Below are 72089 nucleotides of genomic sequence, written 5' to 3'. Positions count from 1 at the left end.
AGAGTTCCAAATGTGTGTGGGTAGAATACATATCCCACGGGGATAAAATTGAAAAAAGTTGAAGAAAATTTTTTTGGGGACTTAGTCATTTTTCCGGCATTTGTCAGACTTTCAGAGATGGGAAAATGTCAATGAGCGTTCCGATTTCAGTTCCAGAGCGATTCGCTCAATAAGTCCTTGATATTTAGTCGTTTTCAGCCAATTTTCTGGATTTTTGAAAATTTCACTTTTTTGTGAAAATATCCACTAAATGAGGGAATAATATGTGTGAGGGTACCCCATTAGAGTTCCACATGTGTGTGGGTAGAATATATATCCTACTGGGATAAAATTGAAAAAAGTTGAAAAAATTTTTTTGGGGGACTTAGTCAGTTTTCAGGCGTTTATCAGACTTTCAGATAGAGGAAATGTCAGTGAGCGTTCCGATTTCAGTTCCAGAGCGATTCGCCCAATGGGTCCTTGTTGATTAGTCTTTTTCAGCTAATTTTCTGGATTTTTGAAAATTTCACTTTTTTGTGAAAATATCTACTAAATGAGGGAATAATATGTGTGAGGGTAAACCAGGAGAGTTCCACATGTGAGTGGGTAGAATATATATCCAGCGGGGGTAAAATTCAAAAAAGTTGAAAATTTTTTTTTTTTGGACTTAGTCATTTTTCCGGCGTTTATCAGACTTTCAGATAGGGGAAATGTCAGTGAGCATTCCGATTTCAGTTCCAGAGCGATTCGCCCAATGAGTCCTTGATATTTAGTCGTTTTCAGCCAATTTTCTGGATTTTTGAAAATTTCACTTTTTTGTGAAAATATCCACTAAATGAGGGAATAATATGTGTGAGGGTACCCCAGGAGAGTTCCAAATGTGTGTGGGTAGAATTTATATCCTATTGGGGTAAAATTGAAAAAAGTTGAAAAAATTTTTTTTTGGGACTTAGTCATTTTTCTGGCGTTTATCAGACTTTCAGATAGGGGAAATGTCAGTGACCGTTCCGATTTCAGTTCCAGAGCGATTTGCCCAATGAGTCCTTGTTATTTAGTCGTTTTCAGTCAACTTTCTGGATTTTTGAAAATTTCACTTTTTTGTGAAAATATCCACTAAATGAGGGAATAATATGTGTGAGGGTACCCCAGGAGATTTCAAATGTGTGTGGGTAGAATATATATCCCACGGGGGTAAAATTGAAAAAAGTTGAAAACATTTTTTTTTTGGACATAGTCATTTTGCTGGCGTTTATCAGACTTTCAGATAGGGGAAATGTCAGTGAGCGTTCCGATTTCAGTTCCAGAGCGATTCGCTCAATAAGTCCTTGATATTTAGTCGTTTTCAGCCAATTTTCTGGATTTTTGAAAATTTCACTTTTTTGTGAAAATATCCACTAAATGAGGGAATAATATGTGTGAGGGTACCCCAGGAGAGTTCCACATGTGTTTGGGTAAAATATATATCCAGCGGGGGTAAAATTCAAAAAATTTGAAAACAATTTTTTTTTGGACTTAGTCATTTTTCCGGCTTTTATCAGACTTTCAGATAGGGGAAATGTCAGTGAGCGTTCCGATTTCAGTTCCAGAGCGATTCGCCTTATGAGTCCTTGTTATTTAGTCTTTTTCAGCTAATTTTCTGGATTTTTGAAAATTTCACTTTTTTGTGAAAATATCCACTAAATGAGGGAATAATATGTGTGAGGGTACCCCAGGAGAGTTCCAAATGTGTGTGGGTAGAATATATATCCTACGGTGGTAAAATTGAAAAAAGTTTAAAAAATTTTTTTTGGGGACTTAGTCATTTTTCTGGCGTTTATCAGACTTTCAGATAGGGGAAATGTCAGTGACCGTTCCAATTTCAGTTCCAGAGCGATTTGCCCAATGAGTCCTTGTTATTTAGTCGTTTTCAGTCAACTTTCTGGATGTTTGAAAATGTCACTTTTTTGTGAAAATATCCACTAAATGAGGGAATAATATGTGTGAGGGTACCCCAGGAGAGTTCCAAATGTGTGCGGGTATAATATATATCCCACAGGGGTAAAATTGAAAAAAGTTGAAAAAAATTTTTTTTTGGACTTAGTCATTTTTCTGGCATTTATCAGACTTTCAGATAGGGGAAATGTCAGTGAGCGTTCCGATTTCAGTTCCAGAGCGATTCGCCCAATGAGTCCTTGTTAATTAGTCTGTTTCAGCTAATTTTCTGGATTTTTGAAAATTTCACTTTTTTGTGAAAATATCCACTAAATGAGGGAATAATATGTGTGAGGGTACCCCAGGAGAGTTCCAAATGTGTGTGGGTAGAATATGTATCCCACGGGGGTAAAATTGAAAAAAGTTGAGAAAAAATTTTTTTTGGACTTAGTCATTTTTCTGGCATTTATCAGACTTTCAGATAGGGGAAATGTCAGTGAGCATTCCGATTTCAGTTCCAGAGCGATTCGCCCAATGAGTCCTTGTTATTTAGTCTTTTTCAGCTAATTTTCTGGATTTTTGAAAATTTCACTTTTTTGTGAAAATATCCACTAAATGAGGGAATAATATGTGTGAGGGTACCCCAGGAGAGTTACAAATGTGTGTGTGTATAATATATATCCCACGGGGGTAAAATTGAAAGAAGTTGAAAAAAAATTTTTTTGGACTTAGTCATTTTTCAGGCGTTTATCAGACTTTCAGATAGGTGAAATGTCAGTGAGCGTTCCGTTTTCAGTTCCAGAGCGATTCGCTCAATGAGTCCTTTAATATTCAGTCGTTTTCGGTCAACTTTCTGGATTTTTGAAAATTTCACTTTTTTGTGAAAATATCCACTAAATGAGGGAATAATATGTGTGAGAGTACCCCAGGAGAGTTCCAAATGTGTGTGGGTAGAATATATATCCTACTGGGGTAAAATTGAAAAAAATTGAAAAAAATTTTTTTTGGGACTTAGTCATTTTTCTGGCGTTTATCAGACTTTCAGATATGGGAAATGTCAGTGAGCCTTCCGATTTCAGTTCCAGAGCGATTCGCCCAATGAGTCCTTGCTATTTAGTCTTTTTCAGCTAATTTTCTGGATTTTTGAAAATTTCACTTTTTTGTGAAAATATCCACTAAATGAGGGAATAATATGTGTGAGGGTACCCCAGGAGAGTTCCAAATGTGTGTGGGTAGAATATATATCCAGCGGGGGTAAAATTCAAAAAAGTTGAAAAAAAATTTTTTTTGGACTTAGTAATTTTTCCGACGTTTATCAGACTTTCAGGTAGTGGAAATGTCAGTGAGCATTCCGATTTTAGTTCCAGAGCGATTCGCCCAATGAGTACTTGATATTAAGTCGTTTTCAGCCAATTTTCTAGATTTTTGAAAATTTCACTTTTTTGTGAAAATATCCACTAAATGAGGGAATAATATGTGTGAGGGTACCCCAGGAGAGTTCCAAATGTGTGTGGGTAGAATATATATCCCACGGGGGTAAAATTGAAAAAAGTTGAAAACATTTTTTTTTGGACTTAGTCATTTTTCCGGCGTTTATCAGACTTTCAGATAGGGCAAATGTCAGTGAGCATTCCGATTTCAGTTTCAGAGCGATTCGCCCAATGAGTCCTTGTTATTTTGTCGTTTTCAGACAATTTTCTGAATTTTTGAAAATTTCACTTTTTTGTGAAAATATCCACTAAATGAGGGAATAAGATGTGTGAGGGTACCCAAGGAGAGTTCCACATGTGTGTGGGTAGAATATATATCCAGCGGGGTTAAAATTCAAAAAAGTTGAAAATTTGTTTTTTTTGGACTTAGTAATTTTTCCGAAGTTTATCAGACTTTCAGATAGGGGAAATGTCAGTGAGCGTTCCGATTTCAGTTCCAGAGCGATTCGCTCAATAAGTCCTTGATATTTAGTCATTTTCAGCCAATTTTCTGGATTTTTGAAAATTTCACTTTTTTGTGAAAATATCCACTAAATGAGGGAATAATATGTGTGAGGGTACCCCAGGAGAGTTCCAAATGTGTGTGGGTATAATATATATCCCACGGGGGTAAAATTCAAAAAATTTGAAAACATTTTTTTTTTGGACTTAGTCATTTTTCCGGCGTTTATCAGACTTTCAGATAGGGGAAATGTCAGTGAGCGTTCCGATTTCAGTTCCAGAGCGATTCGCCCAGTGAGTCCTTGATATTTAGTCATTTTCAGCCAATTTTCTGGATTTTTGAAACTTTCACTTTTTTGTGCAAATATCCACTAAATGAGGGAATAATATGTGTGAGGGTACCCCAGGAGAGTTCCAAATGTGTGTGGGTAGAATATATATCCAGCGGGGGTAAAATTCAAAAAAGTTTAAAAAAAATTTTTTTTGGACTTAGTCATTTTTCTGCCATTTATCAGACTTTCAGATAGGGGAAATGTCAGTGAGCCTTCCGATTTCAGTTCCAGAGCGATTCGCCCAATGATTCCTTGTTATTTAGTCTTTTTCAGCTATTTTTCTGGATTTTTGAAAATTTCACTTTTTTGTGAAAATATCCACTAAATGAGGGAATAATATGTGTGAGGGTACCCCAGGAGAGTTCCAAATGTGTGTGGGTAGAATATATATCCCACGGGGGTAAAATTGAAAAAAGTTGAAACAAATTTTTTTTTGGACTTAGTCATTTTTCCGATGTTTATCAGACTTTCAGATAGGGGAAATGTCAGTGAGCATTCCGATTTCAGTTCCAGAGCGATTCGCCCAATGAGTCCTTGTTATTTAGTCGTTTTCAGACAATTTTCTGGATTTTTGAAAATTTCACTTTTTTGTGAAAATATCCACTAAATGAGGGAATAATATGTGTGAGGGTACCCCAGGAGAGTTCCAAATGTGTGTGAGTTTCATATATATCCCACGGGGGTAAAATTCCAAAAAGTTTAAAAAATTTTTTTTTTGGACTTAGTCATTTTTCTGCCATTTATCAGACTTTCAGATAGGGGAAATGTCAGTGAGCCTTCCGATTTCAGTTCCAGAGCGATTCGCCCAATGATTCCTTGTTATTTAGTCTTTTTCAGCTATTTTTCTGGATTTTTGAAAATTTCACTTTTTTGTGAAAATATCCACTAAATGAGGGAATAATATGTGTGAGGGTACCCCAGGAGAGTTCCAAATGTGTGTGGGTAGAATATATATCCCACGGGGGTAAAATTGAAAAAAGTTGAAACAAATTTTTTTTTGGACTTAGTCATTTTTCCGATGTTTATCAGACTTTCAGATAGGGGAAATGTCAGTGAGCGTTCCGATTTCAGTTCCAGAGTGATTCGCCCAATAAGTCCTTGATATTTAGTTGTTTTCAGCCAATTTTCTGGATTTTTGAAAATTTCACTTTTTTGTGAAAATATCCACTAAATGAGGGAATAATATGTGTGAGGGTACCCCAGGAGAGTTCCAAATGTGTGTGGGTAGAATATATATCCAGCGGGGGTAAAATTGAAAGAAGTTAAAAAAATTTTTTTTTTGGACTTAGTCATTTTTCTGCCATTTATCAGACTTTCAGATAGGGGAAATGTCAGTGAGCGTTCCGATTTCAGTTCCAGAGTGATTCGCCCAATAAGTCCTTGATATTTAGTTGTTTTCAGCCAATTTTCTGGATTTTTGAAAATTTTACTTTTTTGTGAAAATATCCACTAAATGAGGGAATAATATGTGTGAGGGTACCCCAGGAGAGTGACAAATGTGTGTGGGTAGAATATATATCCAGCTGGGGTAAAATTCAAAAAAGTTGAAAAAATTTTTTTGGGGGACTTAGTCATTTTTCCGGCGTTTATCAGACTTTCAGATAGGGGAAATGTCAGTGAGCGTTCCGATTTCAGTTCCAGAGCAATTCGCCCAGTGAGTTCTTGATATTTAGTAATTTTCAGCCAATTTTCTAGTTTTTGAAAATTTCACTTTTTTGTGAAAATATCCACTAAATGAGGGAATAATATGTGTGAGGGTACCCCAGGAGAGTTACAAATGTGTGTGGGTAGAATATATATCCAGCGGGGGTAAAATTCAAAAAAGTTGAAAAAAATTTTTTTTTGGACTTAGTCATTTTTGTGCCGTTTATCAGACTTTCAGATAGGGGAAATGTCAGTGAGCGTTCCGATTTCAGTTCCAGAGCGATTCGCTCAATAAGTCCTTGATATTTAGTCGTTTTCAGCCAATTTTCTGGATTTTTGAAAATTTCACTTTTTTGTGAAAATATCCACTAAATGAGGGAATAATATGTGTGAGGGTACCCCAGGAGAGTTCCAAATGTGTGTGGGTAGAATATATATCCAGCAGGGGTAAAATTCAAAAAAGTTGAAAAAAATTTTTTTTTGGACTTAGTCATTTTTCCGGCGTTTATCAGACTTTCAGATAGGGGAAGTGTCAGTGAGCGTTCCGATTTCAGTTCCAGAGCGATTCGCTGAATAATTCCTTGATATTTAGTCGTTTTCAGACAATTTTCTGGATTTTTGAAAATTTCACTTTTTTGTGAAAATATCCACTAAATGAGGGAATAATATGTGTGAGGGTACCCCAGGAGAGTTCCACATGTGTGTGGTTAGAATATATATCTAGCGGGGGTAAAATTCAAAAAATTTGAAAACATTTTTTTTTGGGACTTAGTCATTTTTGCGACGTTTATCAGACTTTCAGATAGGGGAAATGTGAGTGAGCATTCCGATTTCAGTTCCAGAGCGATTCGCCCAATGAGTCCTTGTTATTTAGTCATTTTCAGACAATTTTCTGGATTTTTGAAAATTTCACTTTTTTGTGAAAATATCCACTAAATGAGGGAATAATATGTGTGAGGGTACCCCAGGAGAGTGACAAATGTGTGTGGGTATAATATATATCCCACGGGGGTAAAATTGAAAGAAGTTGAAAAAAAATTTTTTTTGGACTTAGTCATTTTTCTGGCATTTATCAGACTTTCAGATAGGGGAAATGTCAGTGAGCGTTCCGATTTCAGTTCCAGAGCGAGTCGCTCAATAAGTACTTGATATTTAGTCGTTTTCAGCCAATTTTCTGGATTTTTGAAAATTTCACTTTTTTGTGAAAATATCCACTAAATGAGGGAATAATATGTGTGAGGGTACCCCAGGAGAGTTCCAAATGTGTGTGGGTAGAATATATATCCAGCGGGGGTAAAATTCAAAAAAGTTGAAAAAAATTTTTTTTTGGACTTAGTCATTTTTGTGCCGTTTATCAGACTTTCAGATAGGGGAAATGTCAGTGAGCGTTCCGATTTCAGTTCCAGAGCGATTCTCCTTATGAGTCCTTGTTATTTAGTCTTTTTCAGCTAATTTTCTGGATTTTTGAAAATTTCACTTTTTTGTGAAAATATCCACTAAATGAGGGAATAATATGTGTGAGGGTACCCCAGGAGAGTTCCACATGTGTGTGGGTAGAATATATATCCAGCGGGGGTAAAATTCAAAAAAGTTGAAAAAAAAATTATTTTGGACTTAGTCATTTTTCTGGCATTTATCAGACTTTCAGATAGGGGAAATGTCAGTGAGCGTTCCGATTTCAGTTCCATAGCGATTCGCTCAATAAGTCCTTGATATTTAGTCGTTTTCAGCCAATTTTCTGGATTTTTGAAAATTTCACCTTTTTGTGAAAATATCCACTAAATGAGGGAATAATATGTGTGAGGCTACCCCAGGAGAGTTCCAAATGTGTGTGGGTAGAATATATATCCAGCGGGGGTAAAATTCAAAAAAGTTGAAAAAAAAATTATTTTGGACTTAGTCATTTTTCTGGCATTTATCAGACTTTCAGATAGGGGAAATGTCAGTGAGCATTCCGATTTCAGTTCCAGAGCGATTCGCCCAATGAGTCCTTGTTATTTAGTCATTTTCAGACAATTTTCTGGATTTTTGAAAATTTCACTTTTTTGTGAAAATATCCACTAAATGAGGGAATAATATGTGTGAGGGTACCCCAGGAGAGTTCCAAATGTGTGTGGGAAGAATATATATCCCACGGGGGTAAAATTGAAAAAAGTTGAAAAAATTTTTTTTGGGACTTAGTCATTTTTCCGGCGTTTATCAGACTTTCAGATAGGGGAAATGTCAGTGAGTGTTCCGATTTCAGTTCCAGAGCGATTCGCCTTATGAGTCCTTGTTATTTAGTCTTTTTCAGCTAATTTTCTGTATTTTTGAAAGTTTCACTTTTTTGTGAAAATATCCACTAAATGAGGGAATAATATGTGTGAGGGTACCCCAGGAGAGTTCCACATGTGTGTGGGTAGAATATATATCCAGCGGGGGTAAAATTCAAAAAATTTGAAAACATTTTTTTTTTGGACTTAGTCATTTTTCCGGCGTTTATCAGACTTACAGATAGGGGAAATGTCAGTGAGCGTTCCGATTTCAGTTCCAGAGCGATTCACCTTATGAGTCCTTGTTATTTAGTCTTTTTCAGCAAATTTTCTGGATTTTTGAAAATTTCACTTTTTTGTGAAAATATCCACTAAATGAGGGAATAATATGTGTGAGGGTACCCCAGGAGAGTTCCAAATGTGTGTGGGTAGAATATATATCCCACTGGGGTAAAATTGAAAAAAGTTGAAAACATTTTTTTTTTGGACTTAGTCATTTTTCTGGCGTTTATCAGACTTTCAGATAGGGGAAATGTAGGTGAAGATTCCGATTTCAGTTCCAAAGCGATTCGCCCAATGAGTCCTTGATATTAAGTCGTTTTCAGCCAATTTTCTGGATTTTTTGAAAATTTCACTTTTTTGTGAAAATATCCACTAAATGATGGAATAATATGTGTGAGGATACCCCAGGAGAGTTCCAAATGTGTGTGGGTAGAATATATATCCCACGGGGGTAAAATTGAAAAAAGTTGAAAACATTTTTTTTTTGGAATTAGTCATTTTTCCGGCGTTTATCAGACTTTCAGAGAGGGCAAATGTCAGTGAACGTTCCGATTTCAGTTCCAGAGCGATTCGCCCAATGAGTCCTTGATATCTAGTACTTTTCAGCCAATATTTTGGATTTTTGAAAATTTCACTTTTTTGTGAAAATATCCACTAAATGAGGGATTAATATGTGTGAGGGTACCCCAGGAGAGTTCCAAATGTGTGTGGGTAGAATATATATCCCACGGGGGTAAAATTGAAAAAAGTTTAAAGACATTTTTTTTGGACATAGTCATTTTTCTGGCGTTTATCAGACTTTCAGATAGGGGAAATGTCAGTGAATGTTCCGATTTCAGTTCCAGAGCGATTCGCCCAATGAGTCCTTTAATATTTAGTCGTTTTCAGTCAACTTTCTGTATTTTTGAAGATTTCACTTTTTTGTGAAAATATCCACTAAATTAGGGAATAATATGTGTGAGGATACCCCAGGAGAGTTCCAAATGTGTGTGGGTAGAATATATATCCCACGGGGGTAAAATTGAATAAAGTTGAAAACATTTTTTTTTTGGACTTAGTCATTTTTCCGGCGTTTATCAGACTTTCAGATAGGGCAAATGTCAGTGAGCGTTCCGATTTCAGTTCCACAGCGATTCGCCCAATGAGTCCTTGTTATTTAGTCGTTTTCAGCCAATTTTCTGGATTTTTGAAAATTTCACTTTTTTGTGAAAATATCCACTAAATGAGGGAATAATATGTATGAGGGTACCCCAGGAGAGTTCCAAATGTGTGTGGGTAGAATAAATATCCTACGGGGGTAAAATTGAAAAAAGTTGAAAACATTTTTTTTGGGACATAGTCATTTTTCCGGCGTTTATCAGACTTTCAGATAGGAGAAATGTCACTCAGCGTTCCGATTTCAGTGCCAGAGCGAGTCGCCCAATGAGTCCTTAATATTTAGTCGTTCTCAGCCAATATTTTGGATTTTTGAAAATTTCACTTTTTTGTGAAAATATCCACTAAATGAGGGAATAATATGTGTGAGGGTACCCCAGGAGAGTTCCAAATGTGTGTGGGTCGAATATATATCCCATGGGGGTAAAATTGAAAAAAGTTGAAAAAAATTTTTTTTGGACATAGTCATTTTTCTGGCGTTTATCAGACTTTCAGATAGGGGAAATGTCAGTCAGCATTCCGATTTCAGTGCCAGAGCGAGTCGCCCAATGAGTCCTTGATATTTAGTAGTTTTCAGCCAATATTTTGGATTTTTGAAAATTTCACTTTTTTGTGAAAATATACACTAAATGATGGAATAATATGTGTGAGGGTACCCCAGGAGAGTGACAAATGTGTGTGGGTATAATATATATCCCACGGGGGTAAAATTGAAAAAAGTTGAAAACATTTTTTTTTTGGGCTTAGTCATTTTTCCAGCGTTTATCAGACTTTCAGATAGGGCAAATGTCAGTGAGCGTTCCGATTTCAGTTCCAGAGCGATTCGCTCAATGAGTCCTTTAATATTTAGTCGTTTTCAGTCAACTTTCTGGATTTCTGAAAATTTCACTTTTTTGTGAAAATATCCACTAAATGAGGGAATAATATGTTTGAGGATACCCCAGGAGAGTTCCAAATGTGTGTGGGTAGAATATATATCCAGCGGGGGTAAAATTCAAAAAAGTTGAAAAAAATTTTTTTTTGGACTTAGTCATTTTTCCGGCGTTTATCGGACTTTCAGATAGGGGAAATGTCAGTGAGCATTACGATTTCAGTTCCAGAGTGATTCGCCTTTTGAGTCCTTATTATTTAGTCTTTTTCAGCTAATTTTCTGGATTTTTGAAAATTTCACTTTTTTGTGAAAATATCCACTAAATGAGGGAATAATATGTGTGAGGGTACCCCAGGAGAGTTCCAAATGTGTGTGGGTAGAATATATATCCCACTGGGGTAAAATTGAAAAAAGTTGAAAACATTTCTTTTTTGGACTTAGTCATTTTTCCGGCGTTTATCAGACTTTCAGATAGGGGAAATGTAGGTGAACATTCCGATTTCAGTTCCAAAGCGATTCGCCCAATGAGTCCATGATATTAAGTCGTTTTCAGCCTATTTTGTTGATTTTTGAAAATTTCACTTTTTTGTGAAAATATCCACTAAATTAGGGAATAATATGTGTGAGGATACCCCAGGAGAGTTCCAAATGTGTGTGGGTAGAATATATATCCCACGGGGGTAAAATTGAAAAAAGTTGAAAACATTTTTTTTTTGGACTTAGTCATTTTTCCGGCGTTTATCAGACTTTCAGATAGGGCAAATGTCAGTGAGCGTTCCGATTTCAGTTCCAGAGCGATTCGCCCAATGAGTCCTTGATATTTAGTAGTTTTCAGCCAATATTTTGGATTTTTGAAAATTTCACTTTTTTGTGAAAATATACACTAAATGATGGAATAATATGTGTGAGGTTACCTCAGGAGAGTTCCAAATGTGTGTGGGTAGAATATATATCCCACGGGGGTAAAAGCGAAAAAAGTTGAAAAATTTTTTTTTTTGGACTTAGTCATTTTTCCGGCGTTTATCAGACTTTCAGAGAGGGCAAATGTCAGTGAACGTTCCGATTTCAGTTCCAGAGCGATTCGCCCAATGAGTCCTTGATATCTAGTACTTTTCAGACAATATTTTGGATTTTTGAAAATTTCACTTTTTTGTGAAAATATCCACTAAATGAGGGATTAATATGTGTGAGGGTACCCCAGGAGAGTTCCAAATGTGTGTGGGTAGAATATATATCCCACGGGGGTAAAATTGAAAAAAGTTTAAAGAAATTTTTTTTGGACATAGTCATTTTTCTGGCGTTTATCAGACTTTCAGATAGGGGAAATGTCAGTGAATGTTCCGATTTCAGTTCCAGAGCGATTCGCCCAATGAGTCCTTTAATATTTAGTCGTTTTCAGTCAACTTTCTGTATTTTTGAAAATTTCACTTTTTTGTGAAAATATCCACTAAATTAGGGAATAATATGTGTGAGGATACCCCAGGAGAGTTCCAAATGTGTGTGGGTAGAATATATATCCCACGGGGGTAAAATTGAATAAAGTTGAAAACATTTTTTTTTTGGACTTAGTCATTTTTCCGGCGTTTATCAGACTTTCAGATAGGGCAAATGTCAGTGAGCGTTCCGATTTCAGTTCCACAGCGATTCGCCCAATGAGTCCTTGTTATTTAGTCGTTTTCAGCCAATTTTCTGGATTTTTGAAAATTTCACTTTTTTGTGAAAATATCCACTAAATGAGGGAATAATATGTATGAGGGTACCCCAGGAGAGTTCCAAATGTGTGTGGGTAGAATAAATATCCTACGGGGGTAAAATTGAAAAAAGTAAAAACAATTATTTTTTTGGACCTAGTCATTTTTCCGGCGTTTATCAGACTTTCAGATAGGGCAAATGTCAGTGAACGTTCCGATTTCAGTTCCAGAGCGTTTCGCCCAATGAGTCCTTGTTATTTAGTCGTTTTCAGTCAACTTTCTGGATTTTTGAAAATTTCACTTTTTTGTGAAAATATCCACTAAATGAGGGATTAATATGTGTGAGGGTACCCCAGGAGAGTTCCATATGTGTGTGGGTAGAATATACATCCCACGGGGGTAAAAGTGAAAAAAGTTGAAAAAATTTTTTTTTTGGACTTAGTCATTTTTCTGGCGTTTATCAGACTTTCAGAAAGGGGAAATGTTAGTGAGCGTTCCGTTTTCAGTTCCAGAGCGATTCGCCCAATGAGTCCTTGTTATTTAGTCGTTTTCAGCCAATTTTCTGGATTTTTGAAAATTTCACTTTTTTGTGAAATTATCCACTAAATGAGGGAATAATATGTGTGAGGGTACCCCAGGAGAGTTCCAAATGTGTGTGGGTAGAATATATATCCAGCTGGGGTAGAATTCAAAAAAGTTTAAAAAAATTTTTTTTTGGACTTAGTCATTTTTCCGGCGTTTATCGGACTTTCAGATAGGGGAAATGTCAGTGAGCATTCCGATTTCAGTTCCAGAGTGATTCGCCTTTTGAGTCCTTATTATTTAGTCTTTTTCAGCTAATTTTCTGGATTTTTGAAAATTTCACTTTTTTGTGAAAATATCCACTAAATGAGGGAATAATATGTGTGAGGGTACCCCAGGAGAGTTCCAAATGTGTGTGGGTAGAATATATATCCCACTGGGGTAAAATTGAAAAAAGTTGAAAACATTTTTTTTTTGGACTTAGTCATTTTTCCGGCGTTTATCAGACTTTCAGATAGGGGAAATGTAGGTGAACATTCCGATTTCAGTTCCAAAGCGATTCGCCCAATGAGTCCATGATATTAAGTCGTTTTCAGTCAATTTTCTGGATTTTTTGAAAATTTCACTTTTTTGTGAAAATATCCACTAAATGAGGGAATAATATGTGTGAGGGTACCCCAGGAGAGTTCCAAATGTGTGTGGGTAGAATATATATCCCACGGGGGTAAAATTGAAAAAAGTTGAAAAAAATGTTTTTTGGACATAGTCATTTTTCTGGCGTTTATCAGACTTTCAGATAGGGGAAATGTCAGTGAACGTTCCGATTTCAGTTCCAGAGCGATTCGCCCAATGAGTCCATGATATCTAGTACACTTCAGCCAATATTTTGGATTTTTGAAAATTTCACTGTTTTGTAAAAATATACACTAAATGATGGAATAATATGTGTGAGGGTACCGCAGGAGAGTTCCAAATGTGTGTGGGTAGAATATATATCCCACGGGGGTAAAATTGAAAAAAGTTGAAAACATTTTTTTTTGGGACATAGTCATTTTTCTGGCGTTTATCAGACTTTCAGAAAGGGGAAATGTCAGTCAGCGTTTCGATTTCAGTGCCAGAGCGAGTCGCCCAATGAGTCCTTGATATTTAGTCGTTCTCAGCCAATATTTTGGATTTTTGAAAATTTTACTTTTTTTGTGAAAATATTCACTAAATGAGGGAATAATATGTGTGAGGGTACCCCAGGAGAGTTCCAAATGTGTGTGGGTAGAATATATATCCCACGGGGGTAAAATTGAAAAAAGTTTAAAAAAATTTTTTTTGGACATAGTCATTTTTCTGGCGTTTATCAGACTTTCAGATAGGGGAAATGTCAGTGAATGTTCCGATTTCAGTTCCAGAGCGATTCGCCCAATGAGTCCTTTAATATTTAGTCGTTTTCAGTCAACTTTCTGTATTTTTGAAAATTTCACTTTTTGTGAAAATATCCACTAAATTAGGGAATAATATGTGTGAGGATACCCCAGGAGAGTTCCAAATGTGTGTGGGTAGAATATATATCCCACGGGGGTAAAATTGAAAAAAGTTGAAAACATTTTTTTTTTGGACTTAGTCATTTTTCCGGCGTTTATCAGACTTTCAGATAGGGCAAATGTCAGTGAGCGTTCCGATTTCAGTTCCAGAGCGATTCGCCCAATGAGTCCTTGATATTTAGTAGTTTTCAGCCAATATTTTGGATTTTTGAAAATTTCACTTTTTTGTGAAAATATACACTAAATGATGGAATAATATGTGTGAGGTTACCCCAGGAGAGTTCCAAATGTGTGTGGGTAGAATATATATCCCACGGGGGTAAAAGCGAAAAAAGTTGAAAAAATTTTTTTTTTGGACTTAGTCATTTTTCCGGAGTTTATCAGACTTTCAGAGAGGGCAAATGTCAGTGAACGTTCCGATTTCAGTTCCAGAGCGATTCGCCCAATGAGTCCTTGATATCTAGTACTTTTCAGCCAATATTTTGGATTTTTGAAAATTTCACTTTTTTGTGAAAATATCCACTAAATGAGGGATTAACATGTGTGAGGGTACCCCAGGAGATTTCCAAATGTGTGTGGGTAGAATATATATCCCACGGGGGTAAAATTGAAAAAAGTTTAAAGACATTTTTTTTGGACATAGTCATTTTTCTGGCGTTTATCAGACTTTCAGATAGGGGAAATGTCAGTGAATGTTCCGATTTCAGTTCCAGAGCGATTCGACCAATGAGTCCTTTAATATTTAGTCGTTTTCAGTCAACTTTCTGTATTTTTGAAAATTTCACTTTTTTGTGAAAATATCCACTAAATTAGGGAATAATATGTGTGAGGATACCCCAGGAGAGTTCCAAATGTGTGTGGGTAGAATATATATCCCACGGGGGTAAAATTGAATAAAGTTGAAAACATTTTTTTTTTGGACTTAGTCATTTTTCCGGCGTTTATCACACTTTCAGATAGGGCAAATGTCAGTGAGCGTTCCGATTTCAGTTCCACAGCGATTCGCCCAACGAGTCCTTGTTATTTAGTCGTTTTCAGCCAATTTTCTGGATTTTTGAAAATTTCACTTTTTAGTGAAAATATCCACTAAATGAGGGAATAATATGTATGAGGGTACCCCAGGAGAGTTCCAAATGTGTGTGGGTAGAATAAATATCCTACGGGGGTAAAATTGAAAAAAGTAAAAAAAATTTTTTTTTTGGACTTAGTCATTTTTCCGGCGTTTATCAGACTTTCAGATAGGGCAAGTGTCAGTGAACGTTCCGATTTCAGTTCCAGAGCGTTTTGCCCAATGAGTCCTTGTTATTTAGTCGTTTTCAGTCAACTTTCTGGATTTTTGAAAATTTCACTTTTTTGTGAAAATATCCACTAAATGAGGGATTAATATGTGTGAGGGTACCCCAGGAGAGTTCCAAATGTGTGTGGGTAGAATATATATCCCACGGGGGTAAAAGTGAAAAAAGTTGAAAAAATTTTTTTTTTGGACTTAGTCTTTTTTCTGGCGTTTATCAGACTTTCAGAAAGGGGAAATGTTAGTGAGCGTTCCGTTTTCAGTTCCAGAGCGATTCGCCCAATGAGTCCTTGTTATTTAGTCGTTTTCAGCCAATTTTCTGGATTTTTGAAAATTTCACTTTTTTGTGAAAATATCCACTAAATGAGGGAATAATATGTGTGAGGGTACCCCAGGAGAGTTCCAAATGTGTGTGGGTAGCATATATATCCAGCTGGGGTAGAATTCAAAAAAGTTTAAAAAAATTTTTTTTTGGACTTAGTCATTTTTCCGGCGTTTATCAGACTTTCAGATAGCGGAAATGTAGGTGAACATTCCGATTTCAGTTCCAAAGCGATTCGCCCAATGAGTCCATGATATTAAGTCGTTTTCAGCCAATTTTCTGGATTTTTTGAAAATTTCACTTTTTTGTGAAAATATCCACTAAATGAGGGAATAATATGTGTGAGGGTACCCCAGGAGAGTTCCAAATGTGTGTGGGTAGAATATATATCCCACGGGGGTAAAATTGAAAAAAGTTGAAAAAAATTTTTTTTGGACATAGTCATTTTTCTGGCGTTTATCAGACTTTCAGATAGGGGAAATGTCAGTGAACGTTCCGATTTCAGTTCCAGAGCGATTCGCCCAATGAGTCCATGATATCTAGTACACTTCAGCCAATATTTTGGATTTTTGAAAATTTCACTTTTTTGTAAAAATATACACTAAATGATGGAATAATATGTGTGAGGGTACCCCAGGAGAGTTCCAAATGTGTGTGGGTAGAATATATATCCCACGGGGGTAAAATTGAAAAAAGTTGAAAACATTTTTTTTTGGGACATAGTCATTTTTCTGGCGTTTATCAGACTTTCAGATAGGGGAAATGTCAGTCAGCGTTTCGATTTCAGTGCCAGAGCGAGTCGCCCAATGAGTCCTTGATATTTAGTCGTTCTCAGCCAATATTTTGGATTTTTGAAAATTTTACTTTTTTGTGAAAATATTCACTAAATGAGGGAATAATATGTGTGAGGGTACCCCAGGAGAGTTCCAAATGTGTGTGGGTAGAATATATATCCCACGGGGGTAAAATTGAAAAAAGTTTAAAAAATTTTTTTTGGACATAGTCATTTTTCTGGCGTTTATCAGACTTTCAGATAGGGGAAATGTCAGTGAATGTTCCGATTTCAGTTCCAGAGCGATTCGCCCAATGAGTCCTTTAATATTTAGTCGTTTTCAGTCAACTTTCTGTATTTTTGAAAATTTCACTTTTTTGTGAAAATATCCACTAAATTAGGGAATAATATGTGTGAGGATACCCCAGGAGAGTTCCAAATGTGTGTGGGTAGAATATATATCCCACGGGGGTAAAATTGAAAAAAGTTGAAAACATTTTTTTTTTGGACTTAGTCATTTTTCCGGCGTTTATCAGACTTTCAGATAGGGCAAATGTCAGTGAGCGTTCCGATTTCAGTTCCAGAGCGATTCGCCCAATGAGTCCTTGATATTTAGTAGTTTTCAGCCAATATTTTGGATTTTTGAAAATTTCACTTTTTTGTGAAAATATACACTAAATGATGGAATAATATGTGTGAGGTTACCCCAGGAGAGTTCCAAATGTGTGTGGGTAGAATATATATCCCACGGGGGTAAAAGCGAAAAAAGTTGAAAAAATTTTTTTTTTGGACTTAGTCATTTTTCCGGCGTTTATCAGACTTTCAGAGAGGGCAAATGTCAGTGAACGTTCCGATTTCAGTTCCAGAGCGATTCGCCCAATGAGTCCTTGATATCTAGTACTTTTCAGCCAATATTTTGGATTTTTGAAAATTTCACTTTTTTGTGAAAATATCCACTAAATGAGGGATTAATATGTGTGAGGGTACCCCAGGAGAGTTCCAAATGTGTGTGGGTAGAATATATATCCCACGGGGGTAAAATTGAAAAAAGTTTAAAGAAATTTTTTTTGGACATAGTCATTTTTCTGGCGTTTATCAGACTTTCAGATAGGGGAAATGTCAGTGAATGTTCCGATTTCAGTTCCAGAGCGATTCGCCCAATGAGTCCTTTAATATTTAGTCGTTTTCAGTCAACTTTCTGTATTTTTGAAAATTTCACTTTTTTGTGAAAATATCCACTAAATTAGGGAATAATATGTGTGAGGATACCCCAGGAGAGTTCCAAATGTGTGTGGGTAGAATATATATCCCACGGGGGTAAAATTGAATAAAGTTGAAAACATTTTTTTTTTGGACTTAGTCATTTTTCCGGCGTTTATCAGACTTTCAGATAGGGCAAATGTCAGTGAGCGTTCCGATTTCAGTTCCACAGCGATTCGCCCAATGAGTCCTTGTTATTTAGTCGTTTTCAGCCAATTTTCTGGATTTTTGAAAATTTCACTTTTTTGTGAAAATATCCACTAAATGAGGGAATAATATGTATGAGGGTACCCCAGGAGAGTTCCAAATGTGTGTGGGTAGAATAAATATCCTACGGGGGTAAAATTGAAAAAAGTAAAAAAAATTTTTTTTTTGGACTTAGTCATTTTTCCGGCGTTTATCAGACTTTCAGATAGGGCAAATGTCAGTGAGCGTTCCGATTTCAGTTCCAGAGCGTTTCGCCCAAATGAGTCCTTGTTATTTAGTCGTTTTCAGTCAACTTTCTGGATTTTTGAAAATTTCACTTTTTTGTGAAAATATCCACTAAATGAGGTAATAATATGTGTGAGGGTACCCCAGGAGAGTTCCAAATGTGTGTGGGGAGAATATATATCCCACGGGGGTAAAATTGAAAAAAGTTTAAAAAAAATTTTTTTGGACATATTCATTTCTCTGGCGTTTATCAGACTTTCAGATAGGGGAAATGTCAGGGAACGTTCCGATTTCAGTTCTAGAGCGATTCACCCAGTGAATCCTTGATATTTAGTCGTTTTCAGCCAATTTTCTAGATTTTTGAAAATTTCACTTTTTTGTGAAAATATACACTAAATGAGGGATTAATATGTTTGAGGGTACCCCAGGAGAGTTCCAAATGTGTGTGGGTAGAATATATATCCCACGGGGGTAAAATTGAAAAAAGTTGAAAAAATTTTTTTGGGGACATAGTTATTTTTCTGGCGTTTATCAGACTTTCAGATAGGGGAAATGTCAGTCAGCATTCCGATTTCAGTGCCAGAGCGAGTCGCCCAATGAGTACTTGATATTTAGTAGTTTTCAGCCAATATTTTGGATTTTTGAAAATTTCACTTTTTTGTGAAAATATACACTAAATGATGGAATAATATGTGTGAGGGTACCCCAGGAGAGTTTCAAATGTGTGTGGGTAGAATATATATCCCACGGGGGTAAAATTGAAAAAAGTTGAAAAAAATTTTTTTTGGACATATTCATTTTTCTGGCGTTTATCAGACTTTCAGATAGGGGAAATGTCAGTGAATGTTCCGATTTCAGTTCCAGAGCGATTCGCCCAATGAGTCCTTTAATATTTAGTCGTTTTCAGTCAACTTTCTGTATTTTTGAAAATTTCACTTTTTTGTGAAAATATCCACTAAATGAGGGAATAATATGTTTGAGGGTACCCCAGGAGTGTTCCAAATGTGTGTGGGTAGAAAATATATCCCACGGGGGTAAAATTGAAAAAAGTTGAAAAATTTTTTTTTGGGACATAGTCATTTTTCCGGCGTTTATCAGACTTTCAGATAGGGGAAATGTCAGTCAGCATTCCGATTTCAGTGCCAGAGCGAGTCGCCCAATGAGTCCTTGATATTTAGTAGTTTTCAGCCAATATTTTGGATTTTTGAAAATTTCACTTTTTTGTGAAAATATACACTAAATGATGGAATAATATGTGTGAGGGAACCCCAGGAGAGTGACAAATGTGTGTGGGTATAATATATATCCCACGGGGGTAAAATTGAAAAAAGTTGAAAACATTTTTTTTTTGGGCTTAGTCATTTTTCCAGCGTTTATCAGACTTTCAGATAGGGCAAATGTCAGTGAGCGTTCCGATTTCAGTTCCAGAGCGATTCGTTCAATGAGTCCTTTAATATTTAGTCGTTTTCAGTCAACTTTCTGGATTTCTGAAAATTTCACTTTTTTGTGAAAATATCCACTAAATGAGGGAATAATATGTTTGAGGATAACCCAGGAGAGTTCCAAATGTGTGTGGGTAGAATATATATCCCACGGGGGTAAAATTGAAAAAAGTTGAAAAATTTTTTTTTGGGACATAGTCATTTCTCTGGCGTTTATCAGACTTTCAGATAGGGGAAATGTCAGTCAGCGTTCCGATTTCAGTGCCAGAGTGAGTCGCCCAATGAGTCCTTGATAATAAGTCGTTCTCAGCCAATATTTTGGATTTTTGAAAATTTCACTTTTTTGTGAAAATATTCACTAAATGAGGTAATAATATGTGTGAGGGTACCCCAGGAGAGTTCCAAATGTGTGTGGGTAGAATATATATCCCACGGGGGTAAAATTGAAAAAAGTTTAAAAAAAATTTTTTTGGACATATTCATTTCTCTGGCGTTTATCAGACTTTCAGATAGGGGAAATGTCAGGGAACGTTCCGATTTCAGTTCCAGAGGGATTCATCCAATGAGTCCTTGTTATTTAGTCGTTTTCAGCCAATTTTCTGGATTTTTGAAAATTTCACTTTTTTGTGAAAATATCCACTAAATGAGGGAATAATATGTGTGAGGGTACCCCAGGAGAGTTCCAAATGTGTGTGGGAAGAATATATATCCCACAGGGGGAAAATTGAAAAAAGTTGTAAAAAATTTTTTTTTGGACTTAGTCATTTTTCCGGCGTTTATCAGACTTTCAGATAGGGGAAATGTCAGTGAGCGTTCCGATTTCAGTTCCAGAGCGATTCACCCAGTGAATCCTTGATATTTAGTCGTTTTCAGCCAATTTTCTAGATTTTTGAAAATTTCACTTTTTTGTGAAAATATACACTAAATGAGGGATTAATATGTTTGAGGGTACCCCAGGAGAGTTCCAAATGTGTGTGGGTAGAATATATATCCCACGGGGGTAAAATTGAAAAAAGTTGAAAAAATTTTTTTGGGGACATAGTTATTTTTCTGGCGTTTATCAGACTTTCAGATAGGGGAAATGTCAGTCAGCATTCCGATTTCAGTGCCAGAGCGAGTCGCCCAATGAGTACTTGATATTTAGTAGTTTTCAGCCAATATTTTGGATTTTTGAAAATTTCACTTTTTTGTGAAAATATCCACTAAATGAGGGAATAATATGTGTGAGGATACCCCAGGAGAGTTCCAAATGTGTGTGGGTAGAATATATATCCCACGGGGGTAAAATTGAAAAAAGTTGAAAACATTTTTTTTTTGGACTTAGTCATTTTTCCGGCGTTTATCAGGCTTTCAGATAGGGGAAATGTCAGTGAACGTTCCGATTTCAGTTCCAGAGCGATTCGCCCAATGAGTCCTTGATATTTAGTAGTTTTCAGCCAATATTTTGGATTTTTGAAAATTTCACTTTTTTGTGAAAATATCCACTAAATGAGGGAATAATATGTGTGAGGATACCCCAGGAGAGTTCCAAATGTGTGTGGGTAGAATATATATCCCACGGGGGTAAAATTGAAAAAAGTTGAAAACATTTTTTTTTTGGACTTAGTCATTTTTCCGGCGTTTATCAGACTTTCAGATAGGGCAAATGTCAGTGAGCGTTCCGATTTCAGTTCCAGAGCGTTTCGCCCAATGAGTCCATGTTATTTAGTCGTTTTCAGTCAACTTTCTGGATTTTTGAAAATTTCACTTTTTTTGTGAAAATATCCACTAAATGAGGGATTAATATGTGTGAGGGTACCCCAGGAGAGTTCCAAATGTGTGTGGGTAGAATATATATCCCACGGGGGTAAAAGTGAAAAAAGTTGAAAAAATTTTTTTTTTTGGACTTAGTCATTTTTCTGCCGTTTATCAGACTTTCAGAAAGGGGAAATGTTAGTGAGCGTTCCGTTTTCAGTTCCAGAGCGATTCGCCCAATGAGTCCTTGTTATTTAGTCGTTTTCAGCCAATTTTCTGGATTTTTGAAAATTTCACTTTTTTGGGAAAATATCCACTAAATGAGGGAATAATATGTGTGAGGGTACCCCAGGAGAGTTCCAAATGTGTTTGGGAAGAATATATATCCCACGGGGGTAAAATTGAAAGAAGTTGAAAAAAAATTTTTTGTGGACTTAGTCATTTTTCTGGCATTTATCAGACTTTCAGATAGGGGAAATGTCAGTGAGCGTTCCGATTTCAGTTCCAGAGCGATTCACCCATTGAGTCCTTGATATTTAGTCGTTTTCAGCCACATTTCTGGATTTTTGAAAATTTCACTTATTTGTGAAAATATCCACTAAATGAGGGATTAATATGTGTGAGGGTACCCCAGGAGAGTTCCAAATGTGTGTGGGTAGAATATATATCCCACGGGGGTAAAATTGAAAAAAGTTGAAAATATTTTTTTCTTGGACTTAGTCATTTTTCCGGCGTTTATCAGACTTCCAGATAGGGCAAATGTCAGTGAGCGTTCCAATTTCAGTTCCAGAGCGATTCGCTCAATGAGTCCTTTAATATTTATTCGTTTTCAGTCAACTTTCTGGATTTTTGAAAATTTCACTTTTTTGTGAAAATATCCACTAAATGAGGGATTAATATGTGTGAGGGTACCCCAGGAGAGTTCCAAATGAGTGTGGGTAGAATATATATCCCACGGGGGTAAAATTGAAAATAGTTGAAATCATTTTTTTTTTGGACTTGGTCATTTTTCCGGCGTTTATCAGACTTTCAGATAGGGGAAATGTCAGTCAGCGTTCCGATTTCAGTGCCAGAGCGAGTTGCCCAATGAGTCCTTGATATTTAGTCGTTTTCAGCCAATTTTCTGGATTTTTGAAAATTTCACTTTTTTGTGAAAATATCCACTAAATGAGGGAATAATATGTATGAGGGTACCCCAGGAGAGTTCCAAATGTGTGTGGGTAGAATATATATCCTACGGGGGTAAAATTGAAAAAAGTTGTAAAAAAATTTTTTTTGGATTTAGTCATTTTTCCGGCGTTTGTCAGACTTTCAGATAGGGGAAATGTCAGTGAGCGTTCCGATTTCAGTTCCAGAGCAATTCACCCAGTGAGTCCTTGATATTTAGTCGTTTTCAGCCAATTTTCTGGATTTTTGAAAATTTCACTTTTTTGTGAAAATATCCACTAAATGAGGGAATAATATGTATGAGGGTACCCCAGGAGAGTTCCAAATGTGTGTGGGTAGAATAAATATCCTACGGGGATAAAATTGAAAAAAGTTGTAAAAAAATTTTTGGGGGACTTAGTCATTTTTCCAGCGTTTATCAGACTTTCAGATAGGGGAAATGTCAGTGAGCGTTCCGCTTTCAGTTCCAGAGCCATTCACCCAGTGAGTCCTTGATATTTAGTCGTTTTCAGCCAATTTTCTGGATTTTTGAAAATTTCACTTTTTTGTGAAAATATCCACTAAATGAGGGAATAATATGTGTGAGGGTACCCCAGGAGAGTTCTAAATGTGTGTGGGAAGAATATATATCCCACGGGGGTAAAATTGAAAAAAGTTTAAAAAATTTTTTTTTGGACTTAGTCATTTTTCCGGCGTTTATCAGACTTTCAGATAGGGGAAATGTCAGTGAGCGTTCCGATTTCAGTTCCATTGCAATTCACTCATTGAGTCCTTGTTATTTAGCCTTTTTCAGCTAATTTTCTGGATTCTTGAAAATTTCACTTTTTTGTGAAAATATCCACTAAATGAGGGAATGATATGTGTGAGGGTACCCCAGGAGAGTTCCAAATATGTGTGGGTATAATATATACCCCACGGGGGTAAAATTGAAAGAAGTTGAAAAAAATTTTTTTTTGGACTGTCATTTTTCTGGCATTTATCAGACTTTCAGATAGGGGAAATGTCAGTGAGCGTTCCGATTTCAGTTCCAAAGCAATTCGCCCAATGAGTCCTTGTTATTTATTCTTTTTCAGCTAATTTTCTGGATTTTTGAAAATTTCACTTTTTTTGTGAAAATATCCACTAAATGAGGGAATAATATGTGTGAGGGTACCCCAGGAGAGTTCCAAATGTGTGTGGGTAGAATATATATCCAGTGGGGGTAAAATTGAAAAAAGTTGTAAAAAATTTTTTTGGGGACTTAGTAATTTTTCTGCCGTTTATCAGACTTTCAGATAGGGGAAATGTCAGTGAGCGTTCCGATTTCAGTTCCAGAGCGATTCGTCCAATGAGTCCTAATTATTTAGTCGTTTTCAGCTAATTTTCTGGATTTTTGAAAATTTCACTTTTTTGGGAAAATATCCACTAAATGAGGGAATAATATGTGTGAGGGTACCCCAGGAGAGTTCCAAATGTGTGTGGGTAGAATATATATCCCACGGGGGTAAAATTGAAAAAAGTTGTAAAAATTTTTTTTTTTGGACTTAGTCATTTTTCCGGCGTTTATCAGACTTTCAGATAGGGGAAATGTCAGTGAGCGTTCCGATTTCAGTTCCAGAGCCATTCAACCAGTGAGTCCTTGATATTTAGTCGTTTTCAGCCAATTTTCTGGATTTTTGAAAATTTCACTTTTTTGGGAAAATATCCACTAAATGAGGGAATAAAATGTGTGAGGGTACCCCAGGAGAGTTCCAAATGTGTGTGGGAAGATATATATCCAACGGGGGTAAAAGTGAAAAAAGTTGTAAAAAATTTTTTTTTGGACTCAGTCATTTTTCCGGCGTTTATCAGACTTTCAGATAGGGGAAATGTCAGTGAGCGTTCCGATTTCAGTTCCAGAGCGATTCAACCAGTGAGTCCTTGATATTTAGTCGTTTTCAGCCAATTTTCTGGATTTTTGAAAATTTCACTTTTTTGGGAAAATATCCACTAAATGAGGGAATAATATGTGTGAGGGTACCCCAGGAGAGTTCCAAATGTGTGTGGGTAGAATATATATCCAGTGGGGGTAAAATTGAAAAAAGTTCCAAAAAATTTTTTTTTGGACTTAGTCATTTTTCCGGCGTTTATCAGACTTTCAGATAGGGGAAATGTCTGTGAGCGTTCCGATTTCAGTTCCAGAGCGATTCGCCCAATGAGTCCTTGATATTTAGACGTTTTAAGCCAATTTTCTGGATTTTTCAAAATTTCACTTTTTTGTGAAAATATCCACTAAATGTGGGAATAATATGTGTGAGGGTACCCCAGGAGAGTTTTAAATGTGTGTGGGAAGAATATATATCCCACGGGGGTAAAATTGAAAAAAGTTATAAAAAATTTTTTTTTGGACTTAGTCATTTTTCCGGCGTTTATCAGACTTTTAGATAGGGGAAATGTCAGTGAGCGTTCCGATTTCAGTTCCAGAGCGATTCATCCAGTGAGTCCTTGATATTTAGTCGTTTTCAGCCAATTTTCTGGATTTTTGAAAATTTCACTTTTTTGTGAAAATATCCACTAAATGTGGGAATAATATGTGTGAGGGTACCCCAGGAGAGTTCCAAATGTGTGTGGGAAGAATATATATCCCACGGGGGTAAAATTGAAAAAAGCTGAAAAAATTTTTTTTGGACTTAGTCATTTTTCTGGCGTTTATCAGACTTTCAGATAGGGGAAATATCAGTGAGCGTTCCGATTTCTGTTCCAGAGCGATTCGCCCAATGAGTCCTTGATATTTAGTCGTTTTCAGCTAATTTCCTGGATTTTTGAAAATTTCACTTTTTTGTGAAAATATCCACTAAATGAGGGAATAATATGTGTGAGGGTACCCCAGGAGAGTTCCAAATGTGTGTGGGTAGAATATATATCCAGTGGGGGTAAAATTCAAAAAAGATGAAAAAATTTTTATTTTGGACTTAGTCATTTTCCTGGCGATTATCAGACTTTCAGATAGGGGAAATGTCAGTGAGCGTTCCGATTTCAGTTCCAGAGCGATTCGCCCAATTAGTCCTTGTTATTTAGTCTTTTTCAGCTAATTTTCTGAATTTTTGAAAATTTCACTTTTTTGTGAAAATATCCACTAAATGAGGGAATAATATGTGTGAGGGTACCCCAGGAGAGTTCCAAATGTGTGTGGGAAGAATATATATCCCATGGGGGTAAAATTGAAAAAAGTTGCAAAAAATTTTTTTTTGGACTTAGTCATTTTTCCGGCGTTTATCAGACTTTCAGATAGGGGAAATGTCAGTGAGCGTTCCGATTTCAGTTCCTGAGCGATTCGCCCAATGAGTCCTTGTTATTTCTTCTTTTTCAGCTAATTTTCTGGATTTTTGAAAATTTCACTTTTTTGTGAAAATATCCACTAAATGAGGGAATAATATGTGTGAGGGTACCCCAGGAGAGTTCCAAATGTGTGTGGGTAGAATATATATCCAGTGGGGGTAAAATTCAAAAAAGATGAAAAATTTTTTATTTTGGACTTAGTCATTTTTCTGGCATTTATCAGACTTTCAGATAGGGGAAATGTCAGTGAGCGTTCCCATTTCAGTTCCAGAGCGATTCGCCCAATGAGTCCTTGTTATTTAGACTTTTTCAGCTAATTTTCTGAATTTTTGAAAATTTCACTTTTTTTGTGAAAATATCCACTAAATGAGGGAATAATATGTGTGAGGGTACCCCAGGAGAGTTCCAAATGTGTGTGGGAAGAATATATATCCCACGGGGGTAAAATTGAAAAAAGTTGTAAAAAATTTTTTTTTTGACTTAGTCATTTTTCCGGCGTTTATCAGACTTTCAGATAGGGGAAATGTCAGTGAGCGTTCCGATTTCAGTTCCAGAGCGATTCACCTAATGAGTCCTTGTTATTTAGTCTTTTTAGAATATATATCCCACGGGGGTAAAATTGAAAAAAGTTGAAAATATTTTTTTCTTGGACTTAGTCATTTTTCCGGCGTTTATCAGACTTCCAGATAGGGCAAATGTCAGTGAGCGTTCCAATTTCAGTTCCAGAGCGATTCGCTCAATGAGTCCTTTAATATTTATTCGTTTTCAGTCAACTTTCTGTATTTTTGAAAATTTCACTTTTTTGTGAAAATATCCACTAAATGAGGGATTAATATGTGTGAGGGTACCCCAGGAGAGTTCCAAATGAGTGTGGGTAGAATATATATCCCACGGGGGTAAAATTGAAAATAGTTGAAATCATTTTTTTTTTGGACTTGGTCATTTTTCCGGCGTTTATCAGACTTTCAGATAGGGGAAATGTCAGTCAGCGTTCCGATTTCAGTGCCAGAGCGAGTTGCCCAATGAGTCCTTGATATTTAGTCGTTTTCAGCCAATTTTCTGGATTTTTGAAAATTTCACTTTTTTGTGAAAATATCCACTAAATGAGGGAATAATATGTATGAGGGTACCCCAGGAGAGTTCCAAATGTGTGTGGGTAGAATATATATCCTACGGGGGTAAAATTGAAAAAAGTTGTAAAAAAATTTTTTTTGGATTTAGTCATTTTTCCGGCGTTTGTCAGACTTTCAGATAGGGGAAATGTCAGTGAGCGTTCCGATTTCAGTTCCAGAGCAATTCACCCAGTGAGTCCTTGATATTTAGTCGTTTTCAGCCAATTTTCTGGATTTTTGAAAATTTCACTTTTTTGTGAAAATATCCACTAAATGAGGGAATAATATGTATGAGGGTACCCCAGGAGAGTTCCAAATGTGTGTGGGTAGAATAAATATCCTACGGGGATAAAATTGAAAAAAGTTGTAAAAAAATTTTTGGGGGACTTAGTCATTTTTCCGGCGTTTATCAGACTTTCAGATAGGGGAAATGTCAGTGAGCGTTCCGCTTTCAGTTCCAGAGCCATTCACCCAGTGAGTCCTTGATATTTAGTCGTTTTCAGCCAATTTTCTGGATTTTTGAAAATTTCACTTTTTTGTGAAAATATCCACTAAATGAGGGAATAATATGTGTGAGGGTACCCCAGGAGAGTTCTAAATGTGTGTGGGAAGAATATATATCCCACGGGGGTAAAATTGAAAAAAGTTTAAAAAATTTTTTTTTGGACTTAGTCATTTTTCCGGCGTTTATCAGACTTTCAGATAGGGGAAATGTCAGTGAGCGTTCCGATTTCAGTTCCATTGCAATTCACTCATTGAGTCCTTGTTATTTAGCCTTTTTCAGCTAATTTTCTGGATTCTTGAAAATTTCACTTTTTTGTGAAAATATCCACTAAATGAGGGAATGATATGTGTGAGGGTACCCCAGGAGAGTTCCAAATATGTGTGGGTATAATATATACCCCACGGGGGTAAAATTGAAAGAAGTTGAAAAAAATTTTTTTTTGGACTGTCATTTTTCTGGCATTTATCAGACTTTCAGATAGGGGAAATGTCAGTGAGCGTTCCGATTTCAGTTCCAAAGCAATTCGCCCAATGAGTCCTTGTTATTTATTCTTTTTCAGCTAATTTTCTGGATTTTTGAAAATTTCACTTTTTTTGTGAAAATATCCACTAAATGAGGGAATAATATGTGTGAGGGTACCCCAGGAGAGTTCCAAATGTGTGTGGGAAGAATATATATCCCACGGGGGTAAAATTGAAAAAAGTTGCAAAAAATTTTTTTTTGGACTTAGTCATTTTTCCGGCGTTTATCAGACTTTCAGATAGGGGAAATGTCAGTGAGCGTTCCGATTTCAGTTCCTGAGCGATTCGCCCAATGAGTCCTTGTTATTTCTTCCTTTTCAGCTAATTTTCTGGATTTTTGAAAATTTCACTTTTTTTGTGAAAATATCCACTAAATGAGGGAATAATATGTGTGAGGGTACCCCAGGAGAGTTCCAAATGTGTGTGGGTAGAATATATATCCAGTGGGGGTAAAATTGAAAAAAGTTTTAAAAAATTTTTTTTTGGACTTAGTCATTTTTCCGGCGTTTATCAGACTTTCAGATAGGGGAAATGTCAGTGAGCGTTCCGATTTCAGTTCCAGAGCGATTCACCCAATGAGTCCTTGATATTTAGCCGTTTTCAGCCAATTTTCTGGATTTTTGAAAATTTCACTTTTTTGTGAAAATATCCACTAAATGTGGGAATAATATGTGTGAGGGTACCCCAGGAGAGTTCCAAATGTGTGTGGGTAGAATATATATCCAGTGGGGGTAAAATTCAAAAAAGATGAAAAATTTTTTATTTTGGACTTAGTCATTTTTCTGGCATTTATCAGACTTTCAGATAGGGGAAATGTCAGTGAGCGTTCCCATTTCAGTTCCAGAGCGATTCGCCCAATGAGTCCTTGTTATTTAGACTTTTTCAGCTAATTTTCTGAATTTTTGAAAATTTCACTTTTTTTGTGAAAATATCCACTAAATGAGGGAATAATATGTGTGAGGGTACCCCAGGAGAGTTCCAAATGTGTGTGGGAAGAATATATATCCCACGGGGGTAAAATTGAAAAAAGTTGTAAAAAATTTTTTTTTTGACTTAGTCATTTTTCCGGCATTTATCAGACTTTCAGATAGTGGAAATGTCAGTGAGCGTTCCAATTTCAGTTCCAGAGCGATTCACCTAATGAGTCCTTGTTATTTAGTCTTTTTCAGCTAATTTTCTGAATTTTTGAAAATTTCACTTTTTTTGTGAAAATATCCACTAAATGAGGGAATAATATGTGTGAGGGTACCCCAGGAGAGTTCCAAATGTGTGTGGGAAGAATATATATCCCACGGGGGTAAAATTGAAAAAAGTTGTAAAAAATTTTTTTTGGACTTCGTCATTTTTCCGGCGTTTATCAGACTTTCAGATAGGGGATTTGTCAGTGAGCGTTCTGATTTCAGTTCCAGAGCGATTCGCCCAATGAGTCCTTGATATTTAGTCGTTTTAAGCCAATTTTCTGGATTTTTGAAAATTTCACTTTTTTGTGAAAATATCCACTAAATGTGGGAATAATATGTGTGAGGGTACCCCAGGAGAGTTCTAAATGTGTGTGGGAAGAATATATATCCAGTGGGGGTAAAATTGAAAAAAGTTGTAAAAAATTTTTTTTTTGACTTAGTCATTTTTCCGGCGTTTATCAGACTTTCAGATAGGGGAAATGTCAGTGAGCGTTCCGATTTCAGTTCCAGAGCGATTCAACCAATGAGTCCTTGTTATTTAGTCTTTTTCTGCTAATTTTCTGAATTTTTGAAAATTTCACTTTTTTGTGAAAATATCCACTAAATGAGGGAATAATATGTGTGAGGGTACCCCAGGAGAGTTCCAACTGTGTGTGGGTAGAATATATATCCAGTGGGGGTAAAATTCAAAAAAGTTGAAAAAAATTTTTTTTTGGACTTAGTCATTTTTCTGGCGTTTATCAGACTTTTAGATAGGGGAAATGTCAGTGAGCGTTCCGATTTCAGTTCCAGAGCGATTCAACCAGTGAGTCCTTGATATTTAGTCGTTTTCAGCCAATTTTCCGGATTTTTGAAAATTTCACTTTTTTGTGAAAATATCCACTAAATGTGGGAATAATATGTGTGAGGGTACCCCAGGAGAGTTCCAAATGTGTGTGGGAAGAATATATATCCCACGGGGGTAAAATTGTAAAAAGCTGAAAAAAATTTTTTTGGACTTAGTCATTTTTCTGGCGTTTATCAGACTTTCAGATAGGGGAAATATCAGTGAGCGTTCCGATTTCAGTTCCAGAGCGATTTGCCCAATGAGTCCTTGTTATTTCTTCTTTTTCAGCTAATTTTCTGGATTTTTGAAAATGTCACTTTTTTTGTGAAAATATCCACTAAATGAGGGAATAATATGTGTGAGGGTACCCCAGGAGAGTTCCAAATGTGTGTGGGTAGAATATATATCCCACGGGGGTAAAATTGAAAAAAGTTGAAAAAATTTTTTTTGGGACTTAGTCATTTTTCCGACGTTTATCAGACTTTCAGATAGGGGAAATGTCAGTGAGCGTTCCGATTTCAGTTCCAGAGCGATTCGCCCAATGAGTCCTTGATATTTAGTTGTTTTCAGCCAATTTTCTGGATTTTTGAAAATTTCACTTTTTTGTGAAAATATCCACTAAATGAGGGAATAATATGTGTGAGGGTACCCCAGGAGAGTTCCAAATGTGTGTGGGTATAATATATATCCCACAAGGGTAAAATTGAAAGAAGTTGAAAGAAAATTTTTTTTGGACTTAGTCATTTTTCTGGCGTTTATCCGACTTTCAGATAGGGGAAATGTCAGTGAGCGTTCCGATTTCAGTTCCAGAGCGATTCACCCAATGAGTCCTTGTTATTTAGTCTTTTTCAGCTAATTTTCTGGATTTTTGAAAATTTCACTTTTTTGTGAAAATATCCACTAAATGAGGGAATAATATGTGTGAGGGTACCCCAGGAGAGTTCCAAATGTGTGTGGGTAGAATATATATCCAGTGGGGGTAAAATTCAAAAAAGATGAAAAAATTTTTATTTTGGACTTAGTCATTTTTCTGGCGATTATCAGACTTTCAGATAGGGGAAATATCAGTGAGCGTTCCGATTTCAGTTCCAGAGCGATTCGCCCAATGAGTCCTTGTTATTTCTTCTTTTTTCAGCTAATTTTCTGGATTTTTGAAAATTTCACTTTGTTTGTGAAAATATCCACTAAATGAGGGAATAATATGTGTGAGGGTACCCCAGGAGAGTTCCAAATGTGTGTGGGAAGAATATATATCCCACGGGGGTAAAATTGAAAAAAGTTGCAAAAAATTTTTTTTTGGACTTAGTCATTTTTCCGGCGTTTATCAGACTTTCAGATAGGGGAAATGTCAGTGAGCGTTCCGATTTCAGTTCCTGAGCGATTCGCCCAATGAGTCCTTGTTATTTCTTCTTTTTCAGCTAATTTTCTGGATTTTTGAAAATTTCACTTTTTTTGTGAAAATATCCACTAAATGAGGGAATAATATGTGTGAGGGTACCCCAGGAGAGTTCCAAATGTGTGTGGGTAGAATATATATCCAGTGGGGGTAAAATTGAAAAAAGTTTTAAAAAATTTTTTTTTGAACTTAGTCATTTTTCCGGCGTTTATCAGACTTTCAGATAGGGGAAATGTCAGTGAGCGTTCCGATTTCAGTTCCAGAGCGATTCACCCAATGAGTCCTTGATATTTAGCCGTTTTCAGCCAATTTTCTGGATTTTTGAAAATTTCACTTTTTTGTGAAAATATCCACTAAATGTGGGAATAATATGTGTGAGGGTACCCCAGGAGAGTTCCAAATGTGTGTGGGTAGAATATATATCCAGTGGGGGTAAAATTCAAAAAAGATGAAAAATTTTTTATTTTGGACTTAGTCATTTTTCTGGCATTTATCAGACTTTCAGATAGGGGAAATGTCAGTGAGCGTTCCCATTTCAGTTCCAGAGCGATTCGCCCAATGAGTCCTTGTTATTTAGACTTTTTCAGCTAATTTTCTGAATTTTTGAAAATTTCACTTTTTTTGTGAAAATATCCACTAAATGAGGGAATAATATGTGTGAGGGTACCCCAGGAGAGTTCCAAATGTGTGTGGGAAGAATATATATCCCACGGGGGTAAAATTGAAAAAAGTTGTAAAAAATTTTTTTTGGACTTCGTCATTTTTCCGGCGTTTATCAGACTTTCAGATAGGGGATTTGTCAGTGAGCGTTCTGATTTCAGTTCCAGAGCGATTCAACCAGTGAGTCCTTGATATTTAGTCGTTTTCAGCCAATTTTCTGGATTTTTGAAAATTTCACTTTTTTGGGAAAATATCCACTAAATGAGGGAATAATATGTGTGAGGGTACCCCAGGAGAGTTCCAAATGTGTGTGGGTAGAATATATATCCAGTGGGGGTAAAATTGAAAAAAGTTGCAAAAAATTTTTTTTTGGACTTAGTCATTTTTCCGGCGTTTATCAGACTTTCAGATAGGGGATTTGTCAGTGAGCGTTCCGATTTCAGTTCCAGAGCGATTCGCCCAATGAGTCCTTGGTATTTAGTCGTTTTAAGCCAATTTTCTGGATTTTTGAAAATTTCACTTTTTTGTGAAAATATCCACTAAATGTGGGAATAATATGTGTGAGGGTACCCCAGGAGAGTTCTATATGTGTGTGGGAAGAATATATATCCCACGGGGGTAAAATTGAAAAAAGTTATAAAAAATTTTTTTTTGGACTTAGTCATTTTTCCGGCGTTTATCAGACTTTCAGATAGGGGAAATGTCTGTGAGCGTTCCGATTTCAGTTCCAGAGCGATTCATCCAGTGAGTCCTTGATATTTAGTCGTTTTCAGCCAATTTTCTGGATTTTTGAAAATTTCACTTTTTTGTGAAAATATCCACTAAATGTGGGAATAATATGTGTGAGGGTACCCCAGGAGAGTTCCAAATGTGTGTGGGTAGAATATATATCCAGTGGGGGTAAAATTCAAAAAAGATGAAAAATTTTTTATTTTGGACTTAGTCATTTTTCTGGCATTTATCAGACTTTCAGATAGGGGAAATGTCAGTGAGCGTTCCCATTTCAGTTCCAGAGCGATTCGCCCAATGAGTCCTTGTTATTTAGACTTTTTCAGCTAATTTTCTGAATTTTTGAAAATTTCACTTTTTTTGTGAAAATATCCACTAAATGAGGGAATAATATGTGTGAGGGTACCCCAGGAGAGTTCCAAATGTGTGTGGGAAGAATATATATCCCACGGGGGTAAAATTGAAAAAAGTTGTAAAAAATTTTTTTTTTGACTTAGTCATTTTTCCGGCGTTTATCAGACTTTCAGATAGGGGAAATGTCAGTGAGCGTTCCGATTTCAGTTCCAGAGCGATTCACCTAATGAGTCCTTGTTATTTAGTCTTTTTCAGCTAATTTTCTGAATTTTTGAAAATTTCACTTTTTTTGTGAAAATATCCACTAAATGAGGGAATAATATGTGTGAGGGTACCCCAGGAGAGTTCCAAATGTGTGTGGGAAGAATATATATCCCACGGGGGTAAAATTGAAAAAAGTTGTAAAAAATTTTTTTTGGACTTCGTCATTTTTCCGGCGTTTATCAGACTTTCAGATAGGGGATTTGTCAGTGAGCGTTCTGATTTCAGTTCCAGAGCGATTCGCCCAATGAGTCCTTGATATTTAGTCGTTTTAAGCCAATTTTCTGGATTTTTGAAAATTTCACTTTTTTGTGAAAATATCCACTAAATGTGGGAATAATATGTGTGAGGGTACCCCAGGAGAGTTCTAAATGTGTGTGGGAAGAATATATATCCAGTGGGGGTAAAATTGAAAAAAGTTGTAAAAAATTTTTTTTTTGACTTAGTCATTTTTCCGGCGTTTATCAGACTTTCAGATAGGGGAAATGTCAGTGAGCGTTCCGATTTCAGTTCCAGAGCGATTCAACCAATGAGTCCTTGTTATTTAGTCTTTTTCTGCTAATTTTCTGAATTTTTGAAAATTTCACTTTTTTGTGAAAATATCCACTAAATGAGGGAATAATATGTGTGAGGGTACCCCAGGAGAGTTCCAACTGTGTGTGGGTAGAATATATATCCAGTGGGGGTAAAATTCAAAAAAGTTGAAAAAAATTTTTTTTTGGACTTAGTCATTTTTCTGGCGTTTATCAGACTTTTAGATAGGGGAAATGTCAGTGAGCGTTCCGATTTCAGTTCCAGAGCGATTCAACCAGTGAGTCCTTGATATTTAGTCGTTTTCAGCCAATTTTCCGGATTTTTGAAAATTTCACTTTTTTGTGAAAATATCCACTAAATGTGGGAATAATATGTGTGAGGGTACCCCAGGAGAGTTCCAAATGTGTGTGGGAAGAATATATATCCCACGGGGGTAAAATTGTAAAAAGCTGAAAAAAATTTTTTTGGACTTAGTCATTTTTCTGGCGTTTATCAGACTTTCAGATAGGGGAAATATCAGTGAGCGTTCCGATTTCAGTTCCAGAGCGATTTGCCCAATGAGTCCTTGTTATTTCTTCTTTTTCAGCTAATTTTCTGGATTTTTGAAAATGTCACTTTTTTTGTGAAAATATCCACTAAATGAGGGAATAATATGTGTGAGGGTACCCCAGGAGAGTTCCAAATGTGTGTGGGTAGAATATATATCCCACGGGGGTAAAATTGAAAAAAGTTGAAAAAATTTTTTTTGGGACTTAGTCATTTTTCCGACGTTTATCAGACTTTCAGATAGGGGAAATGTCAGTGAGCGTTCCGATTTCAGTTCCAGAGCGATTCGCCCAATGAGTCCTTGATATTTAGTTGTTTTCAGCCAATTTTCTGGATTTTTGAAAATTTCACTTTTTTGTGAAAATATCCACTAAATGAGGGAATAATATGTGTGAGGGTACCCCAGGAGAGTTCCAAATGTGTGTGGGTATAATATATATCCCACAAGGGTAAAATTGAAAGAAGTTGAAAGAAAATTTTTTTTGGACTTAGTCATTTTTCTGGCGTTTATCCGACTTTCAGATAGGGGAAATGTCAGTGAGCGTTCCGATTTCAGTTCCAGAGCGATTCACCCAATGAGTCCTTGTTATTTAGTCTTTTTCAGCTAATTTTCTGGATTTTTGAAAATTTCACTTTTTTGTGAAAATATCCACTAAATGAGGGAATAATATGTGTGAGGGTACCCCAGGAGAGTTCCAAATGTGTGTGGGTAGAATATATATCCAGTGGGGGTAAAATTCAAAAAAGATGAAAAAATTTTTATTTTGGACTTAGTCATTTTTCTGGCGATTATCAGACTTTCAGATAGGGGAAATATCAGTGAGCGTTCCGATTTCAGTTCCAGAGCGATTCGCCCAATGAGTCCTTGTTATTTCTTCTTTTTTCAGCTAATTTTCTGGATTTTTGAAAATTTCACTTTGTTTGTGAAAATATCCACTAAATGAGGGAATAATATGTGTGAGGGTACCCCAGGAGAGTTCCAAATGTGTGTGGGAAGAATATATATCCCACGGGGGTAAAATTGAAAAAAGTTGCAAAAAATTTTTTTTTGGACTTAGTCATTTTTCCGGCGTTTATCAGACTTTCAGATAGGGGAAATGTCAGTGAGCGTTCCGATTTCAGTTCCTGAGCGATTCGCCCAATGAGTCCTTGTTATTTCTTCTTTTTCAGCTAATTTTCTGGATTTTTGAAAATTTCACTTTTTTTGTGAAAATATCCACTAAATGAGGGAATAATATGTGTGAGGGTACCCCAGGAGAGTTCCAAATGTGTGTGGGTAGAATATATATCCAGTGGGGGTAAAATTGAAAAAAGTTTTAAAAAATTTTTTTTTGAACTTAGTCATTTTTCCGGCGTTTATCAGACTTTCAGATAGGGGAAATGTCAGTGAGCGTTCCGATTTCAGTTCCAGAGCGATTCACCCAATGAGTCCTTGATATTTAGCCGTTTTCAGCCAATTTTCTGGATTTTTGAAAATTTCACTTTTTTGTGAAAATATCCACTAAATGTGGGAATAATATGTGTGAGGGTACCCCAGGAGAGTTCCAAATGTGTGTGGGTAGAATATATATCCAGTGGGGGTAAAATTCAAAAAAGATGAAAAATTTTTTATTTTGGACTTAGTCATTTTTCTGGCATTTATCAGACTTTCAGATAGGGGAAATGTCAGTGAGCGTTCCCATTTCAGTTCCAGAGCGATTCGCCCAATGAGTCCTTGTTATTTAGACTTTTTCAGCTAATTTTCTGAATTTTTGAAAATTTCACTTTTTTTGTGAAAATATCCACTAAATGAGGGAATAATATGTGTGAGGGTACCCCAGGAGAGTTCCAAATGTGTGTGGGAAGAATATATATCCCACGGGGGTAAAATTGAAAAAAGTTGTAAAAAATTTTTTTTGGACTTCGTCATTTTTCCGGCGTTTATCAGACTTTCAGATAGGGGATTTGTCAGTGAGCGTTCTGATTTCAGTTCCAGAGCGATTCAACCAGTGAGTCCTTGATATTTAGTCGTTTTCAGCCAATTTTCTGGATTTTTGAAAATTTCACTTTTTTGGGAAAATATCCACTAAATGAGGGAATAATATGTGTGAGGGTACCCCAGGAGAGTTCCAAATGTGTGTGGGTAGAATATATATCCAGTGGGGGTAAAATTGAAAAAAGTTGCAAAAAATTTTTTTTTGGACTTAGTCATTTTTCCGGCGTTTATCAGACTTTCAGATAGGGGATTTGTCAGTGAGCGTTCCGATTTCAGTTCCAGAGCGATTCGCCCAATGAGTCCTTGGTATTTAGTCGTTTTAAGCCAATTTTCTGGATTTTTGAAAATTTCACTTTTTTGTGAAAATATCCACTAAATGTGGGAATAATATGTGTGAGGGTACCCCAGGAGAGTTCTATATGTGTGTGGGAAGAATATATATCCCACGGGGGTAAAATTGAAAAAAGTTATAAAAAATTTTTTTTTGGACTTAGTCATTTTTCCGGCGTTTATCAGACTTTCAGATAGGGGAAATGTCTGTGAGCGTTCCGATTTCAGTTCCAGAGCGATTCATCCAGTGAGTCCTTGATATTTAGTCGTTTTCAGCCAATTTTCTGGATTTTTGAAAATTTCACTTTTTTGTGAAAATATCCACTAAATGTGGGAATAATATGTGTGAGGGTACCCCAGGAGAGTTCCAAATGTGTGTGGGTAGAATATATATCCAGTGGGGGTAAAATTCAAAAAAGATGAAAAATTTTTTATTTTGGACTTAGTCATTTTTCTGGCATTTATCAGACTTTCAGATAGGGGAAATGTCAGTGAGCGTTCCCATTTCAGTTCCAGAGCGATTCGCCCAATGAGTCCTTGTTATTTAGACTTTTTCAGCTAATTTTCTGAATTTTTGAAAATTTCACTTTTTTTGTGAAAATATCCACTAAATGAGGGAATAATATGTGTGAGGGTACCCCAGGAGAGTTCCAAATGTGTGTGGGAAGAATATATATCCCACGGGGGTAAAATTGAAAAAAGTTGTAAAAAATTTTTTTTTTGACTTAGTCATTTTTCCGGCGTTTATCAGACTTTCAGATAGGGGAAATGTCAGTGAGCGTTCCGATTTCAGTTCCAGAGCGATTCACCTAATGAGTCCTTGTTATTTAGTCTTTTTCAGCTAATTTTCTGAATTTTTGAAAATTTCACTTTTTTTGTGAAAATATCCACTAAATGAGGGAATAATATGTGTGAGGGTACCCCAGGAGAGTTCCAAATGTGTGTGGGAAGAATATATATCCCACGGGGGTAAAATTGAAAAAAGTTGTAAAAAATTTTTTTTGGACTTCGTCATTTTTCCGGCGTTTATCAGACTTTCAGATAGGGGATTTGTCAGTGAGCGTTCTGATTTCAGTTCCAGAGCGATTCGCCCAATGAGTCCTTGATATTTAGTCGTTTTAAGCCAATTTTCTGGATTTTTGAAAATTTCACTTTTTTGTGAAAATATCCACTAAATGTGGGAATAATATGTGTGAGGGTACCCCAGGAGAGTTCTAAATGTGTGTGGGAAGAATATATATCCAGTGGGGGTAAAATTGAAAAAAGTTGTAAAAAATTTTTTTTTTGACTTAGTCATTTTTCCGGCGTTTATCAGACTTTCAGATAGGGGAAATGTCAGTGAGCGTTCCGATTTCAGTTCCAGAGCGATTCACCCAATGAGTCCTTGTTATTTAGTCTTTTTCTGCTAATTTTCTGAATTTTTGAAAATTTCACTTTTTTGTGAAAATATCCACTAAATGAGGGAATAATATGTGTGAGGGTACCCCAGGAGAGTTCCAACTGTGTGTGGGTAGAATATATATCCAGTGGGGGTAAAATTCAAAAAAGATGAAAAAAATTTTTTTTTGGACTTAGTCATTTTTCTGGCGTTTATCAGACTTTTAGATAGGGGAAATGTCAGTGAGCGTTCCGATTTCAGTTCCAGAGCCATTCAACCAGTGAGTCCTTGATATTTAGTCGTTTTCAGCCAATTTTCCGGATTTTTGAAAATTTCACTTTTTTGTGAAAATATCCACTAAATGTGGGAATAATATGTGTGAGGGTACCCCAGGAGAGTTCCAAATGTGTGTGGGAAGAATATATATCCCACGGGGGTAAAATTGTAAAAAGCTGAAAAAATTTTTTTTGGACTTAGTCATTTTTCTGGCGTTTATCAGACTTTCAGATAGGGGAAATATCAGTGAGCGTTCCGATTTCAGTTCCAGAGCGATTTGCCCAATGAGTCCTTGTTATTTCTTCTTTTTCAGCTAATTTTCTGGATTTTTGAAAATTTCACTTTTTTTGTGAAAATATCCACTAAATGAGGGAATAATATGTGTGAGGGTACCCCAGGAGAGTTCCAAATGTGTGTGGGTAGAATATATATCCCACGGGGGTAAAATTGAAAAAAGTTGAAAAAATTTTTTTTGGGACTTAGTCATTTTTCCGACGTTTATCAGACTTTCAGATAGGGGAAATGTCAGTGAGCGTTCCGATTTCAGTTCCAGAGCGATTCGCCCAATGAGTCCTTGATATTTAGTTGTTTTCAGCCAATTTTCTGGATTTTTGAAAATTTCACTTTTTTGTGAAAATATCCACTAAATGAGGGAATAATATGTGTGAGGGTACCCCAGGAGAGTTCCAAATGTGTGTGGGTATAATATATATCCCACAAGGGTAAAATTGAAAGAAGTTGAAAGAAAATTTTTTTTGGACTTAGTCATTTTTCTGGCGTTTATCCGACTTTCAGATAGGGGAAATGTCAGTGAGCGTTCCGATTTCAGTTCCAGAGCGATTCACCCAATGAGTCCTTGTTATTTAGTCTTTTTCAGCTAATTTTCTGGATTTTTGAAAATTTCACTTTTTTGTGAAAATATCCACTAAATGAGGGAATAATATGTGTGAGGGTACCCCAGGAGAGTTCCAAATGTGTGTGGGTAGAATATATATCCAGTGGGGGTAAAATTCAAAAAAGATGAAAAAATTTTTATTTTGGACTTAGTCATTTTTCTGGCGATTATCAGACTTTCAGATAGGGGAAATATCAGTGAGCGTTCCGATTTCAGTTCCAGAGCGATTCGCCCAATGAGTCCTTGTTATTTCTTCTTTTTTCAGCTAATTTTCTGGATTTTTGAAAATTTCACTTTGTTTGTGAAAATATCCACTAAATGAGGGAATAATATGTGTGAGGGTACCCCAGGAGAGTTCCAAATGTGTGTGGGAAGAATATATATCCCACGGGGGTAAAATTGAAAAAAGTTGCAAAAAATTTTTTTTTGGACTTAGTCATTTTTCCGGCGTTTATCAGACTTTCAGATAGGGGAAATGTCAGTGAGCGTTCCGATTTCAGTTCCTGAGCGATTCGCCCAATGAGTCCTTGTTATTTCTTCTTTTTCAGCTAATTTTCTGGATTTTTGAAAATTTCACTTTTTTTGTGAAAATATCCACTAAATGAGGGAATAATATGTGTGAGGGTACCCCAGGAGAGTTCCAAATGTGTGTGGGTAGAATATATATCCAGTGGGGGTAAAATTGAAAAAAGTTTTAAAAAATTTTTTTTTGAACTTAGTCATTTTTCCGGCGTTTATCAGACTTTCAGATAGGGGAAATGTCAGTGAGCGTTCCGATTTCAGTTCCAGAGCAATTCACCCAATGAGTCCTTGATATTTAGCCGTTTTCAGCCAATTTTCTGGATTTTTGAAAATTTCACTTTTTTGTGAAAATATCCACTAAATGAGGGAATAATATGTGTGAGGGTACCCCAGGAGAGTTCCAAATGTGTGTGGGTAGAATATATATCCAGTGGGGGTAAAATTCAAAAAAGATGAAAAATTTTTTATTTTGGACTTAGTCATTTTTCTGGCATTTATCAGACTTTCAGATAGGGGAAATGTCAGTGAGCGTTCCCATTTCAGTTCCAGAGCGATTCGCCCAATGAGTCCTTGTTATTTAGACTTTTTCAGCTAATTTTCTGAATTTTTGAAAATTTCACTTTTTTTGTGAAAATATCCACTAAATGAGGGAATAATATGTGTGAGGGTACCCCAGGAGAGTTCCAAATGTGTGTGGGAAGAATATATATCCCACGGGGGTAAAATTGAAAAAAGTTGTAAAAAATTTTTTTTGGACTTCGTCATTTTTCCGGCGTTTATCAGACTTTCAGATAGGGGATTTGTCAGTGAGCGTTCTGATTTCAGTTCCAGAGCGATTCGCCCAATGAGTCCTTGATATTTAGTCGTTTTAAGCCAATTTTCTGGATTTTTGAAAATTTCACTTTTTTGTGAAAATATCCACTAAATGTGGGAATAATATGTGTGAGGGTACCCCAGGAGAGTTCTAAATGTGTGTGGGAAGAATATATTTCCCACGGGGGTAAAATTGAAAAAAGTTATAAAAAATTTTTTTTTGGACTTAGTCATTTTTCCGGCGTTTATCAGACTTTCAGATAGGGGAAATGTCAGTGAGCGTTCCGATTTCAGTTCCAGAGCGATTTGCCCAATGAGTCCTTGTTATTTCTTCTTTTTCAGCTAATTTTCTGGATTTTTGAAAATTTCACTTTTTTTGTGAAAATATCCACTAAATGAGGGAATAATATGTGTGAGGGTACCCCAGGAGAGTTCCAAATGTATGTGGGTAGAATATATATCCAGTGGGGGTAAAATTGAAAAAAGTTGTAAAAAATTTTTTTTTGGACTTAGTCATTTTTCCGGCGTTTATCAGACTTTCAGATAGGGGAAATGTCAGTGAGCGTTCCGATTTCAGTTCCAGAGCGATTCACCCAATGAGTCCTTGTTATTTAGTCTTTTTCAGCTAATTTTCTGAATTTTTGAAAATTTCACTTTTTTGTGAAAATATCCACTAAATGAGGGAATAATATGTGTGAGGGTACCCCAGGAGAGTTCCAACTGTGTGTGGGTAGAATATATATCCAGTAGGGGTAAAATTCAAAAAAGATGAAAAAAATTTTTTTTTGGACTTAGTCATTTTTCTGGCGTTTATCAGACTTTCAGATAGGGGAAATGTCAGTGAGCATTCCGATTTCCGTTCCAGAGCGATTCGCCCAATGAGTCCTTGTTATTTAGTCTTTTTCAGCTAATTTTCTGAATTTTTGAAAATTTCACTTTTTTGTGAAAATATCCACTAAATGAGGGAATAATATGTGTGAGGGTACCCCAGTAGAGTTCCAAATGTGTGTGGGAAGAATATATATCCCACGGGGGTAAAATTGAAAAAAGTTGTAAAAAATTTTTTTTTGGACTTAGTCATTTTTCCGGCGTTTATCAGACTTTTAGATAGGGGAAATGTCAGTGAGCCTTCCGATTTCAGTTCCAGAGCGATTCAACCAGTGAGTCCTTGATATTTAGTCGTTTTCAGCCAATTTTCTGGATTTTTGAAAATTTCACTTTATTGGGAAAATATCCACTAAATGAGGGAATAATATGTGTGAGGGTACCCCAGGAGAGTTCCAAATGTGTGTGGGTAGAATATATATCCCACGGGGGTAAAATTGAAAAAAGTTGAAAAAAATTTTTTTTGGGACTTAGTCATTTTTCCGACGTTTATCAGACTTTCAGATAGGGGAAATGTCAGTGAGCGTTCCGATTTCAGTTCCAGAGCGATTAGCCCAATGAGTCCTTGTTATTTAGTCTTTTTCAGCTAATTTTCTGGATTTTTGAAAATGTCACTTTTTTGTGAAAATATCCACTAAATGAGGGAATAATATGTGTGAGGGTACCCAGGAGAGTTCCAAATGTGTGTGGGTATAATATATATCCCACGGGGGTAAAATTGAAAAAAGTTGTAAAAATTTTTTTTTTGGACTTAGTCATTTTTCCGGCGTTTATCAGACTTTCAGATAGGGGAAATGTCATTGAGCATTCCGATTTCAGTTCCAGAGCGATTCACCTAGTGAGTCCTTGATATTCATTCTTTTTCAGCTAATTTTCTGGATTTTTGAAAATTTCACTTTTTTGTGAAAATATCCACTAAATCAGGGAATAATATGTGTGAGGGTACCCCAGGAGAGTTCCAAATGTGTGTGGGAAGAATATGTATCCCACGGGGGTAAAATTGAAAAAAGTTCAAAACATTTTTTTTTGGACTTAGTCATTTTTCTAGCGTTTATCAGACTTTCAGATAGGTGAAATGTCAGTGAGTGTTCCGATTTCAGTTCCAGAGCGATTCGCCCAATGAGTCCTTGTTATTTAGTCTTTTTCAGCTAATTTTCTGGATTTTTGAAAATTTCATTTATTTTTTAAAAATATCCACTAAATGAGGGAATAATATGTGTGAGGGTACCCCAGGAGAGTTCCAAATGTGTGTGGGAAGAATATATATCCCACGGGGGTAAAATTGAAAAAAGTTGTAAAAATTTTTTTTTTGGACTTAGTCATTTTTCCGGCGTTTATCAGACTTTCAGATAGGGGAAATGTCAGTGAGCATTCCGATTTCAGTTCCAGAGCGATTCACCTAGTGAGTCCTTGATATTTATTCTTTTTCAGCTAATTTTCTGGATTTTTGAAAATTTCACTTTTTTGTGAAAATATCCACTAAATCAGGGAATAATATGTGTGAGGGTACCCCAGGAGAGTTCCAAATGTGTGTGGGTAGAATATATATCCAGTTGGGGTAAAATTCAAAAAAGTTGAAAAAATTTTTTTTTGGGTCTTAGTCATTTTTCTGGCGTTTATCAGACTTTCAGATAGGGGAAATGTCAGTGAGCGTTCCGATTTCAGTTCCAGAGCGATTCACCCAATGAGTCCTTGTTATTTAGTCTTTTTCAGCTAATTTTCTGGATTTTTGAAAATTTCACTTTTTTGTGAAAATATCCACTAAATGAGGGAATAATATGTGTGAGGGTACCCCAGGAGAGTTCCAAATGTGTGTGGGTATAATATATATCCCACGGGGGTAAAATTGAAAGAAGTTAAAAAAAATTTTTTTTTGGACTTAGTCATTTTTCTGGCATTTATCAGACTTTCAGATAGGGGAAATGTCAGTGAGCGTTTCGATTTCAGTTCCAGAGCGATTCACCCAATGAGTCCTTGCTATTGATTCTTTTTCAGCTAATTTTCTGGATTTTTGAAAATTTCACTTTTTTGTGAAAATATCCACTAAATGAGGGAATAATATGTGTGAGGGTACCCCAGGAGAGTTACAAATGTGTGTGGGTATAATATATATCCCACGGGGGTAACATTGAAAGAAGTTGAAAAAAATTTTTTTGGGACTTAGTCATTTTTCTGGCATTTATCAGACTTTCAGATAGGGGAAATGACAGTGAGCATTCCGATTTCAGTTCCAGAGCGATTCACCCAATGAGTCCTTGTTATTTAGTCTTTTTCAGCTAATTTTCTAGATTTTTGAAAATTTCACTTTTTTGTGAAAATATCCACTAAATGAGGGAATAATATGTGTGAGGGTACCCCAGGAGAGTTCTACATGTGTGTGGGAAGAATATATATCACACGGGGGTAAAATTGAAAAAAGTTGAAAAAATTTTTTTTTGGACTTAGTCATTTTTCCGGCGTTTATCAGACTTTCAGATAGGGGAAATGTCAGTGACCGTTTCGATTTCAGTTCCAGAGCGATTCAACCAGTGAGTACTTGATATTTAGTCATTTTCAGCCAATTTTCTGGATTTTTGAAAATTTCACTTTTTTGGGAAAATATCCACTAGATGAAGGAATAATATGTGTGAGGGTACCCCAGGAGAGTTACAAATGTGTGTGGGTATAATATATATCCCACGGGGGTAAAATTGAAAGAAGTTTAAAAAAATTTTTTTTTGGACTTAGTCATTTTTCTGGCATTTATCAGACTTTCAGATAGGGGAAATGTCAGTGAGAGTTTCAATTTCAGTTCCAGAGCGATTCGCCCAATGAGTCCTTGTTATTTATTCTTTTTCAGCTTATTTTCTGACTTTTTGAAAATTTCACTTTTTTGTGAAAATATCCACTAAATGAGGGAAAAATATGTGTGAGGGTACCCCAGGAGAGTTCCAAATGTCTGTGGGAAGAATATATATCCCACGGGGGTAAAATTGAAAAAAGTTGAAAAAATTTTTTTTTGGACTTAGTCACTTTTCCGGCGTTTATCAGACTTTCAGATGGGGGAAATGTCAGTGAGCGTTCCGATTTCAGTTCCAGAGCGATTAGCCCAATGAGTCCTTGTTATTTAGTCTTTTTCAGCTAATTTTCTGGATTTTTGAAAATGTCACTTTTTTGTGAAAATATCCACTAAATGAGGGAATAATATGTGTGAGGGTACCCCAGGAGAGTTCCAAATGTGTGTGGGTATAATATATATCCCACGGGGGTAAAATTGAAAGAAGTTTAAAAAAATTTTTTTTTGGACTTAGTCATTTTTCTGGCATTTATCAGACTTTCAGATAGGGGAAATGTCAGTGAGCGTTTCGATTTCAGTTCCAGAGCGATTCGCCCAATGAGTCCTTGTTATTTATTCTTTTTCAGCTAATTTTCTGACTTTTTAAAAATTTCACTTTTTTGTGAAAATATCCACTAAATGAGGGAATAGTATGTGTGAGGGTACCCCAGGAGAGTTCCAAATGTGTGTGGGAAGAATATATATCCCACGGGGGTAAAATTGAAAAAAGTTGAAAAAAATTTTTTTTGGACTTAGTCACTTTTCCGGCGTTTATCAGACTTTCAGATAGGGGAAATGTTAGTGAGCGTTCCGATTTCAGTTCCAGAGCGATTAGCCCAATGAGTCCTTGTTATTTAGTCTTTTTCAGCTAATTTTCTGGATTTTTGAAAATGTCACTTTTTTGTGAAAATATCCACTAAATGAGGGAATAATATGTGTGAGGGTACCCCAGGAGAGTTCCAAATGTGTGTGGGTAGAATATATATCCAGTGGGGGTAAAATTCAAAAAAGTTGAAAAAAATTTTTTTTTGGACTTAGTAATTTTTCTGGCGTTTATCAGACTTTCAGATAGGGGAAATGTCAGTGAGCGTTCCGATTTCAGTTCCAGAGCGATTCACCCAATGAGTCCTTGTTATTTTGTCTTTTTCAGCTAATTTTCTGGATTTTTGAAAATTTCACTTTTTGGTGAAAATATCCACTAAATGAGGGAATAATATGTGTGAGGATACTCCAGGAGAGTTCTAAATGTGTGTGGGAAGAATATATATCCCACGGGGGTAAAATTGAAAAAAGTTATAAAAAATTTTTTTTTGGACTTAGTCATTTTTCTGGCGTTTATCAGACTTTCAGATAGGGGAAATGTCAGTGAGCGTTCCGATTTCAGTTCCAGAGCGATTCACCCAGTGAGACCTTGATATTTAGTCGTTTTCAGACAATTTTCTGGATTTTTGAAAATTTCACTTTTGTGTGAAAATATCCACTAAATGAGGGAATAATATGTGTGAGGGTACCCCAGGAGAGTTACAAATGTGTGTGGGTATAATATATATCACACGGGGGTAAAATTGAAAGAAGTTAAAAGAAAATTTTTTTTGGACTTAGTCATTTTTCTGGTGTTTATCAGACTTTCAGATAGGGGAAATGTCAGTGAGCGTTCCGATTTCAGTTCCAGAGCGATTCACCCAATGAGTCCTTGTTATTTTGTCTTTTTCAGCTAATTTTCTGGATTTTTGAAAATTTCACTTTTTTGTGAAAATATCCACTAAATGAGGGAATAATATGTGTGAGGGTACCCCAGGAGAGTTCTAAATGTGTGTTGGAAGAATATATATCCCACGGGGGTAAAATTGAAAAAAGTTGAAAAAATTTTTTTTTGGACTTAGTCATTTTTCTAGCGTTTATCAGACTTTCAGATAGGTGAAATGTCAGTGAGCGTTCCGATTTCAGTTCCAGAGCGATTCGCCCAATGAGTCCTTGTTATTTAGTCTTTTTTAGCTAATTTTCTGGATTTTTGAAAATTTCACTTTTTTGTGAAAATATCCACTAAATGAGGGAATAATATGTGTGAGGGTACCCCAGGAGAGTTACAAATGTGTGTGGGAAGAATATATATCCCACGGGGGTAAAATTGAAAAAAGTTGAAAAAATTTTTTTTTGGACTTAGTCACTTTTCCGGCGTTTATCAGACTTTCAGATAGGGGAAATGTCAGTGAGCGTTCCGATTTCAGTTCCAGAGCGATTAGCCCAATGAGTCCTTGTTATTTAGTCTTTTTCAGCTAATTTTCTGGATTTTTGAAAATGTCACTTTTTTGTGAAAATATCCACTAAATGAGGGAATAATATGTGTGAGGGTACCCCAGGAGAGTTCCAAATGTGTGTGGGTATAATATATATCCCACGGGGGTAAAATTGAAAGAAGTTTAAAAAAATTTTTTTTTGGACTTAGTCATTTTTCTGGCATTTATCAGACTTTCAGATAGGGGAAATGTCAGTGAGCGTTTCGATTTCAGTTCCAGAGCGATTCACCCAATGAGTCCTTGTTATTGATTCTTTTTCAGCTAATTTTCTGGATTTTTGAAAATTTCACTTTTTTGTGAAAATATCCACTAAATGAGGGAATAATATGTGTGAGGGTACCCCAGGAGAGTTACAAATGTGTGTGGGTATAATATATATCCCACGGGGGTAACATTGAAAGAAGTTGAAAAAAAATTTTTTGGGACTTAGTCATTTTTCTGGCATTTATCAGACTTTCAGATAGGGGAAATGACAGTGAGCGTTCCGATTTCAGTTCCAGAGCGATTCACCCAATGAGTCCTTGTTATTTAGTCTTTTTCAGCTAATTTTCTGGATTTTTGAAAATTTCACTTTTTTGTGAAAATATCCACTAAATGAGGGAATAATATGTGTGAGGGTACCCCAGGAGAGTTACAAATGTGTGTGGGTATAATATTTATCCCACGGGGGTAAAATTGAAAGAAGTTTAAAAAAATTTTTTTTTGGACTTAGTCATTTTTCTGGCATTTATCAGACTTTCAGATAGGGGAAATGTCAGTGAGCGTTTCGATTTCAGTTCCAGAGCGATTTGCCCAATGAGTCCTTGTTATTTATTCTTTTTCAGCTAATTTTCTGACTTTTTGAAAATTTCACTTTTTTGTGAAAATATCCACTAAATGAGGGAATAATATGTGTGAGGGTACCCCAGGAGAGTTCCAAATGTGTGTGGGTAGAATATATATCCAGTGGGGGTAAAATTGAAAAAAGTTGTAAAAAATTTTTTTTTGGACTTAGTAATTTTTCCGGCGTTTATCAGAATTTCAGATAGGGGAAATGTCAGTGAGCGTTCCGATTTCAGTTCCAGAGCGATTCGCCCAATGAGTCCTTGATATTTAGTCGTTTTCCGCCAATTTCCTGGATTTTTGAAAATTTCACTTTTTTGTGAATATATCCACTAAATGAGGGAATAATATGTGTGAGGGTACCCCAGGAGAGTTCCAAATGTGTGTGGGTATAATATATATCCCACGGGGGTAAAATTGAAAGAAGTTTAAAAAAATTTTTTTTTGGACTTAGTCATTTTTCTGGCATTTATCAGACTTTCAGATAGGGGAAATGTCAGTGAGTGTTTCGATTTCAGTTCCAGAGCGATTCGCCCAATGAGTCCTTGTTATTTCTTCTTTTTCAGCTAATTTTCTGGATTTTTGAAAATTTCACTTTTTTTGTGAAAATATCCACTAAATGAGAGAATAATATGTGTGAGGGTTCCCCAGGAGAGTTCCAAATGTGTGTGGGTAGAATATATATCCAGTGGGGGTAAAATTCAAAAAAGTTGCAAAAAATTTTTTTTGGACTTAGTCATTTTTCTGGCGTTTATCAGACTTTCAGATAGGGGAAATGTCAGTGAGCGTTCCGATTTCAGTTCCAGAGCGATTCACCCAATGAGTCCTTGTTATTTTGTCTTTTTCAGCTAATTTTCTGGATTTTTGAAAATTTCACTTTTTGGTGAAAATATCCACTAAATGAGGGAATAATATGTGTGAGGGTACCCCAGGAGAGGTACAAATGTGTGTGGGAAGAATATATATCCCACGGGGGTAAAATTGAAAAAAGTTATAAAAAATTTTTTTTTGGACTTAGTCATTTTTCTGGCGTTTATCAGACTTTCAGATAGGGGAAATGTCAGTGAGCGTTCCGATTTCAGTTCCAGAGCGATTCACCCAGTGAGACCTTGATATTTAGTCGTTTTCAGACAATTTTCTGGATTTTTGAAAATTTCACTTTTATGTGAAAATATCCACTAAATGAGGGAATAATATGTGTGAGGGTACCCCAGGAGAGTTACAAATGTGTGTGGGTATAATATATATCACACGGGGGTAAAATTGAAAGAAGTTAAAAGAAAATTTTTTTTGGACTTAGTCATTTTTCTGGCGTTTATCAGACTTTCAGATAGGGGAAATGTCAGTGAGCGTTCCGATTTCAGTTCCAGAGCGATTCACCCAATGAGTCCTTGTTATTTTGTCTTTTTCAGCTAATTTTCTGGATTTTTGAAAATTTCACTTTTTTGTGAAAATATCCACTAAATGAGGGAATAATATGTGTGAGGGTACCCCAGGAGAGTTCTAAATGTGTGTTGGAAGAATATATATCCCACGGGGGTAAAATTGAAAAAAGTTGAAAAAATTTTTTTTTGGACTTAGTCATTTTTCTAGCGTTTATCAGACTTTCAGATAGGTGAAATGTCAGTGAGCGTTCCGATTTCAGTTCCAGAGCGATTCGCCCAATGAGTCCTTGTTATTTAGTCTTTTTTAGCTAATTTTCTGGATTTTTGAAAATTTCACTTTTTTGTGAAAATATCCACTAAATGAGGGAATAATATGTGTGAGGGTACCCCAGGAGAGTTACAAATGTGTGTGGGTATAATATATATCCCACGGGGGTAACATTGAAAGAAGTTGAAAAAAAATTTTTTGGGACTTAGTCATTTTTCTGGCATTTATCAGACTTTCAGATAGGGGAAATGACAGTGAGCGTTCCGATTTCAGTTCCAGAGCGATTCACCCAATGAGTCCTTGTTATTTAGTCTTTTTCAGCTAATTTTCTGGATTTTTGAAAATTTCACTTTTTTGTGAAAATATCCACTAAATGAGGGAATAATATGTGTGAGGGTACCCCAGGAGAGTTACAAATGTGTGTGGGTATAATATTTATCCCACGGGGGTAAAATTGAAAGAAGTTTAAAAAAATTTTTTTTTGGACTTAGTCATTTTTCTGGCATTTATCAGACTTTCAGATAGGGGAAATGTCAGTGAGCGTTTCGATTTCAGTTCCAGAGCGATTTGCCCAATGAGTCCTTGTTATTTATTCTTTTTCAGCTAATTTTCTGACTTTTTGAAAATTTCACTTTTTTGTGAAAATATCCACTAAATGAGGGAATAATATGTGTGAGGGTACCCCAGGAGAGTTCCAAATGTGTGTGGGTAGAATATATATCCAGTGGGGGTAAAATTGAAAAAAGTTGTAAAAAATTTTTTTTTGGACTTAGTAATTTTTCCGGCGTTTATCAGAATTTCAGATAGGGGAAATGTCAGTGAGCGTTCCGATTTCAGTTCCAGAGCGATTCGCCCAATGAGTCCTTGATATTTAGTCGTTTTCCGCCAATTTCCTGGATTTTTGAAAATTTCACTTTTTTGTGAATATATCCACTAAATGAGGGAATAATATGTGTGAGGGTACCCCAGGAGAGTTCCAAATGTGTGTGGGTATAATATATATCCCACGGGGGTAAAATTGAAAGAAGTTTAAAAAAATTTTTTTTTGGACTTAGTCATTTTTCTGGCATTTATCAGACTTTCAGATAGGGGAAATGTCAGTGAGTGTTTCGATTTCAGTTCCAGAGCGATTCGCCCAATGAGTCCTTGTTATTTCTTCTTTTTCAGCTAATTTTCTGGATTTTTGAAAATTTCACTTTTTTTGTGAAAATATCCACTAAATGAGAGAATAATATGTGTGAGGGTTCCCCAGGAGAGTTCCAAATGTGTGTGGGTAGAATATATATCCAGTGGGGGTAAAATTCAAAAAAGTTGCAAAAAATTTTTTTTGGACTTAGTCATTTTTCTGGCGTTTATCAGACTTTCAGATAGGGGAAATGTCAGTGAGCGTTCCGATTTCAGTTCCAGAGCGATTCACCCAATGAGTCCTTGTTATTTTGTCTTTTTCAGCTAATTTTCTGGATTTTTGAAAATTTCACTTTTTGGTGAAAATATCCACTAAATGAGGGAATAATATGTGTGAGGATACTCCAGGAGAGTTCTAAATGTGTGTGGGAAGAATATATATCCCACGGGGGTAAAATTGAAAAAAGTTATAAAAAATTTTTTTTTGGACTTAGTCATTTTTCTGGCGTTTATCAGACTTTCAGATAGGGGAAATGTCAGTGAGCGTTCCGATTTCAGTTCCAGAGCGATTCACCCAGTGAGACCTTGATATTTAGTCGTTTTCAGACAATTTTCTGGATTTTTGAAAATTTCACTTTTATGTGAAAATATCCACTAAATGAGGGAATAATATGTGTGAGGGTACCCCAGGAGAGTTACAAATGTGTGTGGGTATAATATATATCACACGGGGGTAAAATTGAAAGAAGTTAAAAGAAAATTTTTTTTGGACTTAGTCATTTTTCTGGCGTTTATCAGACTTTCAGATAGGGGAAATGTCAGTGAGCGTTCCGATTTCAGTTCCAGAGCGATTCACCCAATGAGTCCTTGTTATTTTGTCTTTTTCAGCTAATTTTCTGGATTTTTGAAAATTTCACTTTTTTGTGAAAATATCCACTAAATGAGGGAATAATATGTGTGAGGGTACCCCAGAAGAGTTCTAAATGTGTGTTGGAAGAATATATATCCCACGGGGGTAAAATTGAAAAAAGTTGAAAAAATTTTTTTTTGGACTTAGTCATTTTTCTAGCGTTTATCAGACTTTCAGATAGGTGAAATGTCAGTGAGCGTTCCGATTTCAGTTCCAGAGCGATTAGCCCAATGAGTCCTTGTTATTTAGTCTTTTTTAGCTAATTTTCTGGATTTTTGAAAATTTCACTTTTTTGTGAAAATATCCACTAAATGAGGGAATAATATGTGTGAGGGTACCCCAGGAGAGGTACAAATGTGTGTGGGAAGAATATATATCCCACGGGGGTAAAATTGAAAAAAGTTATAAAAAATTTTTTTTTGGACTTAGTCATTTTTCTGGCGTTTATCAGACTTTCAGATAGGGGAAATGTCAGTGAGCGTTCCGATTTCAGTTCCAGAGCGATTCACCCAGTGAGACCTTGATATTTAGTCGTTTTCAGACAATTTTCTGGATTTTTGAAAATTTCACTTTTATGTGAAAATATCCACTAAATGAGGGAATAATATGTGTGAGGGTACCCCAGGAGAGTTACAAATGTGTGTGGGTATAATATATATCACACGGGGGTAAAATTGAAAGAAGTTAAAAGAAAATTTTTTTTGGACTTAGTCATTTTTCTGGCGTTTATCAGACTTTCAGATAGGGGAAATGTCAGTGAGCGTTCCGATTTCAGTTCCAGAGCGATTCACCCAATGAGTCCTTGTTATTTTGTCTTTTTCAGCTAATTTTCTGGATTTTTGAAAATTTCACTTTTTTGTGAAAATATCCACTAAATGAGGGAATAATATGTGTGAGGGTACCCCAGGAGAGTTCTAAATGTGTGTTGGAAGAATATATATCCCACGGGGGTAAAATTGAAAAAAGTTGAAAAAATTTTTTTTTGGACTTAGTCATTTTTCTAGCGTTTATCAGACTTTCAGATAGGTGAAATGTCAGTGAGCGTTCCGATTTCAGTTCCAGAGCGATTCGCCCAATGAGTCCTTGTTATTTAGTCTTTTTTAGCTAATTTTCTGGATTTTTGAAAATTTCACTTTTTTGTGAAAATATCCACTAAATGAGGGAATAATATGTGTGAGGGTACCCCATGAGAGTTACAAATGTGTGTGGGAAGAATATATATCCCACGGGGGTAAAATTGAAAAAAGTTGAAAAAAATTTTTTTTGGACTTAGTCACTTTTCCGGCGTTTATCAGACTTTCAGATAGGGGAAATGTCAGTGAGCGTTCCGATTTCAGTTCCAGAGCGATTAGCCCAATGAGTCCTTGTTATTTAGTCTTTTTCAGCTAATTTTCTGGATTTTTGAAAATGTCACTTTTTTGTGAAAATATCCACTAAATGAGGGAATAATATGTGTGAGGGTACCCCAGGAGAGTTCCAAATGTGTGTGGGTATAATATATATCCCACGGGGGTAAAATTGAAAGAAGTTTAAAAAAATTTTTTTTTGGACTTAGTCATTTTTCTGGCATTTATCAGACTTTCAGATAGGGGAAATGTCAGTGAGCGTTTCGATTTCAGTTCCAGAGCGATTCACCCAATGAGTCCTTGTTATTGATTCTTTTTCAGCTAATTTTCTGGATTTTTGAAAATTTCACTTTTTTGTGAAAATATCCACTAAATGAGGGAATAATATGTGTGAGGGTACCCCAGGAGAGTTACAAATGTGTGTGGGTATAATATATATCCCACGGGGGTAACATTGAAAGAAGTTGAAAAAAAATTTTTTGGGACTTAGTCATTTTTCTGGCATTTATCAGACTTTCAGATAGGGGAAATGACAGTGAGCGTTCCGATTTCAGTTCCAGAGCGATTCACCCAATGAGTCCTTGTTATTTAGTCTTTTTCAGCTAATTTTCTGGATTTTTGAAAATTTCACTTTTTTGTGAAAATATCCACTAAATGAGGGAATAATATGTGTGAGGGTACCCCAGGAGAGTTACAAATGTGTGTGGGTATAATATTTATCCCACGGGGGTAAAATTGAAAGAAGTTTAAAAAAATTTTTTTTTGGACTTAGTCATTTTTCTGGCATTTATCAGACTTTCAGATAGGGGAAATGTCAGTGAGCGTTTCGATTTCAGTTCCAGAGCGATTTGCCCAATGAGTCCTTGTTATTTATTCTTTTTCAGCTAATTTTCTGACTTTTTGAAAATTTCACTTTTTTGTGAAAATATCCACTAAATGAGGGAATAATATGTGTGAGGGTACCCCAGGAGAGTTCCAAATGTGTGTGGGTAGAATATATATCCAGTGGGGGTAAAATTGAAAAAAGTTGTAAAAAATTTTTTTTTGGACTTAGTAATTTTTCCGGCGTTTATCAGAATTTCAGATAGGGGAAATGTCAGTGAGCGTTCCGATTTCAGTTCCAGAGCGATTCGCCCAATGAGTCCTTGATATTTAGTCGTTTTCCGCCAATTTCCTGGATTTTTGAAAATTTCACTTTTTTGTGAATATATCCACTAAATGAGGGAATAATATGTGTGAGGGTACCCCAGGAGAGTTCCAAATGTGTGTGGGTATAATATATATCCCACGGGGGTAAAATTGAAAGAAGTTTAAAAAAATTTTTTTTTGGACTTAGTCATTTTTCTGGCATTTATCAGACTTTCAGATAGGGGAAATGTCAGTGAGTGTTTCGATTTCAGTTCCAGAGCGATTCGCCCAATGAGTCCTTGTTATTTCTTCTTTTTCAGCTAATTTTCTGGATTTTTGAAAATTTCACTTTTTTTGTGAAAATATCCACTAAATGAGAGAATAATATGTGTGAGGGTTCCCCAGGAGAGTTCCAAATGTGTGTGGGTAGAATATATATCCAGTGGGGGTAAAATTCAAAAAAGTTGCAAAAAATTTTTTTTTGGACTTAGTCATTTTTCTGGCGTTTATCAGACTTTCAGATAGGGGAAATGTCAGTGAGCGTTCCGATTTCAGTTCCAGAGCGATTCACCCAATGAGTCCTTGTTATTTTGTCTTTTTCAGCTAATTTTCTGGATTTTTGAAAATTTCACTTTTTGGTGAAAATATCCACTAAATGAGGGAATAATATGTGTGAGGATACTCCAGGAGAGTTCTAAATGTGTGTGGGAAGAATATATATCCCACGGGGGTAAAATTGAAAAAAGTTATAAAAAAATTTTTTTTGGACTTAGTCATTTTTCTGGCGTTTATCAGACTTTCAGATAGGGGAAATGTCAGTGAGCGTTCCGATTTCAGTTCCAGAGCGATTCACCCAGTGAGACCTTGATATTTAGTCGTTTTCAGACAATTTTCTGGATTTTTGAAAATTTCACTTTTATGTGAAAATATCCACTAAATGAGGGAATAATATGTGTGAGGGTACCCCAGGAGAGTTACAAATGTGTGTGGGTATAATATATATCACACGGGGGTAAAATTGAAAGAAGTTAAAAGAAAATTTTTTTTGGACTTAGTCATTTTTCTGGCGTTTATCAGACTTTCAGATAGGGGAAATGTCAGTGAGCGTTCCGATTTCAGTTCCAGAGCGATTCACCCAATGAGTCCTTGTTATTTTGTCTTTTTCAGCTAATTTTCTGGATTTTTGAAAATTTCACTTTTTGGTGAAAATATCCACTAAATGAGGGAATAATATGTGTGAGGATACTCCAGGAGAGTTCTAAATGTGTGTGGGAAGAATATATATCCCACGGGGGTAAAATTGAAAAAAGTTATAAAAAAATTTTTTTTGGACTTAGTCATTTTTCTGGCGTTTATCAGACTTTCAGATAGGGGAAATGTCAGTGAGCGTTCCGATTTCAGTTCCAGAGCGATTCACCCAGTGAGACCTTGATATTTAGTCGTTTTCAGACAATTTTCTGGATTTTTGAAAATTTCACTTTTATGTGAAAATATCCACTAAATGAGGGAATAATATGTGTGAGGGTACCCCAGGAGAGTTACAAATGTGTGTGGGTATAATATATATCACACGGGGGTAAAATTGAAAGAAGTTAAAAGAAAATTTTTTTTGGACTTAGTCATTTTTCTGGCGTTTATCAGACTTTCAGATAGGGGAAATGTCAGTGAGCGTTCCGATTTCAGTTCCAGAGCGATTCACCCAATGAGTCCTTGTTATTTTGTCTTTTTCAGCTAATTTTCTGGATTTTTGAAAATTTCACTTTTTTGTGAAAATATCCACTAAATGAGGGAATAATATGTGTGAGGGTACCCCAGAAGAGTTCTAAATGTGTGTTGGAAGAATATATATCCCACGGGGGTAAAATTGAAAAAAGTTGAAAAAATTTTTTTTTGGACTTAGTCATTTTTCTAGCGTTTATCAGACTTTCAGATAGGTGAAATGTCAGTGAGCGTTCCGATTTCAGTTCCAGAGCGATTAGCCCAATGAGTCCTTGTTATTTAGTCTTTTTTAGCTAATTTTCTGGATTTTTGAAAATTTCACTTTTTTGTGAAAATATCCACTAAATGAGGGAATAATATGTGTGAGGGTACCCCAGGAGAGGTACAAATGTGTGTGGGAAGAATATATATCCCACGGGGGTAAAATTGAAAAAAGTTATAAAAAATTTTTTTTTGGACTTAGTCATTTTTCTGGCGTTTATCAGACTTTCAGATAGGGGAAATGTCAGTGAGCGTTCCGATTTCAGTTCCAGAGCGATTCACCCAGTGAGACCTTGATATTTAGTCGTTTTCAGACAATTTTCTGGATTTTTGAAAATTTCACTTTTATGTGAAAATATCCACTAAATGAGAGAATAATATGTGTGAGGGTACCCCAGGAGAGTTACAAATGTGTGTGGGTATAATATATATCACACGGGGGTAAAATTGAAAGAAGTTAAAAGAAAATTTTTTTTGGACTTAGTCATTTTTCTGGCGTTTATCAGACTTTCAGATAGGGGAAATGTCAGTGAGCGTTCCGATTTCAGTTCCAGAGCGATTAACCCAATGAGTCCTTGTTATTTTGTCTTTTTCAGCTAATTTTCTGGATTTTTGAAAATTTCACTTTTTTGTGAAAATATCCACTAAATGAGGGAATAATATGTGTGAGGGTACCCCAGAAGAGTTCTAAATGTGTGTTGGAAGAATATATATCCCACGGGGGTAAAATTGAAAAAAGTTGAAAAAATTTTTTTTTGGACTTAGTCATTTTTCTAGCGTTTATCAGACTTTCAGATAGGTGAAATGTCAGTGAGCGTTCCGATTTCAGTTCCAGAGCGATTCGCCCAATGAGTCCTTGTTATTTAGTCTTTTTTAGCTAATTTTCTGGATTTTTGAAAATTTCACTTTTTTGTGAAAATATCCACTAAATGAGGGAATAATATGTGTGAGGGTACCCCAGGAGAGGTACAAATGTGTGTGGGAAGAATATATATCCCACGGGGGTAAAATTGAAAAAAGTTGTAAACAATTTTTTTTTGGACTTAGTCATTTTTCCGGCGTTTATCAGACTTTCAGGTAGGGGAAATGTCAGTGAGCGTTCCGATTTCAGTTCCAGAGCGATTCACCCAATGAGTCCTTGTTATTTAGTCTTTTTCAGCTAATTTTCTGGATTTTTGAAAATTTCACTTTTTTGTGAAAATATCCACTAAATGAGGGAATAATATGTGTGAGGGTACCCCAGGAGAGTTCTAAATGTGTGTGTGAAGAATATATATCCCACCGGGGTAAAATTGAAAAAAATTATAAAAATTTTTTTTTTGGACTGTCATTTTTCCGGCGTTTATCAGACTTTCATATAGGGGAAATGTCAGTGAGCGTTCCGATTTCAGTTCCAGAGCGATTCGCCCAATGAGTCCTTGATATTTAGTCGTTCTCAGCCAATTTTCTGGATTTTTGAAAATTTCACTTTTTTGTGAAAATATGCACTAAATGAGGGAATAATATGTGAGAGGGTACCCCAGGAGAGGTACAAATGTGTGTGGGTAGAATATATATCCCACGGGGGTAAAATTGAAAAAAGTTGAAAAAATTGTTTTTGGGACTTAGTCATTTTTCCGGCGTTTATCACTTTCAGATAGGGGAAATGTCAGTGAGCGTTCCGATTTCAGTTCCAGAGAGATTCGCCCAATGAGTCCTCGTTATTTAGTCTTTTTCAGCTAATTTTCTGGATTTTTGAAAATTTCACTTTTTGGTGAAAATATCCACTAAATGAGGGAATAATATGTGTGAGGGTACCCCAGGAGAGTTACAAATGTGTGTGGGTATAATATATGTCCCACGGGGGTAAAATTGAAAGAAGTTGAAAAAAATTTTTTTTTGGACTTAGTCATTTTTCTGGCATTTATCAGACTTTCAGATAGGGGAAATGTCAGTGAGCGTTCCGATTTCAGTTCCAGAGCGATTCGCCCAATGAGTCCTTGTTATTTATTGTTTTTCAGCTAATTTTCTGGATTTTTGAAAATTTCACTTTTTTGTGAAAATATCCACTAAATGAGGGAATAATATGTGTGAGGGTACCCGAGGAGAGTTTCAAATGTGTGTGGGTAGAATATATATCCAGTGGGGGTAAAATTCAAAAAAGTTGAAAAAAATTTTCTTTTGGACTTACTCATTTTTCTGGTGTTTATCAGACTTTCAGATAGGTGAAATGTCAGTGAGCGTTCCGATTTCAGTTCCAGAGCGATTCACCCAATGAGTCCTTGTTATTTTGTCTTTTTCAGCTAATTTTCTGGATTTTTGAAAATTTCACTTTTTGGTGAAAATATCCACTAAATGAGGGAATAATATGTGTGAGGATACCCCAGGAGAGTTCTAAATGTGTGTGGGAAGAATATATATCCCACGGGGGTAAAATTGAAAAAAGTTATAAAAAATTTTTTTTTGGATTTAGTCATTTTTCCGGCGTTTATCAGACTTTCAGATAGGTGAAATGTCAGTGAGCGTTCCGATTTCAGTTCCAGAGCGATTCGCCCAATGAGTCCTTGTTATTTAGTCTTTTTCAGCTAATTTTCTGGATTTTTGAAAATTTCACTTTTTTGTGAAAATATCCACTAAATGAGGGAATAATATGTGTGAGGGTACCCCAGGAGAGTTACAAATGTGTGTGGGTATAATATATATCCCACGGGGGTAAAATTGAAAGAAGTTTAAAAAAATTTTTTTTTGGACTTAGTCATTTTTCTGCCATTTATCAGACTTTCAGATAGGGGAAATGTCAGTGAGTGTTTCGATTTCAGTTCCAGAGCGATTCGCCCAATGAGTCCTTGTTATTTCTTCTTTTTCAGCTAATTTTCTGGATTTTTGAAAATTTCATTTTTTTTGTAAAAATATCCACTAAATGAGGGAATAATATGTGTGAGGGTACCCCAGGAGAGTTCCAAATGTGTGTGGGAAGAATATATATGCCACGGGGGTAAAATTCAAAAAAGTTGAAAAAAATTTTTTTTTGGACTTAGTCATTTTTCTGGTGTTTATCAGACTTTCAGATAGGGGAAATGTCAGTGAGCGTTCCGATTTCAGTTCCAGAGCGATTCGCCCAATGAGTCCTTGATATTTAGTCGTTTTCAGCCAATTTTCTGGATTTTTGAAAATTTCACTTTTTTGTGAAAATATCCACTAAATGAGGGAATAATATGTGTGAGGGTACCCCAGGAGAGTTCTACATGTCCGTGGGTAGAATATATATCCCACGGGGGTAAAATTGAAAAAAGTTATAAAAAATTATTTTTTGGACTTAGTCATTTTTCCGGCGTTTATCAGACTTTCAGATAGGGGAAATGTCAGTGAGCGTTCCGATTTCAGTTCCAGAGCGATTCACCCAGTGAGTCCTTGATATTTAGTCGTTTTCAGCCAATTTTCTGGATTTTTGAAAATTTCACTTTTTTGTGAAAATATCCACTAAATGAGGGAATAATATGTGTGAGGGTACCCCAGGAGAGTTCCAAATGTGTGTGGGTAGAATATATATCCAGTGGGGGTAAAATTCAAAAAGTTGAAAAAAATTTTTTTTTTACTTAGTCATTTTTCCGGCGTTTATCAGACTTTCACATAGGGGAAATGTCAGTGAGCGTTCCGATTTCAGTTCCAGAGCGATTCACCCAATGAGTCCTTGTTATTTTGTCTTTTTCAGCTAATTTTCTGGATTTTTGAAAATTTCACTTTTTGGTGAAAATATCCACTAAATGAGGGAATAATATGTGTGAGGATACCCCAGGAGAGTTCTAAATGTGTGTGGGAAGAATATATATCCCACGGGGGTAAAATTGAAAAAAGTTATAAAAAATTTTTTTTTGGACTTAGTCATTTTTCCGGCGTTTATCAGACTTTCAGATAGGTGAAATGTCAGTGAGCGTTCCGATTTCAGTTCCAGAGCGATTCGCCCAATGAGTCCTTGATATTTAGTCGTTTTCAGCCAATTTTCTGGATTTTTGAAAATTTCACTTTTTTGTGAAAATATCCACTAAATGAGGGAATAATATGTGTGAGGGTACCCCAGGAGAGTTCTACATGTCTGTGGGTAGAATATATATCCCACGGGGGTAAAATTGAAAAAAGTTATAAAAAAATTTTTTTTGGACTTAGTCATTTTTCCGGCGTTTATCAGACTTTCAGATAGGGGAAATGTCAGTCAGCGTTCCGATTTCAGTTCCAGAGCGATTCACCCAGTGAGTCCTTGATATTTAGTCGTTTTCAGCCAATTTTCTGGATTTTTGAAAATTTCACTTTTTTGTGAAAATATCCACTAAATGAGGGAATAATATGTGTGAGGGTACCCCAGGAGAGTTCCAAATGTGTGTGGGTAGAATATATATCCAGTGGGGGTAAAATTCAAAAAGTTGAAAAAAATTTTTTTTGGACTTAGTCATTTTTCCGGCGTTTATCAGACTTTCAGATAGGGGAAATGTCAGTGAGCGTTCCGATTTCAGTTCCAGAGCGATTCGCCCAATGAGTCCTTGATATTTAGTCGTTCTCAGACAATTTTCTGGATTTTTGAAAATTTCACTTTTTTGTGAAAATATCCACTAAATGAGGGAATAACATGTGAGAGGGTACCCCAGGAGAGTTACAAATGTGTGTGGGTATAATATATATCCCACGGGGGTAAAATTTAAAAAGGTTGAAAAAATTTTTTTTTGGACTTAGTCATTTTTCCGGCGTTTATCAAACTTTCAGATAAGGGAAATGTCAGTGAGCGTTCCGATTTCAGTTCCAGAGTGATTCGCCCAATGAGTCCTTGTTATTTAGTCTATTTCAGCTAATTTTCTGGATTTTTGAAAATTTCACTTTTTTGTGAAAATATCCACTAAATGAGGGAATAATATGTGTGAGGGTACCCCAGGAGAGTTCCAAATGTGTGTGGGAAGAATATATATCACACGGGGGTAAAATTCAAAAAAGTTGAAAAAAATTTTTTTTTGGACTTAGTCATTTTTCTGGTGTTTATCAGACTTTCAGATAGGGGAAATGTCAGTGAGCGTTCCGATTTCAGTTCCAGAGCGATTCGCCCAATGAGTCCTTGATATTTAGTCGTTTTCAGCCAATTTTCTGGATTTTTGAAAATTTCACTTTTTTGTGAAAATATCCACTAAATGAGGGAATAATATGTGTGAGGGTACCCCAGGAGAGTTCTACATGTCTGTGGGTAGAATATATATCCCACGGGGGTAAAATTGAAAAAAGTTATAAAAATTTTTTTTTTGGACTTAGTCATTTTTCCGGCGTTTATCAGACTTTCAGATAGGGGAAATGTCAGTGAGCGTTCCGATTTCAGTTCCAGAGCGATTCACCCAATGAGTCCTTGTTATTTTGTCTTTTTCAGCTAATTTTCTGGATTTTTGAAAATTTCACTTTTTGGTGAAAATATCCACTAAATGAGGGAATAATATGTGTGAGGGTACCCCAGGAGAGTTCCAAATGTGTGTGGGTAGAATATATATCCAGTGGGGGTAAAATTCAAAAAGTTGAAAAAAATTTTTTTTGGACTTAGTCATTTTTCCGGCGTTTATCAGACTTTCAGATAGGGGAAATGTCAGTGAGCGTTCCGATTTCAGTTCCAGAGCGATTCGCCCAATGAGTCCTTGATATTTAGTCGTTCTCAGACAATTTTCTGGATTTTTGAAAATTTCACTTTTTTGTGAAAATATCCACTAAATGAGGGAATAACATGTGAGAGGGTACCCCAGGAGAGTTACAAATGTGTGTGGGTATAATATATATCCCACGGGGGTAAAATTTAAAAAGGTTGAAAAAATTTTTTTTTGGACTTAGTCATTTTTCCGGCGTTTATCAAACTTTCAGATAAGGGAAATGTCAGTGAGCATTCCGATTTCAGTTCCAGAGTGATTCGCCCAATGAGTCCTTGTTATTTAGTCTATTTCAGCTAATTTTCTGGATTTTTGAAAATTTCACTTTTTTGTGAAAATATCCACTAAATGAGGGAATAATATGTGTGAGGGTACCCCAGGAGAGTTCTACATGTCTGTGGGTAGAATATATATCCCACGGGGGTAAAATTGAAAAAAGTTATAAAAATTTTTTTTTTGGACTTAGTCATTTTTCCGGCGTTTATCAGACTTTCAGATAGGGGAAATGTCAGTGAGCGTTCCGATTTCAGTTCCAGAGCGATTCACCCAGTGAGTCCTTGATATTTAGTCGTTTTCAGCCAATTTTCTGGATTTTTGAAAATTTCACTTTTTTGTGAAAATATCCACTAAATGAGGGAATAATATGTGTGAGGATACCCCAGGAGAGTTCTAAATGTGTGTGGGAAGAATATATATCCCACGGGGGTAAAATTGAAAAAAGTTATAAAAAATTTTTTTTTGGACTTAGTCATTTTTCCGGCGTTTATCAGACTTTCAGATAGGTGAAATGTCAGTGAGCGTTCTGATTTCAGTTCCAGAGCGATTCGCCCAATGAGTCCTTGTTATTTAGTCTTTTTCAGCTAATTTTCTGGATTTTTGAAAATTTCACTTTTTTGTGAAAATATCCACTAAATGAGGGAATAATATGTGTGAGGGTACCCCAGGAGAGTTCTAAATGTGTGTGGGAAGAATATATATCCCACGGGGGTAAAATTCAAAAAAGTTGAAAAAAATTTTTTTTGGGACTTAGTCATTTTTCTGGTGTTTATCAGACTTTCAGATAGGGGAAATGTCAGTGAGCATTCCGATTTCAGTTCCAGAGCGATTCGCCCAATGAGTCCTTGATATTTAGTCGTTTTCAGCCAATTTTCTGGATTTTTGAAAATTTCACTTTTTTGTGAAAATATCCACTAAATGAGGGAATAATATGTCTGAGGGTACCCCAGGAGAGTTCTACATGTCTGTGGGTAGAATATATATCCCACGGGGGTAAAATTGAAAAAAGTTATAAAAAATTTTTTTTTGGACTTAGTTATTTTTCCGGCGTTTATCAGACTTTCAGATAGGGGAAATGTCAGTGAGCGTTCCGATTTCAGTTCCAGAGCGATTCACCCAGTGAGTCCTTGATATTTAGTCGTTTTCAGACAATTTTCTGGATTTTTGAAAATTTCACTTTTTTGTGAAAATATCCACTAAATGAGGGAATAATATGTGTGAGGGTACCCCAGGAGAGTTCCAAATGTGTGTGGGAAGAATATATATCCCACGGGGGTAAAATTGAAAAAAGTTGTAAAAAATTTTTTTTTGGACTTAGTCATTTTTCTAGCGTTTATCAGACTTTCAGATAGGTGAAATGTCAGTGAGTGTTCCGATTTCAGTTCCAGAGCGATTCGCCCAATGAGTCCTTGTTATTTAGTCTTTTTCAGCTAATTTTCTGGATTTTTGAAAATTTCACTTTTTTGTGAAAATATCCACTAAATGAGGGAATAATATGTGTGAGGGTACCCCAGGAGAGTTCCAAATGTGTGTTGGAAGTATATATATCCCACGGGGGTAAAATTGAAAAAAGTTGAAAAAATTTTTTTTTGGACTTAGTCATTTTTCTGGCGTTTATCAGACTTTCAGATAGGGGAAATGTCAGTGAGCGTTCCGATTTCAGTTCCAGAGCGATTCACCCAATGAGTCCTTGTTATTTAGTCTTTTTCAGCTAATTTTCTGGATTTTTGAAAATTTCACTTTTTTGTGAAAATATCCACTAAATGAGGGAATAATATGTGTGAGGGTACCCCAGGAGAGTTCTAAATGTGTGTTGGAAGAATATATATCCCACGGGGGTAAAATTGAAAAAAGTAGAAAACATTTTTTTTTGGACTTAGTTATTTTTCTAGCGTTTATCAGACTTTCAGATAGGTGAAATGTCAGTGAGCGTTCCGATTTCAGTTCCAGAGCGATTCGCCCAATGAGTCCTTGTTATTTAGTCTTTTTCAGCTAATTTTCTGGATTTTTGAAAATTTCACTTTTTTGTGAAAATATCCACTAAACGAGGGAATAATATGTGTGAGGGTACCCAGGAGAGTTTCAAATGTGTGTGGGTAGAATATATATCCAGTGGGGGTAAAATTCAAAAAAGTTGAAAAAAATTTTTTTTTGGACTTAGTCATTTTTCCGGCGTTTATCAGACTTTCAGATAGGGGAAATGTCAGTGAGCGTTCCGATTTCAGTTCCAGAGTGATTCAGCCAGTGAGTCCTTGATATTTAGTCGTTTTCAGCCAATTTTCTGGATTTTTGAAAATTTAACTTTTTTGTGAAAATATCCACTAAATGAGGGAATAATATGTGTGAGGGTACCCCAGGAGAGTTCGAAATGTGTGTGTGAAGAATATATATCCCACCGGGGTAAAATTGAAAAAAATTATAAAAAATTTTTTTTTGGACTTAGTCATTTTTCTGGCGTTTATCAGACTTTCAGATAGGGGAAATGTCAGTGAGCGTTCCGATTTCAGTTCCAGAGCGATTCGCCCAATGAGTCCTTGTTATTTAGTCTTTTTCAGCTATTTTTTGGATTTTTAAAAATTTCACTTTTTTGTGAAAATATCCACTAAATGATGAAATAATATGGGTGAGGGTACCCCAGGAGAGTTCCAAATGTGTGTGGGAAGAATATATATCCCACGGGGGTAAAATTGAAAGAAGTTGAAAAAAATTTTTTTTTGGACTTAGTCATTTTTCTGGCGTTTATCAGACTTTCAGAGAGGTGAAATGTCAGTGAGCGTTCCGATTTCAGTTCCAGAGCGATTCACCCAATGAGTCCTTGTTATTTAGTCTTTTTCAGCTAATTTTCTGGATTTTTGAAAATTTCACTTTTTTGTGAAAATATCCACTAAATGAGGGAATAATATGTGTGAGGGTACCCCAGGAGAGTTCTAAATGTGTGTTGGAAGAATATATATCCCACGGGGGTAAAATTGAAAAAAGTTGAAAAAATTTTTTTTTGGACTTAGTCATTTTTCTAGCGTTTATCAGACTTTCAGAGAGGTGAAATGTCAGTGAGCGTTCTGATTTCAGTTCCAGAGCGATTCGCCCAATGAGTCCTTGTTATTTAGTCTTTTTCAGCTAATTTTCTGGATTTTTGAAAATTTCACTTTTTTGTGAAAATATCCACTAAACGAGGGAATAATATGTGTGAGGGTACCCCAGGAAAGTTACAAATGTGTGCGGGTATAATATATATCCCACGGGGGTAAAATTGAAAGAAGTTGAAAAAAAATTTTTTTTGGACTTAGTCATTTTTCTGGCATTTATCAGACTTTCAGATAGGGGAAATGTCAGTGAGCGTTCTGATTTCAGTTCCAGAGCGATTCACCCAATGAGTCCTTGTTATTTATTCTTTTTCAGCTAATTTTCTGGATTTTTGAAAATTTCACTTTTTTGTGAAAATATCCACTAAATGAGGGAATAATATGTGTGAGGGTACCCCAGGAGAGTTCTAAATGTGTGTTGGAAGAATATATATCCCACGGGGGTAAAATTGAAAAAAGTTGAAAAAATTTTTTTTTGGACTTAGTCATTTTTCTAGCGTTTATCAGACTTTCAGAGAGGTGAAATGTCAGTGAGCGTTCTGATTTCAGTTCCAGAGCGATTCGCCCAATGAGTCCTTGTTATTTAGTCTTTTTCAGCTAATTTTCTGGATTTTTGAAAATTTCACTTTTTTGTGAAAATATCCACTAAACGAGGGAATAATATGTGTGAGGGTACCCCAGGAAAGTTACAAATGTGTGCGGGTATAATATATATCCCACGGGGGTAAAATTGAAAGAAGTTGAAAAAAAATTTTTTTTGGACTTAGTCATTTTTCTGGCATTTATCAGACTTTCAGATAGGGGAAATGTCAGTGAGCGTTCTGATTTCAGTTCCAGAGCGATTCACCCAATGAGTCCTTGTTATTTATTCTTTTTCAGCTAATTTTCTGGATTTTTGAAAATTTCACTTTTTTGTGAAAATATCCACTAAATGAGGGAATAATATGTGTGAGGGTACCCCAGGAGAGTTCCAAATGTGTGTGGGAAGAATATATATCCCAGGGGGGTAAAATTGAAAGAAGTTGAAAAAATTTTTTTTTTGGAATTAGTCATTTTTCTGGCGTTTATCAGACTTTCAGATAGGGGAAATGTCAGTGAGCTTTCCGATTTCAGTTCCAGAGTGATTCACCCAATGAGTCCTTGTTATTTAGTCTTTTTCAGCTAATTTTCTGGATTTTTGAAAATTTCACTTTTTTGTGAAAATATCCACTAAATGAGGGAATACTATGTGTGAGGGTACCCCAGGAGAGTTCTAAATGTGTGTTGGAAGTATATATATCCCACGGGGGTAAAATTGAAAAAAGTTGAAAAAAAATTTTTTTGGACTTAGTCATTTTTCTAGCGTTTATCAGACTTTCAGATAGGTGAAATGTCAGTGAGCATTCCGATTTCAGTTCCAGAGCGATTCACCCAATGAGTGCTTGTTATTTAGTCTTTTTCAGCTAATTTTCTGGATTTTTGAAAATTTCACTTTTTTGTGAAAATATCCACTAAATGAGGGAATAATATGTGTGAGGGTACCCCAGGAGAGTTCTAAATGTGTGTTGGAAGAATATATATCCCACGGGGGTAAAATTGAAAGAAGTTGAAAAAAATTTTTTTTTGGACTTAGTCATTTTTCTGGCGTTTATCAGACTTTCAGATAGGTGAAATGTCAGTGAGCGTTCCGATTTCAGCTCCAGAGCGATTCACCCAATGAGTGCTTGTTATTTAGTCTTTTTCAGCTAATTTTCTGGATTTTTGAAAATTTCACTTTTTTGTGAAAATATCCACTAAATGAGGGAATAATATGTGTGAGGGTACCCCAGGAGAGTTCTAAATGTGTGTTGCAAGAATATATATCTCACGGGGGTAAAATTGAAAAAAGTTGAAAAAAATTTTTTTTGGACTTAGTCATTTTTCTAGCGTTTATCAGACTTTCAGATAGGTGAAATGTCAGTGAGCGTTCCGATTTCAGTTCCAGAGCGATTCGCCCAATGAGTCCTTGTTATTTAGTCTTTTTCAGCTAATTTTCTGGATTTTTGAAAATTTCACTTTTTTGTGAAAATATCCACTAAATGAGGGAATAATATGTGTGAGGGTACCCCAGGAGAGTTCTAAATGTGTGTTGGAAGAATATATATCCCACGGGGGTAAAATTGAAAGAAGTTGAAAAAAATTTTTTTTTGGACTTAGTCATTTTTCTGGCGTTTATCAGACTTTCAGATAGGTGAAATGTCAGTGAGCGTTCCGATTTCAGTTCCAGAGCGATTCGCCCAATGAGTCCTTGTTATTTAGTCTTTTTCAGCTAATTTTCTGGATTTTTGAAAATTTCACTTTTTTGTGAAAATATCCACTAAATGAGGGAATAATATGTGTGAGGGTACCCCAGGAGAGTTCTAAATGTGTGTTGGAAGAATATATATCCCACGGGGGTAAAATTGAAAGAAGTTGAAAAAAATTTTTTTTTGGACTTAGTCATTTTTCTGGCGTTTATCAGACTTTCAGATAGGTGAAATGTCAGTGAGCGTTCCGATTTCAGCTCCAGAGCGATTCACCCAATGAGTCCTTGTTATTTAGTCTTTTTCAGCTAATTTTCTGGATTTTTGAAAATTTCACTTTTTTGTGAAAATATCCACTAAATGAGGGAATAATATGTGTGAGGGTACCCCAGGAGAGTTCTAAATGTGTGTTGGAAGAATATAAATCCCACGGGGGTAAAATTGAAAAAAGTTGAAAAAATTTTTTTTTGGACTTAGTTATTTTTCTAGCGTTTATCAGACTTTCAGATAGGTGAAATGTCAGTGAGCGTTCTGATTTCAGTTCCAGAGCGATTCGCCCAATGAGTCCTTGTTATTTAGTCTTTTTCAGCTAATTTTCTGGATTTTTGAAAATTTCACTTTTTTGTGAAAATATCCACTAAACGAGGGAATAATATGTGTGAGGGTACCCCAGGAAAGTTACAAATGTGTGCGGGTATAATATATATCCCACGGGGGTAAAATTGAAAGAAGTTGAAAAAAAATTTTTTTTGGACTTAGTCATTTTTCTGGCATTTATCAGACTTTCAGATAGGGGAAATGTCAGTGAGCGTTCTGATTTCAGTTCCAGAGCGATTCGCCCAATGAGTCCTTGATATTTAGTCGTTTTCAGCCAATTTTCTGGATTTTTGAAAATTTCACTTTTTTGTGAAAATATCCACTAAATGAGGAAATAATATGTGTGAGGGTACCCCAGGAGAGTTCCAAATGTGTGTGGGAAGAATATATATCCCACGGGGGTAAAATTGAAAGAAGTTGAAAAAAATTTTTTTTTGGACTTAGTCATTTTTCTGGCGTTTATCAGACTTTCAGAAAGGGGAAATGTCAGTGAGCTTTCCGATTTCAGTTCCAGAGCGATTCACCCAATGAGTCCTTGTTATTTAGTCTTTTTCAGCTAATTTTCTGGATTTTTGAAAATTTCACTTTTTTGTGAAAATATCCACTAAATGAGGGAATACTATGTGTGAGGGTACCCCAGGAGAGTTCTAAATGTGTGTTGGAAGTATATATATCCCACGGGGGTAAAATTGAAAAAAGTTGAAAAAAATTTTTTTGGGACTTAGTCATTTTTCTAGCGTTTATCAGACTTTCAGATAGGTGAAATGTCAGTGAGCATTCCGATTTCAGTTCCAGAGCGAATCACCCAATGAGTCCTTGTTATTTAGTCTTTTTCAGCTAATTTTCTGGATTTTTGAAAATTTCACTTTTTTGTGAAAATATCCACTAAATGAGGGAATAATATGTGTGAGCGTACCCCAGGAGAGTTCTAAATGTGTGTTGGAAGAATATATATCTCACGGGGGTAAAATTGAAAAAAGTTGAAAAAATTTTTTTTTGGACTTAGTCATTTTTCCAGCGTTTATCAGACTTTCAGATAGGTGAAATGTCAGTGAGCGTTCCGATTTCAGTTCCAGAGCGATTCGCCCAATGAGTCCTTGTTATTTAGTCTTTTTCAGCTAATTTTCTGGATTTTTGAAAATTTCACTTTTTTGTGAAAATATCCACTAAACGAGGGAATAATATGTGTGAGGGTACCCCAGGAAAGTTACAAATGTGTGCGGGTATAATATATATCCCACGGGGGTAAAATTGAAAGAAGTTGAAAAAAAATTTTTTTTGGACTTAGTCATTTTTCTGGCATTTATCAGACTTTCAGATAGGGGAAATGTCAGTGAGCGTTCTGATTTCAGTTCCAGAGCGATTCACCCAATGAGTCCTTGTTATTTATTCTTTTTCAGCTAATTTTCTGGATTTTTGAAAATTTCACTTTTTTGTGAAAATATCCACTAAATGAGGGAATAATATGTGTGAGGGTACCCCAGGAGAGTTCCAAATGTGTGTGGGAAGAATATATATCCCAGGGGGGTAAAATTGAAAGAAGTTGAAAAAATTTTTTTTTTGGAATTAGTCATTTTTCTGGCGTTTATCAGACTTTCAGATAGGGGAAATGTCAGTGAGCTTTCCGATTTCAGTTCCAGAGCGATTCACCCAATGAGTCCTTGTTATTTAGTCTTTTTCAGCTAATTTTCTGGATTTTTGAAAATTTCACTTTTTTGTGAAAATATCCACTAAATGAGGGAATACTATGTGTGAGGGTACCCCAGGAGAGTTCTAAATGTGTGTTGGAAGTATATATATCCCACGGGGGTAAAATTGAAAAAAGTTGAAAAAAAATTTTTTTGGACTTAGTCATTTTTCTAGCGTTTATCAGACTTTCAGATAGGTGAAATGTCAGTGAGCATTCCGATTTCAGTTCCAGAGCGATTCACCCAATGAGTGCTTGTTATTTAGTCTTTTTCAGCTAATTTTCTGGATTTTTGAAAATTTCACTTTTTTGTGAAAATATCCACTAAATGAGGGAATAATATGTGTGAGGGTACCCCAGGAGAGTTCTAAATGTGTGTTGGAAGAATATATATCCCACGGGGGTAAAATTGAAAGAAGTTGAAAAAAATTTTTTTTTGGACTTAGTCATTTTTCTGGCGTTTATCAGACTTTCAGATAGGTGAAATGTCAGTGAGCGTTCCGATTTCAGCTCCAGAGCGATTCACCCAATGAGTGCTTGTTATTTAGTCTTTTTCAGCTAATTTTCTGGATTTTTGAAAATTTCACTTTTTTGTGAAAATATCCACTAAATGAGGGAATAATATGTGTGAGGGTACCCCAGGAGAGTTCTAAATGTGTGTTGCAAGAATATATATCTCACGGGGGTAAAATTGAAAAAAGTTGAAAAAAATTTTTTTTGGACTTAGTCATTTTTCTAGCGTTTATCAGACTTTCAGATAGGTGAAATGTCAGTGAGCGTTCCGATTTCAGTTCCAGAGCGATTCGCCCAATGAGTCCTTGTTATTTAGTCTTTTTCAGCTAATTTTCTGGATTTTTGAAAATTTCACTTTTTTGTGAAAATATCCACTAAATGAGGGAATAATATGTGTGAGGGTACCCCAGGAGAGTTCTAAATGTGTGTTGGAAGAATATATATCCCACGGGGGTAAAATTGAAAGAAGTTGAAAAAAATTTTTTTTTGGACTTAGTCATTTTTCTGGCGTTTATCAGACTTTCAGATAGGTGAAATGTCAGTGAGCGTTCCGATTTCAGTTCCAGAGCGATTCGCCCAATGAGTCCTTGTTATTTAGTCTTTTTCAGCTAATTTTCTGGATTTTTGAAAATTTCACTTTTTTGTGAAAATATCCACTAAATGAGGGAATAATATGTGTGAGGGTACCCCAGGAGAGTTCTAAATGTGTGTTGGAAGAATATATATCCCACGGGGGTAAAATTGAAAGAAGTTGAAAAAAATTTTTTTTTGGACTTAGTCATTTTTCTGGCGTTTATCAGACTTTCAGATAGGTGAAATGTCAGTGAGCGTTCCGATTTCAGCTCCAGAGCGATTCACCCAATGAGTCCTTGTTATTTAGTCTTTTTCAGCTAATTTTCTGGATTTTTGAAAATTTCACTTTTTTGTGAAAATATCCACTAAATGAGGGAATAATATGTGTGAGGGTACCCCAGGAGAGTTCTAAATGTGTGTTGGAAGAATATAAATCCCACGGGGGTAAAATTGAAAAAAGTTGAAAAAATTTTTTTTTGGACTTAGTTATTTTTCTAGCGTTTATCAGACTTTCAGATAGGTGAAATGTCAGTGAGCGTTCTGATTTCAGTTCCAGAGCGATTCGCCCAATGAGTCCTTGTTATTTAGTCTTTTTCAGCTAATTTTCTGGATTTTTGAAAATTTCACTTTTTTGTGAAAATATCCACTAAACGAGGGAATAATATGTGTGAGGGTACCCCAGGAAAGTTACAAATGTGTGCGGGTATAATATATATCCCACGGGGGTAAAATTGAAAGAAGTTGAAAAAAAATTTTTTTTGGACTTAGTCATTTTTCTGGCGTTTATCAGACTTTCAGAAAGGGGAAATGTCAGTGAGCTTTCCGATTTCAGTTCCAGAGCGATTCGCCCAATGAGTCCTTGATATTTAGTCGTTTTCAGCCAATTTTCTGGATTTTTGAAAATTTCACTTTTTTGTGAAAATATCCACTAAATGAGGAAATAATATGTGTGAGGGTACCCCAGGAGAGTTCCAAATGTGTGTGGGAAGAATATATATCCCACGGGGGTAAAATTGAAAGAAGTTGAAAAAAATTTTTTTTTGGACTTAGTCATTTTTCTGGCGTTTATCAGACTTTCAGAAAGGGGAAATGTCAGTGAGCTTTCCGATTTCAGTTCCAGAGCGATTCACCCAATGAGTCCTTGTTATTTAGTCTTTTTCAGCTAATTTTCTGGATTTTTGAAAATTTCACTTTTTTGTGAAAATATCCACTAAATGAGGGAATACTATGTGTGAGGGTACCCCAGGAGAGTTCTAAATGTGTGTTGGAAGTATATATATCCCACGGGGGTAAAATTGAAAAAAGTTGAAAAAAATTTTTTTGGGACTTAGTCATTTTTCTAGCGTTTATCAGACTTTCAGATAGGTGAAATGTCAGTGAGCATTCCGATTTCAGTTCCAGAGCGAATCACCCAATGAGTCCTTGTTATTTAGTCTTTTTCAGCTAATTTTCTGGATTTTTGAAAATTTCACTTTTTTGTGAAAATATCCACTAAATGAGGGAATAATATGTGTGAGGGTACCCCAGGAGAGTTCTAAATGTGTGTTGGAAGAATATATATCTCACGGGGGTAAAATTGAAAAAAGTTGAAAAAATTTTTTTTTGGACTTAGTCATTTTTCCAGCGTTTATCAGACTTTCAGATAGGTGAAATGTCAGTGAGCGTTCCGATTTCAGTTCCAGAGCGATTCGCCCAATGAGTCCTTGTTATTTAGTCTTTTTCAGCTAATTTTCTGGATTTTTGAAAATTTCACTTTTTTGTGAAAATATCCACTAAACGAGGGAATAATATGTGTGAGGGTACCCCAGGAAAGTTACAAATGTGTGCGGGTATAATATATATCCCACGGGGGTAAAATTG

Source organism: Phyllobates terribilis, unplaced genomic scaffold (assembly GCF_046119375.1).
Source record: "Phyllobates terribilis strain yellow unplaced genomic scaffold, ASM4611937v1 Scaffold_31__1_contigs__length_13893835, whole genome shotgun sequence".
Classification (NCBI taxonomy): Eukaryota; Metazoa; Chordata; class Amphibia; order Anura; family Dendrobatidae; genus Phyllobates; species Phyllobates terribilis.
This window is presented reverse-complemented; position numbering follows the sequence as displayed.